This window comes from Moschus berezovskii, chromosome 23 (genome assembly GCF_049115385.1).
Source record: "Moschus berezovskii isolate FMDL1 chromosome 23, NW_MosBer_1.0, whole genome shotgun sequence".
Classification (NCBI taxonomy): Eukaryota; Metazoa; Chordata; class Mammalia; order Artiodactyla; family Moschidae; genus Moschus; species Moschus berezovskii.
The window spans coordinates 31,032,174-31,104,262 of NC_142482.1; positions in this window are offsets into that span (position 1 = coordinate 31,032,174).

The following is a 72,089-nucleotide window of genomic DNA, read 5'->3' on the forward strand; positions in this document are numbered from 1 at the left end:
GCTCGCGATGGAGCAAAAAGCCAAGACTCCGATTATAACATGTTTATAACTATGTCAAGAGGGGAGACTCTCAATGCAAAGAGAAATAACGGGCAAGAAACAACCAAATGGTACCTGAGATTGTCTTTGGGTGAGAGTCTTGTGATGTTTTTGCTTATGCAATTTTTTTACATTTTCTTTAATAATCAGTTACTGATTTTATGTATTTATTTAAAATATTTATTTATGGCTGCACTGGGTCTTCCTTGCGATGCCCGGGCTCCTCACTGTGCTGACTTCTCTCGCTGTGGAGCATGGGCTCTAGGCGTGCCCACTTTTGTGATTGTGGTGTACAGATCTAGTTGCCCCACGGCATGTGGGATCTTCTGTGACCAGGGATCAAAAGCATGTCCATTATATCGGCAGGGATCAAATACGTGTCCACTGTATCTGCAGGTGGATTCTTAACTGCCAGACCACCAGGGAGGTCCCAGTTATTGCTTTTATATTCTGTTAAATAGACACATGAATATTTATCTATGCACATCTTTATTTTAGAAACTAAAGAATTGCATAGATTTGGTGCTGAAATAGGACCTCAGTGTGGGTGGTTGAGATCAGAGCTGTCGCTTTCATTAGGAGCTGATAGCTGTGCTAGCCTGTGGCAAGCACCTACAGGTCGCAGACGAGCAACATTATCCTTGGCTGGGAAAGAGGTATGTGTGTGTCAGCATCCAGAACCGTGACTCTCTCTCCCTGCAGAGAGATGGACAGGTGCCATTTCTGAACACAATAGATGTTGATTTTGGTGTAGGATTCTTGAGGTCTAACTTGCTGAGGTTGTTGGAGCTTCAGGGAATACCTTGGACAAAGATGCAAAGGATGGATGGACTCCCTCCAGCCAGCTGAGCCACCGCTATCCTACTCAGAAAGCCAGCAAGTCCCCCCTCAGGACACAGACACCCTGGAAGACCCAGTATCTACTCAGAAGCTTCCCAGTGACATTAGAACGATCCTCGCCTCTTAGGATACAAACAGAGAAGAGCATTGATGCCTATTCTGGTTGCTTGAAGCCTTGTGTTGGAAAAGATCGTGAGCAAGTGTGGGGATTGAAAAAAACCCTAGGACCCTCATCAGCATACTATCATCATCCAGGCTGGTGCCACGTGTGTGCGTTGTGCCCACGTGGACTCTGAGCTGGTCCTGGGTGTCTCGGGTGGTTCTGCCTGCCCTGCTCTCGGCCCTGAGTGACCAGGATGGAAGGAATCCCTGAAAAAAGCAGCTCTTCTCTCCAGACTCTCCTGGATTTGGACGCACTCCTGACCAAGCTTCCCTGCTTCTCACCTTCAGCCACCTTTGCCCTCCACTGGTTATCCTGAAAACTGAATTGTCCTCCTTGAGCCAAATCATTGTCCAGCTCCCCTTCAGTGCCTGGGTTTACCAGAGGGCCTTTCAGTTGGCTTCATTATTCACTCAGGGCAGAAGTAAATTTTTTAATAAAAGACAACAACTGCTGAATTTTCAAAATATTCATACCCTGACTTTCAGATAAGTCCTTATTGACTCTTATTTAGCATCTTGTTCAAGACCTGTGTTGTCCAGGCCAGTAGCCACTAGCCGCACATGGTTATTTAAATTTAACTTAAACTAATTAGAATTAGATAAAATGAGTAAAATTCATTTCCTTCGCTGAACTAGCCGTATTTCAAATGACTCAGTACTGGCAAGTTGATAGCACCCGGAGAAATTTCCATCATTGCACAAAGTTCTAAAAGTTCTGTGAAGTTCTATCACGATGTCTTCTATCTATCTATCTATTTTAGTTTCCCAACTCAAAGTAGATTAGGAATAGCAAATTAAGGGCCAAGGGAATAATGTCAACACAAGACTTGATATAGAAGGAGGAGATGAAATCACTAGAAAGTAAAACACTCGTCTGTTTACTCAATCATTAAACACATGTTCATTGAGCAACTACTACGTGTCAGGACTAGTCTAGCTCCTTGAACTACCCTACTGAGCAAAAAGGACTAACTTCCCTGTCCTCAAGGGCTGTATGGAACCCGTGACACACACCACTCTGAGGACGTTGAGTGTAGAGACCAAAAGCCTTGCTTTCTTCAGCATTCTCCGAAGGCACCCTCTGTTCACTGTCCAGTTTAAAAACTGATGCTTATCTGGAGTCACAAGGAATGGTTAATATACTTTAAGAGGGTGGCCAGCATGTACATTTTAGAAAGGTGACTTGAGAAAGTAGCTAAAAGAGCTAGTTTCAATGATTTGAACCTGAATTGCCTATGCTTTTTCCCCCCTTTCTAAGTTGGGTTACTGTCATTTTATATGTAAAGGGTGAGAAAGAAAGAAACCCCTGTCATTTTAAAAGCTCCTTCTTGCAGATGAATTTGCACTGACCTTTCTTTTCTTATTCCTTTTCAGGCTGATATAATTTGCTTTTCAGTTCTGTCACTTGCTACATATGACGCTGGATAAGTCATTTGAACTTTCTCATGCCTCAATCAGAAGGTGAAAGAGAAACAGAACTCACACAGGCAAAACCGTGGGTGGCATACATTTTATCAACAGCGTCCTTGAGACCCAGTGCAGAGCCTTGGAGAGCTCACTGAAGGCAGCAAAGGCCAGGCTGGACTTGACGAACCAATACGGTTTCTCTTTCCCCCCCATTTTCTTTCCCCACTCAAAACACCAAATGAATTCTCTTCTCGCCCTTCCCAACTGGTAGAAAACACAGAAGCCAAGCGATATTAAGTTTAAATATTTCCTTAGAGAAATAATTTAATTCTGGTGGTTAAAAAAAAAAGTGTCAAGGCAGGTGAGAAAGAAATTAAGTTCTCCAGGGTTTGGCATCCATAACTCTTTCAGGTGATAGAAGGAGTTCTGTGAAAGAAAGGGGAGGCATGCATCTAAACTGCTTTTTAAAAGAGTCGGTCAGAAATCCTTAATTTAAAAATGATGTCAAAGACAGAGTCCAAGGTCACTGATGGATGGGAGACAGGACAAGGCAGAGAGGGAAAACACGACATTTGGAAACAGGCAAACCTAAGTTAAATTCCAGCTCTAGCACTGATTAGCTTGGACACCTTATCTAAATAGTGTAACCCCGCTGTGTGTTAGTATACTCAACTGGAAAATACAAAGAGCGCTGGTGAGTGTACCTACCATGCAAGGCTATTACATGCATTTAGTGAAATAATTAAGGTAACCCTAGCTGTTCGAACAGTTCAGGACCAAATTCCAGTGGTTTTGTATAATTAAAGTTTATTTCTGGTAATAGACTCAACAGGGAAAGCAGGAGACATTCCTCCATGCGGTGACTCGGGGATCCAGGCTTCCATCCTGTAACTCCCCCATCTTTAGGAACCTTTGAGTCTTCTGCTTTCAGGTGGTGAAGGAGAGAGTGGAAAAGCCCTATTTGTTTTTCAATATTCTTAGAGGTGAGAGGCACCCACTTTGATCACATGACATTGATGAGCTGCAACCTCAGTTGGGTATAAGGAGAGCTGAGAAATACAGTCCCAGGTTAGCAGGCTCTCTGAGCAATAACTCTGCACTCTGCAGTTCAGTTCAGTTCAGTTGCTCAGTCGTGTCCGACTCTTTGTGACCCCATGAATCATAGCACACCAGGCCTCCCTGTCCATCACCAACTCCCAGAGTTCACTCAAACTCACGTCCATAGAGTCGGTGATGCCATCCAGCCATCTCATTCTCTGTTGTCCCCTTCTCCTCCCACCCCCAATCCTTCCCAGCATCAGAGTCTTTTTCAATGAGTCAGCTCGTCGCATGAGGTGGCCAAAGTATTGGAGTTTCAGCTTCAGCATCAGTCCTTCCAATGAACACCCAGGATTGATCTCCTTTAGAATGGACTGGTTGGATCTCCTTGCAGTCCAAGGGACTCTCAAGAGTCTTCTCCAACACCACAGTTCAAAAGCATCAATTCTTCGGCGATCAGCTTTCTTCACAGTCCAACTCTCACATCCATACATGACCACTGGAAAAACCATAGCCTTGACTAGATGGACCTTTATTGGCAAAGTAATGTCTCTGCTTTTTAATATGCTATCTAGGTTGGTCATAACTTTCCTTCCAAGGAGTAAGCGTCTTTTAATTTCCTGGCTGCAATCAGCATCTGCAGTGATTTTGGAGCCCCAAAAAATAAAGTCTGACTGTTTCCACTGTTTCCCCATCTATTTCCCATGAAGTGATGGGACCAGATGCCATGATCTTTGTTTTCTGAATGTTGAGCTTCAAGCCAACCTTTTCACTCTCCTCTTTCACTTTCATCAAGAGGCTTTTGAGTTCCTCTTCACTTTCTGCCATAAGGGTGGTGTCATCTGCATATCTGAGGTTATTGATATTTCTCCCGGCAATCTTGATTCCAGCTTGTGCTTCCTCCAGCCCAGCGTTCCTCATGATGTACTCTGCATATAAGTTAAATAAGCAGGGTGACAATATACAGCCTTGACGTACTCCTTTTCCTATTTGGAACCAGTCTGTTGTTCCATGTCCAGTTCTAACTGTTGCTTCCTGACCTGCATACAGGTTTCTCAAGAGGCAGGTCAGGTGGTCTGGTATTCCCATCTCTTTCAGAATGTTCCACAGTTTATTGTGATCCACACAGTCAAAGGCTTTGGCAAGGGGGTGCCCAATGTTTCTGGCCAACGCCCATCAGTTTTGCTGCAAGGTTTGAGAAATGGTAGCCAAATGGTTTCGTATGACGCACAGATCCCGGTAAGCAGTGAGTGATCTTGGATAAGTACACTGTGTGCTGTGAAACGCTGAAGGACAAGAAAGAAAATGCAAAACTCAGATGATAAAACTAGATGAGTGAACTAGGTTCTAAAGTTCAATAGTGTCTCAGACCATGTTTTATTTGATCCTATTGGAAACCAAGGAGTGTCATGTTTTCATAATCCATCAAACAAATATTTATTAGAGTGGCTCGAGGCAAGACATTGGGCTAGGCTTTGGGTGTAGGCTGGGAAAGGGGTACAAAGATGAGTAAGGTCTGGGCTTGCCTTCAAAGAGTTGATTTTAGGGGAGGGATGAGGGGTGTGCACATTCGAAGAAACACAAAGACAGGCAGTGTGGGCAGTGCCCCAGGGAGTGCAGAGTGCCCCTTGAGAAAGGGCAGGATGGGTCTCCATGCAACCTGATTCAGAGAACATGCCACCGTCTCTGCGGGCTCCACAACCCTCCCCCCCACCACTTTGCTCTCAGATGTCCCATCTGCTCCATCTCTGCCCTCGTAGCTCAGAGTCCTGCTTTGCTCTGGGACCTTGGCGTGCCCCTCCTCCCAGGCAGGACCTGGGTGTCCAGACTCCCTGCGCTGGCTCCCTCCCCCTGGCAGCTCTCCAGAGCTCCGTCCAGGGAGCAGTACCTCCTACATATGGCCAGGTGCCCCGATGCTACCTGACTTCCTTGACTCTTTTCTATCTTAAGGTTGAGAGGTGGGCCACTTAGTGGGTAAAACCTTAGTGGGTAGGTCTTAAAGGATGCACTGAATTTTGTTAAGTAGAGATGAGGCTTTTGTGTCTGTCATGCTTGATTCAACCAAAAGGTCTTCTGTTATTACTTTCTCAGGGGATTAATAACTACAATCTTTTTGGTGTCATGTATGTTTTTGGAAAGGCTGTTATACATCAGGTATTGTATTGAGGGCCAAGGACATTGAGATTAATAAGATACAGCAACTCCTGTGACGTAGGCAGGGCAGCTTGTATTGATGGTCAAAGACACTGAGATTAATAAGGTACAGCAACTCCTGTGGTGTTGGCAGGAGTGATATCGCACCCATCTTATGTGTAAGCGAGACTGAGGCTGGGGTGGGAGAGGCCATGCGACTTTCCCACTGTTAAGCAGGAGAGACAGGATTCCTCTCCCGTTTTCCTGAGCCCCAGTCCAGTGCTCTTTAACTGTACTGCAAAATACCATGGAGGGTCAAATGAAGGAGCTGAATTCTATCAAATTCAAGTGCGTTCTGTCAGATATAATATGTTGTGAAAAGATCTGCAGTTTAGGACATGCTTAAAGTTAGATTGTAAAACCTTCGGCAATCAAACAACTAAACCTCCCCATCACTATTTGCTCTGTAACTGAAGGATGACGTCGATGAACTAACGGACGCATGATGCCCTGATCGTTCCTGTAATCGAAATGCGTAGACAAGTCCATACCCAGTCTGTTGCAAAGCAGGTGCTGACTCTGACAGTCTAGGCTGTAGTCTTGGGGACAAAAGGTCCTCAGCCTTTGCTCTTTTGATCCTCATCTGCCCGAGGAGGCGAGATCTGAAACACCTGGTGAAAGTGTGCCTGGCTCAGGTTAACTGAAACTGACATTTTATTTCAGTTCTGCTATTACTCCTGCCTCTCCAGATTCTCAGCGAGGGGTGGCGAGAGGGAGGGACCTTCCTTGTGAGACCACGGTAGAAGGTTGCACTCAAGAGGGAGGGATCTGAAACAGGGTGGTTTGATGGAGCAGGAGAAACAGGTTGTCAAGTACAGAGGACAACTTTGAAAATGACTGAGCTGCGAAGCTAGTGGCAGGAATGACGGTCGGAAGCAGGGCATAGCATGTTTGGGGTATTTATTGAACAATAACTCTGTGGCCTTAAACATGAGCAAAACATTTGGAGCAATTAATAGCAATGCTGAGCCATCATGGGCTGGGGAAAGAAATCAGAGATGTGGCATCCCAGATGAAAAATGATCAAGTTCACTGCTACCCCAGGACTCAGAACCTGTCCTATGTGTGGAAACACAGCCCTTGTCTGGTTAAAAAACATGTTGTGTTTTCCTCTTTGGGACCAAGCTGCAGCCCTTTCACCCTTGGAGGCTGGACCCGCGAGGTATGAAAGAAGTTCTCTCAGTTCTAGCCCCGAGCACTTTTTGAAAAGACTGCTTTTCTTAAAGGCTCTGTATTTTGAAAGGTAACACAAATCTATATTTGAGATTAGAAAAATAAATGAGCAGAAAAACAGAGCAACAGAAGGAAGCTCACAAGGCCGCTGGGATGCCTCCCAGCTTCTTAACCCTGGGTCCCCTCACTAAGGGTGGGGCCTCCACCATCAGAGCAACTGATGGGTTTTGGCTGAAACAACCAACAAACGCGCGAACCGATGGGGAAGGAAACGCTTCTTCTGGCTCCACTGAAGAAATGGGAAGTTGAAACAGGGCTCCTGTCTCAGATCACGCTTTGGCGGCTGTGGTGCACCCAAATGTCTGGAGGCCGGGTTTCCTGGTCTCTTCTTTTCCCCCAGAGGGTGCAGTGGCAAGTGGTAGCCTTGTCAGACCCAAATGGCCAGGAAGGTGTTGGGGTGACAGGTGTTTTGGGTGGAGCTGATATTTGGGGAGACCCTCCTGTTGCACCTCAATTCTCACTGTGTAGCAGCTTGACCAGTTGGATGCTGGTCCCAACCAGTCAGGAGCCCAGTCTGGTCCCCAATCCGGGCCCCTCTCCATGCTCAGACAGAGTGATTAAATGGCAATCTGAGGAGGTCACTGTCTCCAGGAAAGCCTTTTAGCACCACCTGTCACACTCAGCATAAAGACCCTATTTTCCTCCCGATGTGTCCTCAGGATGAGCATCAGGAGGAAGCAGAGGCTTCACTGGTGGAGTCGCTGTGTGCTGAGCTCCTGGTCTGTGCCAGGCAGGAGGGCACAGTCATGAGCTAAACAGGCAACCCCCCAACCGTTATGGGGCTTCGATTCCAAGGGGGTAAGAGAGGCAATAAAAAACCAGATATATGGCAGCTAACAGAACATCTGGGACTTACCAAGTGGCTCAGTGGTAAAGAATCTGCCTCCCAGTGCAGGAAACTTGGGTCCCATCCCTGGATCAGGAAGATCCCCTGGAGGGGGAAATGCCAGCCCACTCCAGTATGATTGCCTGGGAAATCCCATGGACAGAGGAGCCTGGTGGGCTACAGTCCATGGGGTGGCAAAAGAGTTGGACACAGTGACTAAATAATAACAACAGAACATCCAACAGTATGTTAGATGGTGGTCCCTGCTGGAGGAAAATGTAGCAACAAAGGCTGGAGGGAATACAGGATGGGAGTCAGGGAGGCTCAGAGAGCAGGTGACGTTTAAAGTAGATGCTAGAGCCGTGGCTGAGGGGAAGAGGGGTCCCTGCAGAGGGACGAGCAGGTGCACAGGCCCTGGGGGCTTCCATGCTGGAAGTGTTCTAGGAGCTGTAAGGAGATTGGTGTGGCTGGAGCGGAGTGAGAGGGGCAGATAGAGTCCCAGGGATGAGGTCAGAGAGAAGCCAAGCCTCTGTGCCTTGAGGGCCAGGCCTCCGATGGGGGCTTTTTCTGTAAGTGAGATGGAGCCTCAGGAGGCGAACACAGCCGGGGCAGGATCCGATGTAAGTGAAACGGGATCATGCTGTGTGGACTTAGGTTGAATGAAAATCTCTTAACACACTGGTGAGAACATAGCACTTAATAAATGTTCACTGCTGTTGCTGTTAGGCTTATTAAAACGTGGTGGGGAGAGAGGATCACCAGGTGGTGAACGGTTTCCAATGACACGGGTGCTACATGCTGGCTCCTCTGGCTCCTTGACTCAAGGAAATCAGACTGCAAGTGTGATTGGGGATTCCTGGGCCCTGGGCCTGAAACTAGATGAGCAAGTGTCTAGTTTTGTGATGATCTGCCTCCTGGGGGAAAAGGCATGTTTTGAGCATCTCCTATATGTCAAGTGTTGAAGTAGACACTGGGGATACAGTCACGAACAAGATGGATGGGTCCCTGACTCATAAGTGTCACTGAAGTCAGATCTCCCTCTGGGTGGGCGGGGGGATATAGGATGACATTCAACATACAGTCATGCACGTAATTGTGGCAGTCTTTCAGTGATAAGTTAAATAAAAGATCAGGGCACTGTGCCCTGGGATGCATTGCAGGGGGCCTAAACTGTTCATCAAGAAGTCAGAAAGAGAAATATAAATATCATATACTGACACATATATGTGAAAGATGGTACTGATGAATTTATTTCAGGGCAGCAGTGGAGAAACAGACATAGGAAACAGACCTAAGGACACAGTGGGAGGTGAGAAGGGAGAGGTTGAGATTTATGGAGAGAGCAACATGGAAATTTACAACAACATATGTAAAACAGATAGTCAATGGGAATTTGCTGTATGACTCAGGGAACTCAAACAGGGCTTCTGTGACAATCTAGAGGGGTGGGATGGGGCGGGAGATGGGACGGAAGGTCAAGATGGAGGGGACATGGGTGTACCTATGGCTGATTCTTGTTGATGTTTGACAGAAAACCGCAAAATTCTGTAAAGCAACTATCCCTCAATTAAAAAAATAAAATGGCAAAAAGAACTTATAAGGAAAACTTCAAAAACAAAAAAGGGATGAGTATTTGTTTAAAAAAAAAAACAAAAAAAGAGTGACTTCTCTGAGCAAGGGACATTTATGCTGAGAGAGGAAAAGTGGGAGGAAGGTGGCCTGGTAGAAAGCAAGGTGGAGTGGGGCCCTGAAGGAGGAGGATGCCCTTGCAAAGGCCCTGTGGCAGGAAGGAGGAAGTGAATGCCCGGGGTCTGGGGCAGAAGGAGGGGATGAGCTGGAAAAGGTAGGTGGGGCCGGTCAGGGGGGACCTTCCGGCAGGCGAGGATTGGAGTCTTCATTCTGAGAGCAACAGGTGGTGCTAAAGGGCTTTGTATGAGCCAGTGACCCCATCGGATTGCCATTTAATCACTCTGGCTGAGCGGGCAGGCAGGCCCGGATTGGGGACCAGGCTGGGCTCCTGGCTGGTGGGGAGGCCTCTGTACCATCTGACTGGTCAACTTGACACACAGGGAGAGCTGGGGTGCAACAAGAAGGTCTCCCCAAATACCAGCTCCACCCCCTGGCCTAAAGGCTCTCTCATTCGGCTCAAGCCTGTGTTAGGGTGCTCGCCTCCATCCTCCTCCGTTTGAATTAATGCTGTTAACCCTTTATGTAACTCTCAGGGGCGCTGGACTCAGCCCGACTTAGAATCCTAATTCTGCCTCTTCCCGTCTTGGTGGCTTGGATAAATCTCTCCACCCACAATTCCTCATCTCCTAAAATGAGCAAAACTACACTTCCGAGGATTAAATGAAATAACGCTCAAGGGTCTGTCCCAATGTCTGTTGAAGCGGGCCATTCACCAGATACTAGTTTCAGACCTTTTGAATGAATCATCTAATGAGAACTAGTCTCTCAGTTAATAGAGTAGTTTCTATTCCACAAAGGCCCCCGAGAGAGAGTGAAAACCGTGATGGTGTGAGAGATCGGAGACCGTGACCTTTACCTTGGCCTGAACGGCCTGCCAGAGCTCTGAGAATTGAAAATGTGGATAGTGTCAACGAGACCTGAGGGAAAGGCGGTGAACAAACAAGATATGAAGTAGTTTCTCTTTCTGTATACACTAGTTTCTGAGATTAATAAATCATTTTAAAAGGAACAAATGCCAGCAAAATCTTAGAGGAAAATGGTCCCAAAGTATGGTAAGACTGCATGTCAACTTGTGCTGTTGCTGTTCAGTCGCTAAGTCGTGCCCGACTCTTTGCATGAATCCCCATGAAATGCAGCACACCAGGCTTCCCTGTCCCTCACCATCTCCCAAAGTTTGCCCAAGTTCATGTCCATTGAATCGGTGATGCCATCCAACCATCTCATCCTCTGTCACCCTCTCCTCCTTCTGCCTTCATTCATTCCCAGCATCAGTGTCGTTTCCAATGAGTCAGCTGTTCTCATCAGGTGGCCAAAGTATTAGAGCTTCAGCTTGTACAGACTACATATGGCTGTTTGCATATATGTATTTATCATTCATTCATTCAACAAATAAGCGATATCTCTTCCATTGCTGACAAGACTCTAGGTGTCATCTAACAGTGACAAAACTTGTCTACTTCTTCCCGTGGTCTCCCATGTCTATTTTTTCCACAAGAGACCATAAACTTTCTGACTTGATTCCTTAGTTAAAAACCAAAAGGCGGAACTCTGGTTTTTCAATTTCACTTGGTATTTTAATTGTGCCTTTAAAGTGTCAAGATTTAATTGTGCCTATCATCACCTCTTAAATTAGATTATCTTGAAAATTTCTACTCAAACTCTTACCATTTAAACATTCAAATTTCAAGTCCATTCCAATTTTTAATCCTTTTAATGATGAGTCCCAAGTAATTCCTCTGGTAAAGTTACAGAGGATGAAATGTGGCTCACAGCTGATTAAAAAGCAGACACACATGGTAGATATGTTAAGACTTATATCCCTAGGTCCACTGAGTCCCATACCCCACATAAATCTCTGGCTCTGAATTTGAACTTAGGACGTGAGGGGAGTTTATGGGTGTCCCTCCATGATCACATACCTTTTCTGCCAAATACTCTCTTTTTTTATCCCTCGCCCCTGAAGAACATGTGATGGTCAGAATTGTGATAGTACAGTAAATTTGCCAAGCAAATTATGAAGCATGAGTCACACTGCTATTTGTTCTGCAATTTTGAAAATCGCAAAATTCTTTATCAAGATAGAAACTGAAAACTCTTGAGTGTCACCTTATGGGGAGCCCTGACACTCACGTCAGACTGTTCTTCTCACCCACTCCCCACAACTCTAGTCACGCTATGTTTCGGCTAGGAGGTACCCCCTATTTTGTACTCAGCAACCAGAAGACTGCCCACCCTAAGACCCTTTCTAAAGGCCCTCACAGGCACCTCACTCTTGGCCTGATCTCCGACTCACCTGCCAGGCAGGGAGCATGTGGTCTTGGAGACGCCATTTCTCCACCAGCAGCCCCTCCTACTACTCAGACTCTGGAGTCCAGGCACCCTCAACCCAGCTCTGTCCTCGCCAGATGCCTGTCCTGAGGCTGGGATCTCCCCGGACTTAGAACCAGGTTTTAAAAACTGATTCATTATAATGTACTCATAATACCTCACTTCTTCCAAGGAGGTGTTATCTTAAAGTGACCCTTGGTAGATAACACCTCAATCCAATGATTTTAAGAGTTGTGTTTCATGGAATCCTTCCATGAATGTACCTGAGGATCACCCCATGGAACCTGGAAACCCTGGAAATCCATAACATGGGCTCTGATAGTATTTACTTTCTACTTTGGGGCCACCCAGTGGGGGTCAGTAATGGGTGGGCTCTGGAGTCAGACCACCCCGATCTAAACCCCAGCTCCACTACCGACTAGCTGTGTAATGTTGGGCAGGTCATTTAACCTCAGTTTTGTCATTTGGGGAAAACTGAACAGTATCAGTACACTGTATCTGTCTTATGGAGTTGCCGTTGGACTAAATGAGTTAAAAATCTGGCACATAATAAATACTACTGAAGAATCTGCTATTATGATTTTACACGGGCACTCTGCAGGATTTCATGTGGAGGAAGGTTTCCATTGCTTAAAAAAAAAAAAGGAAAAACAAACAAACAAAGCCCCAAACTCTCGCTACCTTCACTCAAAATATGAATAACTTATTGGACTTCTGCCACCAAGGGTAGGTTTCTTGGCGCCTCTGAAATCCTACCTAAGTGTGGGGCCGAGCTGGCTTTGGGTCTGCACGTAAACTGGATCAACCAGCTCACACCCAGCGTTCACACTCGTAGCTGCTGACTTAGAGAGAGGGCTTAAGTGTATGGTCTGGGGCATTTCATTCATTCTAACACTCTATGAGGTTTTTTTTTTTTTAACTTATATTAAATGAATAATGAATAATATTAAGCTTTATTCACGATGCATGCTGAAGCTGTTTCTGTAGTGTAGCGGTTTACATATTTGCCTCACAATGCATGCTGAGTAATAGTCAATTGACTTACAATGTGACAAGGGGCCAAGTGAAAAAATGTTTCCTGATCTTTAGGGAGGGAGGTCAAAGATTATTATTATTATCATTATTATCAAAGATCTCTGAGACAAGCATGCTTCATTAGAGAGCTTTGAAACCTCACATGTGGCTGTCACTCAGTGTTTGAGGGTTAGGGTCGTAAATTTCCAAGGATACCTGCAAATCTCTCCTGGTTCCAGAATAAGCATACACGTTGTGTTCTTTCAAGGTCAGTGCTAATTGTGCCACGACTTTGTGTTTTTGGAATCTGGGTGCAACTATCATTCAGAGAAACTGTGGGAGGAATGTGGGCTAAAGAATTAGGCTCCTCCACCCCTATCTGGGCTTTCCCCGAAGGCTCAGCGGCAAAAGATCCATCTGCAATGCGGGAGACACAGGAGACTTGGTTCAATCACAGGTGGGGAAGATTCCCTCGAGGGAGGGCATGGCAATCCTCTCCAGTATTCTTACCTGGGAAATCCCATGGACAGAAGAACCTGGTGGGCTACAGTTCATGAGGTTGCAAAGAGTCAGACATGAGTGAAGTGACTGAGCACATGGGCACGCACCCTCATACAGGTTGCCATGACCATCATAGGCTCCTACCTCAGAGCGTTTGCATCTGATCCCTATGGACATTTTTGGCCTCAAAGCCTCCTCCTCCACATCCCCAGAAGGACTTCTGTGCATGCCAGCTCTCCCATCTCAGGACCTTGATCTCCTGGCTCAAGGCAGAGTTGCATACAATTAACAGTCTGTCCCTCCTGTGGGCTCCACAGTGCCCTGTGCTTACCCTACCAGGCACTTGTCACCAGGCATGGTCAGTTTCTCATACACCCTTGTGCGATCTTTGAAGACTGAGTTTGTTCCCAGTTCACTCTTGACTCTCCAGGGTCTGGCACTGGGCATGCCACTGTGCTTAATAAAATTTTTTGAGATAAACCAGTCCACTTTTCCACTGAGAGTGGCAATATGTTATTGATTGCTTGGCACATGTGTCATAGCTAATTTCTTTTTAGAAAATCTTGAGGTCTTCAAACCTGGAAACCGCGCCCTTTCTTCCCTCCCTTTTAACTATTTGTGCAAGCTCAAGGGTTTTATCCCATGATAATCTAATTCTCACGTGCAGGATTTAGACTCGGACTGGGGTTAGAACCCTCAGGAATTGCGCTTCCACTGAGTTGCTCCAACATCTACTTGACCTTGACTGAGAAACAAGAATGGGAACCACACACATGCTGTTTAACACAATCGGGGCAATGCTTTCCCACCCTGGGGGCTGTTGGCACATGCCCCACACATACCCCCCACACACCCCACACACTCTACTATGATGCTTTAAGTGGGGTCCAAAATATTCCATGCATGTATGCTCAGTCACTTCAGTCATGTAAGACTCTGCACACCAGGCTCCTCTGTTCGTGGGACTCTCTAGGCAAGGATTCTGGAGTGGGTTGCCATGCCTTCCTCCAGGGGATCCTCCCAACCCAGGGATCAAACCCACATCTCCCACAGCTCCTGCATTGCAGGCGGATTCTTTACTGCTGAGCTACCAGAGAAGCCCAAAATAGTCCATAGGATAAATTTATTATAGTCAGGGCTGGAATAATGATGGATCCAATCTCTCTGTTTCTGATTTTAATTTAGGGGTCAGGGCATGGTCTTTTCACAGGGTTTCACTGGATCTGAGAAATATATGGTTTTTTGGTGACTCTAACATTTATACTGACCATGTGACTTCAGTGACAGAACTTCAGACTCACGAATGCTATCGGAGAGAACAGGAAGTAAATTTTAGGGAAAGGGAAAGTGAAGTTGCTCAGATGTGTCCAACTCTTTGGGATTTCTCTAGGCGAGAATACTGGAGTGGATTGCCATTTCCTTCCCAAGAAGATCTTCCCGACCCAGGGATTGAACCCAGGGTCTCCCGCATTGTAGGCAGACACTTTACTATCTGAGCCACCAGGGAAAGCAGCAAATTTTAGGGAGCTGGTATCAAATGCTCCTGTGACTTTCTCTGGGGGTCAGTCTTAAATCGCACTATCGTTAACCCTAAAGACATTCATGTAGCTTTCAGAAAGAGACAGTTTTCTCATTTGTCTCTGCTTAACTTAGAAGGGCATTGTGGTGTTATTTTATTTGCCAAATAAGACCATAGCTAACATGTGAGTGCTCACTGCATGCCAGGCCCAGAGGTGAGTGCCTTCACACAGATTGTTTCATTGATTGCTGGCAATAATCTATAAAAGTTGAGAAAATGAAGACTCACAGGGTCTAAACAGCTTGTCTGAAGTTATCCAAGGACCTTCTCTGGTGGTCCAGTGGTTAAGGATCCACTTGCCAATGAGATCCCTGGTCAAGGAAGATCCCGCACACCTCGGGGCAACTAAGCCCACACACCACAACTACTGAAGTCCGCATGCTCTAGAGCCCGTCCATGCTCCACAGCAAGAGAAGCCACCTCAATGAGGAGCCCACTTGCCACAGCTAGAGAAACCCCGAGTACAGCAACAAAGACCCAGCATCACCAAAAATAAAACAAATAAATAAAAAATTTGAACAGTTATCCAAGCAGAAGCTCGTGAGGCCGGGATTTGAACCAACATCCAGCCTCAAAGCCTGAGTCTTTCTTCCTTTTACACACATAGGCTCTCTTAATGAACACGGGGCATTTATCTCTCTATACCATGACTGCCTTCTCCAGACAGATCAGAGCTTTAGAAAATATTTTAAGAGTTCTCACTCAGATAGATCATCAAACACTGATGCGAATTATTCTGCTTGAGAATTTTCCCCACTTCTTGCTCCTTTGTCTATTCAGCTTGGAAACCAATCTCAGGGAACAAAATCTTGCTACACCTATAGCACACGTTCTCATCCACTGCTTTAAGAGAGCAACTGAGCTGCATACACAGCTTCAACTTAACAGGACAGGTGCCTCCGCTTTCATTAGAAGGGGCCCCTGCCAGACTTTCACCATCCTCTGCATCCCTCCCCTCTTTCCTCCCAGCCCTGGAAAGTCTGGGGCCCAGTGATGCTAGTGAGCCTGAATCAGGGACCCTCTTGAACCTTAAGCCTTAAACGGGCCATTTACAGGAAAAGAGACCTTCTATAGAAGTCTCATGGTGAAGTTGCAAAAGCTGTGTGCCCTTCTGTCCCCCAAAACGCTCGCCGTGGGCACGCACAGCCAGGGGCCTTCTCGACAACTTTTGCTCTCATCTTTACCTCTGAAGACCTGAAGGGAGAAATCTGAGGAGCTGGAAATTCCAATGAACCCTTTGTCTTGTGGTGCTGAGGCTGGGTGAGTCAGAAAATGGTGAGAGATTGTGGATCAAGGCTGCCAATCAACCTTCATCTAGGGAGAAGGACTGAGTCCCATAGTCAACGTGGGAGGGAAAATGAGGCAATTGGGAAAAAGTGAATGGGGGGAGGGGGATGCTCTTTTATTTTCTTAAAAGTGCTCCCTATGGAGAGAGGCATACAGCCAGGGTCTTATACAACTTTGGTGGACTTTGCAAGTTTGCTCCGAGAAAATATCAGGAGGGCAGAGCTGGGGAAACCCCGCCTGGAACAGGAGTGAATTCTGAGGTGGCAGAAAGTCGTTGATCTTTCCAGGTTCCAACTTTTGACAGCAGCTAAGAAAAAGGCACCTGAGAAAATAGCTTCGATTTTATAATTTGGAAAAGGGAACATTCCTCAGGGCCAAAGGCACAGAAAGGGCACGAGGGGCTTCCCTGGGTCTTCTGGAGGTGACTCATTAAGTCTGGGTGTCTGGAGACATTTGGGGTCCTGCAAGGACGAAAAAGACATATTTCCTGCCCGGCGAGCTTGGGCACCCACTATGACACGCTTAAGGCAAAAACCTGTCAGAAAATCGCCTCTAGGCAACAGCGCCCTCTACTGGATTCTTGCATGGAAAACAGTAGCCCAAAGTCCCTCTAATCCCATAGCATCCTCAGACGTTTTTCTGTACGTTAATACCTATCCTGATGTTGGCCTGGACACACACCCAAGAAAGATGAGACCCAGTTCCAAGACTGATGAACGAATGGAGGTTGGGGCAGCATGAAATTTTCAGACTTCAGAAGACAGAGTCGTTGCCCTGGTTGGGGGTTGAGGGCTAGAGAAGAGGAGTTACTTGCTGAAGACACACACTACTGGAAAAAGGCAGCTCTGGGGTTGAAACCCCCTATTGGACACCCATTTTAGTGCTCCCTCACCTGTGACAAAGTGGCCTGTAAATATTCAGGGTGGTTGCCATCTCGAGAGTGGTTCTGGTCATAGAAACCCAGGACCAATCTAGGAAGGAGGTGGTCCCTTTTGCTGGTTCTCTCTCAAAGTCTCCAGGTCCTTGATGGCCCACAGATCTGATGTGTGAAGCAGTTCTAAGCCCTGCCCAGCCACAGGTTCTGGACTCTTCTCTGTCAGAGTCTCTCCTAGACCAGTGCTGCCCAGTAGAACTTCTTATAATGATATATTGGGTTGGCCAAAAAGTTTGTTTGAATTTCCCCATAAGATCTTATGGAAAATCCATAAGAACTTTTTGGCCAACTCAATAAATGGTTTATATCCACGTGGTCCAATATGGTAGCCACCAGCCACATGTGACTACTTAGCACTTGAAATGTGGCAAATATGAATGAAAAAACTGAAGTTTAATTGTAATTAATTAGAAATGAAATATCCACATGTATCTTACCTAATGGACAATACAGTTTTAGAAGGGTCTATTGACGTGTGTCTGTCACCTGGCCAACAAGATATAGTTTCCTTGTTTGGTGTCAACTGGTAATTATCAAGGCTGTCTGAAGGGCATGGGACCCAGGGGGCAGAGCAGCTTGTACAAACAGCGTTGGAAGCAAAACTCCTGGGGTTGTAATTTGTAATCTTACTTCTACCCCAGAGAAGTTGCTCGGGTTTGGGAGAGATCCAACTTCCGCGATTTTATATCCTCACCTGTGAAATGAGGCAGGTTGGTGGTTTTTGTCCTTTTGCCACTAAGGAGGCTTTTCATTATTTTTTACCCTCCATGGATTTCCTGTTTAGAAAAAATAAGAGTCAATGCTGCAAACAGCAGTCATTAAGTAGTCACTGTTACATTTAAAAATTATATACTATTGATTAAAACTTTTATCAGCATGAGCTAACCAGAGTGATCACATTGAATGGATACAATTCCATCCAGAAGAGACAGAGACATAATTAACCTGTCTAGTCTCACATCGGGCACTTGTATGTGTTATGAACAGCTTTGAAAAATAGTTACAGAATCTCCAACACCCCCTTATTGCCTGTCAGCACATTTAGGGGGCTCAGGGACACAGGTCAGAACCTAGAAGGGATGCTCTCTGCATCCCAATGGGTCCCAGAGTTCTGAGGCTAAGGAGGCTTGGACACGAGGACCTGGGGCCGGGGTGAGCTGGGCAGCACCTCTTGTGCAGATCCGGCCTTGTTGGGGAGGGTGGTGAAACGCACATGGGAAAGCCATGCAAGAGGATCCCACCTGCTTCCGCCTTCTGCTTGTATGCTTAGTCGCTCAGACATGTCTGACTCTGCGACCCCATGGACTGTAGCCCGCCAGGCTCTTCTGTCCCTAGGCTCTTCTGTCCCTAGGACTTTCCAGGTAAGAATACTGGAGTGGGTTGCCATTTCCTACTCCAGGGGATCTTCCTGACCCAGGGATTGAACCCAAGACTGGTGCATCTCCTGCATTGGCAGGTGGATTCTTTACCACTGCGCCACCTGGGAAGCTCCCTTCTGCTTAGGGCACTGCTTGGGGGCTTCTGGAAGATGCTGAAGTCATTGGTTAAGAGCTGCCACCAGCGACCCCATCAGGCTGCCTCCCTTCCCTCTGGGCACTGCCTCCACCAGCAGGAGACAGAGCGTAAGGTAAAGGGCCATTTGCTTCCCAGCATGCGACCCTCCAAGGCTCGTGGAAGTGCCACAGAGAGGGTGGTGGGAGGAAACCCAGAGCAATGAGGCAGAACTTGAGACAAATTTACACAAGCAATTCTAAGGAAGCTCCTCCTCCCATCTGAGGGTTTCTGAGAGTCAAATGGTTTCTTTGAAGGACAAGCTTGCAGGTTGGGCTCACATCTGGGCAGCGCTTCTGCATGCTGGCCTCTGTTCCTCCATGTTCCCTCTGCATCCCTACAGAACATCCTAGCTGTTTTCTACGAGGGAAAATATATTAGTCTGCTCTGTACAGAAGGAGGTGAAGAGCCCGTGAGGCCAAGGGAACAGATGAGATTATGAGGTTATTTAGTAGGTGGATGACAGATCTGGGATTCACACACAGGACAGCTGGGTGACCTGAACCTGGAAGATACAACAGAGCCCTCTAAGGAAGAATACAACCTGTGATGATCTAAGCATCCTTGCTCCTGTCACCTGATGCCATGTTGGCAAGGAGCTCCTTCTTCAGCTCTCTTGGGTACTCATATCATCAGCCCTTCGCTGGTGGTGGCCGATTTGTACATGTAAGTTTCCATTCTTGAAAATTCCTTTTTTACCCTGTGTAATTTTATTCTCCCAAGAATGCCAGCCAGGAGATGGAGCCAATCTCTTTGTTCCCATTTGATAGGTGTAGTAAACTGAGACCCCGGGAACGACAGGATTTGGGCATTGATTTCAGTGGTTAAGTGAAAAGAGAGCTTTTCTGACTGGTATGCTGGCCCCTTTGATCAAAGGGGCCAAGATGTCCATCCTACAATGTCAGTATCCTTCTGACACATTTTGGTGTTGGAGTTTAAGAGGCTTTTATCCAGTCTAGTTTTGATAAGGAATCAGTGCTCTGATCTCAGCAGTTTCTGTGGTGCTGACAGAGATCCCCAAATCTTGAGAGGCTTCCAAACTCTTGGGAGAACCAGGTTTCCCGAGTGTTGGTGTGTGTCAGTGTGTGGCATCTGCATTAATCCTGTCTTTCAGGGACCTGGAGGAGGACCCCCTTCTCTGGAGACCAGGTGCAAGTTTTGATGCGCTGCATTAATCCAAGCAGCTAGGAAGCATGAAGGTGCTTTGACAAATCGTGGCACCCTGGCCTGGGTGGGGACTGTAGTAACAGTCACCCATCTTGTCTGTTCAGGCTGGGGCATGACAGAGGGCAGTCCACGGGGCTGTTTGTATGGATGTTCCTATTTATTTTTAGATAAACATTAACTGAGTACCTACTATTTGCCAAACCTTGTCTTAGACACTTGCACGCTTATCATCCCTTTGAATAGGGCTCACGTTTAATTTGGGTTTTGTTTGGGGATCCTACTTGAGCATCTGGAAAAGGATTAAAATAATCATAGCCCTCTCTTTTTCCCCTTCTTAACTTTTCAGATTTTATTTCCCAGGAGATGGTGTTCGGTCGTTTGATTTTACGATTGAAGATGATGAAGGACTCTTTTCTTCTTTTTTTAAACATTAAATGCTTGCCAAGGAGGTGTGTTCTATGGAGGGTGCACATCAGATTGGAATGAGAGTCTGCAGTGAGGGCAGCTTAACCGGGGGAGGGGGCGGCCACATTAATAAACTGAGATCATAGAGGAATGGGGGTGGGGAGCTCAGGGCTTTTGTTGGAAAGATATTAATGGGAATCATTCTTACATTCTTAGCTGAAGAAACTATTTGATCTCCTGAGCATAGCTCTGATGTCTCTTATGATATGTATTAAATGTAAAACCCCTTTCCACTCAGAAAGTCATTTGTCAAATCAAGCAGTTGGAAGTTTCTACAAAGTCCCAGAACCTCAGAAAGAAAGATGGACATGGCTGGCCCATCAGCAGCTGTAGTGAGACTGGGACCTTATAATTGGGCTGGAGAAGGTCCTGGAGGAGGGGGGACCTTTGCAGCCAGTTCAGAGCCTCAGCACACGGTCTTTTGGGGTCTGGACTTCGTGGGGTTGGTGGGCAAACAGAAACAGTGGGGTAAAAATAGTTAACCTGACAGTGATAAAAGGCCCATTAGGTGCCAGGAACAGAGCAGGGGGTTTTAAAATCCACTTTCTCATCTTATGAGGACGGTGGTCTCATTGGTCTCATTGAATTTGGGTTTTGTTTGAGGAGGGCACTTGAGCATCTGGAATAGGATTAAAAAATCATATCTCTCTATTTTTCCCTTCTTAACTTTTCAGATTTTATTTCCCAGGAGATGGTGTTCACTTGACCATGGGTGGTGACTCCTCTTTAAGGGCGTGGTGGGGTCGGGAAGGAGGAGAAAGAGGGCAGGAGGGTAGAGAAGGATGGCCTTATGTGGCCCTTGTTTTAGTCACTGAGTCGTGTCTGACTCTTCTGCAACCCCATGAACTGTAGCCCACCAGATTTTTCTGTCCGTGGGATTTCCCAGGCAAGAATACTGGAGTGGGCTGCCATTTCCTTCTTCGGGGATCTTCCCGACCTAGGGATTGCACCCACGCCTCCTGCATTGGCGGGCAGATTCTTTACCACTGAGCTACCTGGGAAGCCCCATTTTGCCCTTAGGGGCACTCACTCTATCTCATGGATAAACAGAGAAAATGGGCCATCATTCACTGTTTTTTTGGGGTGCTCATGAAAGATATTCTGGCCAAAACTGTCTCGTCCATTGGGCTAAGATTCCAAACAGCTGGGTCACAAGGCTATCAGATCGGAACCAGGAGCCACACATGAACTTCTGAAGCCCCTGTTAAAATGCTGCTAAAATTCGCTTTGAGAGAAGAAATGTCTGCCTGGCATTGGCATGTAATTATTTCTCAGGTTCATGGAAACCTTGGGGGTTGATTTAAATGAAAGGGATGGGACCCAAAGTTTTACTGAGATCTCACCTCTCTCCCTGGGCATCCAGGGATCAGCAAAGACCAAGCTTCTCACCTGGAGCCTGTAAACTCTTCGTTCTTCTCTGCAAGTGTGGTACAGGTCTGGTTTACCTCTGTATTATGTCACTCATGAAGGCAGCAGGCTAGACTGATGACTTATAGGATGTTGGCATACCAGGACTGTTACCTGTCTCTGGGATAGCCTGGCAGTCAGAGGAGAGAGGCGAGGGGTGGGAGGTGTAGGAGAAGACCATGGCTCACCCACCTGATCCTCACAACCTACTGGACAGCCAGCGACTCAAGGGGAATTGTAGGAAAACCGGACAAAAATCAAAACCAAGCAATGCAATCTCTTGGAGCCTAAAAGGAGTAAGTTCTTTCAGGGGGAAAAATAAGGTGAACAGTGGTCTGGTAAACATGATCCTGCACATGGATCAAGGTTAATACACTTTCTCAAGAGTTTCTTAGGCATTGGGTGAAGTGCTTTAAACGAAATGTCTGATTTCCTCCTCAAAACGACCCTAAGAAGATACAATGAGCACTCATATTTTACAACTGAGCAAACTAGGTCCAGAAGATTTTCTTTCATTTTTTTTAAGTTTATTCTTATTTAGATTTAATAACATATTATCAACTTTTTGTTTATTGTTACTTAATGCATTCTTCTGCTTTCTATTTCTTCTTTCATACTTTCTTTCCTGTGAAGATTTTGGAAACATGTTTATTGGCGTACAGTTGCTTTACAGTGTTGTGTTCGTTTCTGCTTTATGTTGCAGACAAAGGAGCAAGATAAAAACCTACAACTCCGAGAATGGAGATGCTCGTTGGAGGAGAAGATGTGGAAAGAAACAAGGGCTCGGGAGGAATGAGATTGGGTAATCCTTCCACCCACGGAAGTTAAGCTGATGCATCGACTCTGGCCCGCAGCTTTCAGGATCTTATATTTCAATGGGAAAATCAGGACACACAAATATCACAACTGATTACTTCTGATACATATGAAATGAAGAGAAAATAGGCAGATTTTCTAGTCTGTGGAATGAAGGAAGAAATATGACCAGCAACGTCTTCACCAGGACCATACAATCTGAACAGTCTAGTAGCTTAAGAGAAACATGAATATGCCTGGCATTGAAACCAGAGGAAAACGTCGCGTGAAATAACAGATGATCCACTATCATCTAGCAGCATAGTATTAGACCATATTACACCCAAATCTACACATCCAGATGAGGACTGGGCTATTAGACCTCCGCTCTATGGTAATGGTATCATAACTGGAGCTCCTAAAGGGAGATGACGCTCACCTCCTCTGGAGGGGGTATTTGTGTGTAGAAGGAAATTCTTCCTTCCTGGAGATGGCGGCTGACTTTTCCAGTGACACAGTCGCAACCGGGGAGGTGACTATCCTCCCTGGAGGCCAGTTGTCACCTTAGGAAAATGATTTTAATTCTTTGGAGGTCGAATCAGGTCTGGTGAATAAAGGAAACGTTCAAACTGAGCTTCTGAGGGAGAAAAGTGAGGCTGATTTCTCTGTACAGCTCAGAAGTCAATCCAGCTCCTAGACAGGAATTCCAAGGACGTTTTGGCAGCAGCCTTGGAATAAATGTGCATGGCTTCCCGAGATGACAGCTTTGGGGCTAGTGTTCACTTGTTGGAGTAAGTTCTGATGTATCAGAAGTAATCAGTTGTGATATCGTGTGTGTCTTGATTTTCCTGTTGAAATATAAGATCCTGAAAGCTGCGGGCCAGAGTCGATGCATCAGCTTAACTTCCGTGGGTGGAAGGATTACCCAATCTCATCCCTCCCGAGCCCTTGTTTCTTTCCACATCTTCTCCTCCAACGAGCAAGTCCTTTCTTGGAAGAGAATGGATTTCTCCAAAACTTTTGGAATCACACCACTTCTCTCTACCTGCTCCTCTCCACATCCAGTCAGTCAGACAATCCTATTGGCTCTAAATGTAAAATATACTCAGGAAAAAAATGGCCACCTCCGTGGCTCTGATCCATGTCTCCCTTCCTGTCCCCCTACTTGGGTACTTGGCCCCAGCTTCCTCACTAGTCCTCCTCCCTTACCTCTGCCTTCTTTGGTCTGTTCACGGTCAAGCAGCCATTCAAAAATCAAGTCACTCTTCTACCAGAATCCTCCAGTGATTTTGGTGGTTGGCAGACTGATGGCCCCCAAACATCCATGGCCTTATGCCTGGAGCCTGTGGGCTACCTCACTCGGTGAAAGGGACCCTGCAATGTGATCAAGAGGATGGGTCTTCATGGAGAAGGCACCCTGAGCCACCCAAGTGGGTTCAACTCTAATCCCACGAGTCCCCCTGCTGGGCTGCGGTCAGAGAGGTGGCGGTGTGGGCCTGGAAGGATGCTCAGAGGAATTTCAGGTGAGAAGGCCCTGACCCCCAGCAGCTGGCTTTGAAGGTGACGAAGTGTTCATGAGCCAGGGAATGACGCAGACTCTGGAAGCCAGAAAAGGGGGAGGCAAGGGCTTCTCCCCTGAGCCCCAAGGAAAGAGCCCAGCCTCGCTGACACTTTGATTTCTGCCCAGTGAGACCCAGGCCTGGCTGTTGTCCTCCAGGACTGCAAGATGAAACATTTGAAATTGTTGAAGCCAGGAAGTTTGTGTTGTTATAGCAGCAGTGGGAAACTGAATAGACTTAAATGGAAGTGATCTGGTCCTGCCATCTTTCGGGCTTCATTTCCTTCTGAACTGAACAGACCCTCCGTAGGCCTCATTTCAAACAGCACCCCCTTCTGGCTAGTTATTTTCTGTCTCTCTCACCTGGCTTTGTGCTTCATAGTGGTCGCTACCACCTGACACACGCGCAGACACATACACTCTGATACCTCTATGTGTTGGTTGGTTTTTTGTGTTTTTTGATTTGTTATTGTCTGTTATCATCCTCTAGAAAGTAAGCTCAAAGAAGGCAGGGATTTTCCACCTGTTTTTTTCCATCTGATATGGTGCCTATAATATGGCACATAGTAGCTGTTCAATAAATACTTTTTGAATGAATGAAGGTATGAACAAGGTATTTCTTGTTCTACACTATGAAGAAAACTCTTGCTATGATGTACTGATAATTGTCATCTCTGGTTGGACATAAAATTAGCCCTCAACCACACATTCTCCAAATAGGTGGCTTATTTCAGACAACTTAAATTTTTTCTTTAATGAGATTCACTGTTTGTATCTAAAGCTCAGAGGTAGAGTAATGTCACCCTTGTCCCTACAAACTGCCAGGATGACAACCTCAGGTCTTAGGGTTCCAGCCCAGCAACCCCTCACTGACTTGAGGAGCTTGAGCAAAGCACATTCTTCATTTCCTCCTATGTTAAAGGGGAAGGAGATGACCATTGCTCGCACTCCTTCTGCCTTGAAAATTTTCAGTGCCCAATGATTCCGTCACTGCTTGGATCCTTCACGGTGGTTAACAGAAGGGAGGTTGCGGCACCATCTCTCCGTGTGCCTTTGAGAGACAAATGCTCTTTTGTGCTCTGCCCCTGGAAGCACAACAGACTCCTGGAGTGCAGGTAGGGTGTGGGTGTGTCAGCCAGCCAGTCTGTGTCATCAGAGGGAAGGTGGGGAGAAGGGATGGTAGGGAGGAGATGAACAAGGCAGGGTAACCAGACAAGGGGGCAGGGAAGAGAAACAGGTCATGCCACAAAAGATTCTTACACTCTTGGAGAGAGAACACTTTAAATTTCATTGAAGAATGTTAATGGGAAGCATGAGGAGGGCATGGCAACCCACTTCAGCATTCTTGGCTGGAGAATCTCATGGACAGAGGAACCTGGGGGACTATGGTCCATGGGGTTGCAAAGAGTCGGACACAACTGAAAAGACTTAGCACGCACGCCATGAGAGGCATATTAAAGGAGGCAGGTGGCCGAGTTAGGAAGCTGGCCAGGAGCATGGAGGTTGAACTGACTTCTTCAGAAAATGGTTTGGCAATATCTAGTAAAGCTGAAGGTAGGTGTAAGCTGTGACCCATCAATTTCACTCTGCTCTGCACTGAACTGTGCTCCCCTCCCCAGTTCAAGTATTGAATCCCTAATCCTCAATAGGATGTATTTGAAAATGGAGCTTTGAGACATAGTTAGAGCTAGAGGAGACTATGATGGTGGGGTCTTCATAATCGGGTTAGTGCCCTCATAAGAGAGCTTGCTGTCTCTGCCATGTGAAGACACAGTGAGAAAGTGGCTGTCTGCAAGTCAGGAAGAGAGTTCTAACCAGATAGTGACCACGCTGGCACCTTACTTTAGACTTTTAGCCTCTAGAACTTGGAGAAATAATTTTTTTTTCTGTTTAAGCCACCTGGTCTATGGTATTTTTTTTAAATGCAGCCCAAGCTAAGGCTTACCCCTAATATTTATACTCTAGAGAAACTTTTGCACAGGTACACCAAGAAATAGGTATATTTATAGCACCATTGTTTAGCAAAAGGTAGAAACAAACTATACATTCATCAGCAGTAGAAGAAAGAAAGCAATTATACACACACACACACACACACACATAAAATGGAAGGGCTTCCTTGGTGGCTTAACTGGTAAAAAATCCACCTGCAATGCGGGAAACCTGGGTTCTATCCCTGGATTGGAACGATCCTCTGGAGAAGGGGAATGGCTACCCACTCCAGTGTTCTGGCCTGGAGAATTCCATGAATAGTACAGGTCATAGGGTCCGTAAAGAGTCAGATACAACTGAGTGACTCCCTTTTCATACAATGGAGTGTGATACAGCAGGGAAAATGAATATGTCCCATTAGTCATATTAATAAAGATGGGTCTCTTAAGTTGTAGTAGAATATGTGTAGTATGAACCCATTTAAATGAAGTTCAGAATTATGGACAACTCAATAAAATGTCATTCAGTTCAGTTCAGTCGCTCAGTCGTGTCTGACTCTTTGCGACCCCATGAATCACAGCACGCCAGGCCTCCCTGTCCATCACCAACTCCCGGAGTTCACTCAGACTCATGTCCATCGAGTCGGTGATGCCATCCAGCCATCTCATTCTCTGTCGTCCCCTTCTCCTCCAGCCCCCAATCTCTCCCAGCATCAGACTCTATATATCAATATCTATATCTATCTATATAGATATGCATATATATGTATATATACATAGTAACACTATCAAGGAAAAAGCAAGGTGAAGAAAGAGAGGAGAGTGGGTGCCCCAGAGGAAAGGGTGGAGGGGGTGAGAATGGGGTGGACACACAGGTGAGTTCGAAAGCACCCAGAATGTGCTGCGTTTATGGCTGCGTGGTGGGGATTATTCTCCATACTTTCTATATAGTGCTATGTATATGATTATATATACATATGAAATATTTCATCATTAGAAAAACAATTTAAGCAATGAAACAAAACATAATAAAAGACTAGGTTTTGGAAGTGGGCCAACCTGGGCTCTGCTCCAGGCTCCGCTGCTTTATTAACTTGGGATCTGAGCATGGCTCTTCCCTCTGAGACTAATGACGCATCCTCACAGGCATTGGAGGGGAAAACCAGGAATGAAATGAACAGAGCCCACATACAGTTGGTGTTCAGCCACGGAAGGCACACTGAGAAAGGTGGGAAGAAGCCCCATAAGAACTAAAAGGCTTTTATTTGGACTTCCCTGGTGGTCCAGTGGTTAAGAACCTGCCTGCCAATGCAGGGTACATGAATTCAATCTCTGGTCTAGAAAGACCCCACATGCTGCGGAGTAACTGGGCCCCTGCACCACAGCTGCTGAAGCTTGCATGCTCTGGAGCCTGTGCTCCATAGCACATTGAGAAGCCAATGCAATGAGAAGCCCTAGCACTGACACTCAGATGGTAAAGAGCCTGCCTGCAATGTGGGAGACCTGGGTTCTATCCCTGGGTGGGGAAGATCTCCTGGAGGAGGGCATGGCAACCCACTCCAGCATTCTGGCCTGGGAAAATCCCCATGGACAAAGGAGCCTGGTAGGCTACAGTCCACAGGGTCGAAGAGAGTTGGACACGACTGAGCAACTAAGCACAGCCAGCACTGAAACTAGAGAGTAGCCCCTGCTCACCGCAACTTGAGAAAGCCTGAGTGCAGCCACGAAGACCCAGCACAACCAAAAAACACATAAATAAAATTTAAAATGTAAAAAAAGGCTTTTATTCGTCTCAAGATGATGAGAGCTATCGGAAAATGCTCGACAGGAATAATTAACCTGCGTGGGAAGCTTTGTAGTTCGCAAACCCTTTCTTCCCTGGATCTGACAGCTGTGTGAGGCAAGTGAGAGCAGATGCGTTCTAGAGAGGAAGAGGAGAAGGAACAGAGGCTGTGACCCTCACCGTCGCAGCGACAGATGTTGGACACAATGGCCTCAGGACCACGCTGACCGTGAGTTAGCACAGCTGTCGAGGGTTTGGGCAGCTCACTGAACAAGCTTGACTCGGTGGACAGCCAAGGAGCCCTGCACCCCACAGTTGGGGCTTACACAGTCTTTCCTGTGTAAATGTTTATAGCCATTGGCCATGTATCAGGCAATAAAGGTTACTACATTTCAAAACTCAGGAACACACAGGCCATGTTTTCTGACTACAGTGCTGTTAAATTAGAAACCAAGGACAGAAAAATAACCCACATGGATTTGGAAATGTAAACATGGGAATCCAGATGAAATGACATCAACGCTGGCAGAGAAGTTCTAGACACGGTTAAGTCGCTAGCACTCTTTGCTAAGCTTGGGCTGACCTGGAGACCAGGTCTTCATTTTGGAAAGACTTATTTTGTTGTTGTGATGAAGGTCCTGGGTTCTTACCTTTCATGGTTCTTTTACTTTATCCAGTCTTCAAGTGACAGCTTCATGTCTTCAAACCAAAATGCACATGTGCATTCTAAGCCACTTCAGTCATGTCCACCTCTCTGCGACCCTATGGGCTCTAGCCTGCCAGATTCCTCTGTCCATGGGATTCTCCAGGCAAGAATACTGGAGTGGGTTGCCATGCCTTCCTTCAGGGGATCTTCCCAGGGATTGAACCTGCATCTCCTGTGTCTCTTGTGTATGTGGGTTTTTAACACTAGTGCCACCTGGGCCTCTGTCTCATGACTTCTTTTCCCCATGTCAAAATCTCCTAGCTGACTGTCAGGGGTGGAAGAGAACACATATTGGTTGAAGGCTGGCTGTCTGTTGGGGCTGGGATTTGGGGCACATGGATGAATAAAACAAAGTTCAGATCCACAAAGAGTTGACAGTAGAAGAAATGTTATTATATCTATTGTATTCATATATATATATATATATATATGAAAGAGTATAATCTGTTTTCTACATTATATTCAATAGATTCATACATAATCATGGGAAACTCAGTCCAACCAGGATACAATTTCAGGTGCATCTCAATTCAGGAGGAAGGGAGGAGAAAGGACCTATGGAACACCACACAGGAAAGAGATTCAAAAGAGCCTGATTCCTTTGGTAAACAAATGCTCACGGTGTGGGTGATAGAGACCTTCCGTCTCCATACAGGGGCCATACAGGGACTGAACTCTAAGAAGTTTGAATTAGATTCTGTAGGAGAAGGGGAGTTCACAGAGGTTTTTTAAGGCAGTAAAGTGACAAGACTGACTTTTTTCTTAAAGTAATCACTGGCGGAAGAGGAGAAGATGAGTGGGATGGAGGAGAGAACAGAGCAGGGCAGCCAGTAAAGGGGGCCTCTGTGAAGGTCGGGGTGAGGGTGATGAAAGCATGATGAATGGATTCTAAGATGCTGGAGACCAATACTCAGTGTGTTATCCTCCCAGGAATTTTAAACTTTGACGGGGGACACTATCTTAACCCAAAGGAATGAAACCATAAAGATGGCAACTCCTTGGATGGTGACAAGCCAGTTAGAGAAAGGTTTTGGGGATGAGGGGCCTTAAGGGGTCCTTTAAGTAGATACTATGTAGGGGAGGGATCACAGCATTGTCTTCTATGAGATTCTTATTTGTCAACACGAATTTTGTCCATGTTGCATTGTAAGTGTGATAAAAATAGTTGTAGCAGAAACGGTATGGAAACATAATTCAACCAGATTTGAGACGGAAAGCTCTCTCTCCACGTACATCATCCAACCTTAGCCAGCTGATTCTGAGAGCATCCACTTCCTCCAGGTGGTCAGTGCAATGACATGTCGAGCGGAAACCTGGGTTCAGCCCAGACCGGAGGCAGGAGGCTCTGCTGCCAAATCAGTCCTGTCAACAGGAACTGCTCTAGGGCTGCCATGCCTGCAGCGCATGACCAGAGTAGAAAGAGGCTTTGGGGAGGAGGGCCTTGTGCTCATGGACGTCCCCATGTTGCTTTCAGGTCTGGGATCAAGACTCCTACTAACACGGTTTCTCCAGCCCTGAACAATCATGAACCATCCCTGCCACCACTTGAGTGGGTGGAGAAGGTGTTTGGTACCCATGGTGATGGAGATGCTGAGAAGAGTGGTCTTTTCTACATTTAAAGATGATGCTAGCCTGTCTCTGCCCTCAGTGCTGGTTGGGTCCTTCTGTGGCCGTGGGGACTGCTTTCCAAGAGCCATCCACACTCTCACCTGGCTTTTTTGTTGTCTACACACAGGTATTATAAAGACAGCTGGCTCGGGTTGCAGGTAAGGGGAGAATGCATTCATGGCTCAAGGGCATGGCCTACCTGGCTATCCACACTTGGCCTTGTAAACACGGCATCTTGTATACATTTACAGATTTTCCAGGCTCCTCCCCAGACTGGCCTGGGGCATCTCCTCTCCATTCCCGTATGCTTCTCTCAAGGTATCTTTGTGAATAAGACAGGTGCACCCAGCATCAACACAGCTCCAAAAAGATGGAAGCTCAGATTTCCCTGGACCCTATTTTCATCAGAGGCCAGCTGATCATCATGGATGCCCAATCAGGGTCTAGTCATTTCTAGGACCAGAGTGAGCTGGTAGCCCAGTTGGAGATCTGCAAGCAATTTGCTTCTTTCTATAGCTTTCTTGGCTCTGGCCTTATCCTACCTTTGCAAAAATGGGTCTGCAGTCCAGCAGGTTAAGCAGATGTGACAGAAGATGGATACTCTGGGCATGGAAAGGGAGGGCTGGGGTCCAGCTACATTCTTGTCTCTATAATTGTCCTATCCTAACAGAGACTAGGATGCCCCTATACAGTCCAGCCAGTGCATGTGGTGGTGACTGGCTTCTGGCTCTCCAGAAAGCTAAAACTTGATGTGAAGGATACAGAAGCTACCCAGAATCCACTGTGTGCTTGGCTCAAGTGGCAGGGGAGATGGAAGGTAGGCTTGGAAGATGAGTGAGGTGACTGGCTGCATGCACCCTGGAAGCAAAAGATGCTTTTGTTTTTTTCTTCTTCTAAGTGTTGAGAGACTACTTGGCTAATAACTTGAGAACTTGCAGGAAGATTCTGGAGAGTGCTGGACTACAGAGTCTTTTGGACTCTGGTATTTGTCCTTTGTTATAAAAGGGCTCACAGAAAGCGCTCTGCTTCTAAACATGCTACAGCTCCCCCAGTCCTATACCCCATTCCAAGGAGGACAAGAAAGACAAGTCCTGCGACAGTCACTCCTCATTCCCTGGTCTCATCAGGCTTGGAGGACAACATTCTCTCTTCTGCTTCTCCCAGCCTGCCCCAAATCAGACTTAGAATCCTGTAGCCAGAGGGACCCTGAGGAGACCGCTGAGTCCAAGATTTTCAACCTTAAAGACCCTTGCCCCCTAATGAGAGCATGATAATTTTGTGCCGACCAAACCCTGGTCTCTGCTATGGACAGGTCTGGGTCTTTTTCCAGTTTGCATCTTTACTGGCTAAGGTTTTGTTGAACTTTGTGTCTTGTGGTGTGTAGTATGACAACAATTTTTAAAAAATCAATTTCTGAATATACAATTAAATTACGGCAGTGGGTATGTTTGTATGAAGGCCCATACGCATGGGGTGAGGGGTTGACCCTGAGGCTGGTGGGGAATGCAACTCAGCACACAGCCGAGCTCAGGCTTCAGTGATTCACAAGCATCTTGACACGAATTGTCTCATCAACCCAGTTGAAATGGGTACACACAGTCCCATTTTCCAGATTAGCAAACTGAGGCTTGGGAAGTTGAGAGGCTTTCTCCAGGTGCCGTAAGTCAGAAGAGCAGAGGCAGGATCAGAACTCATGACTCTTTGACTTCAAAACCCATGTGTTTCCCAAGATTCCAGGTGGCCTGGGGATCTGTCACAGCCCCGGGTGGAACCTTGGGGCCTGTCTCACCACTACAGGGTTGGCACAATGCTCCTCAGTCCCTTTTCAGACGTAGCAGCTGGTTCAGATTTTCTCAGCAGGCCATCTCCTCCAGGTGAGACAGGCAGAGTAACAACATGCCAGGTAATGGGGCAGGGGACATGGTGGTGAACGAGATCCAAGTGGTCTCCTTTTCTCAAGATGCTCTCTAGCTACCTGTGTGACATTAGCATCTTAGTGTGTCTGAACCATGGTTGTTCATCTATCTGTTAAATAAAGTCACTTTCCCAAAGCCACACATGCATGAATGAAAAGGTGGGACTTGAATTCGGTGTGTGTGCACTCAAAGACTAGGTCAACCGGCTCCATCTGGGAGCAGGGCTGAGTAAGGAAACAGCTTGACCATACACAGTCCCTTCAACGATCTTGGAGGGCCAAGGTTTTATTCTGAGAATCTACACCAAAAGGTCAAAACTACGACCTAGGTTCAGGATATTTACCCAGAGAAACCTCACATAAACTCCACTGCACTTCAAATGGCTTTCACTTATTTATTTCCATCAACAAGCTAGACGGCAACCATGTGTAGACAAGAGGGCCTGGGGGCGCGTGCCGGCTTGTCTGGGATGGACCAGTTTCCTCTCACGGCCCCGGCTACTCCTCATCCCAGCTCAGCCAGCTTGTCTGCTGCTGGCCGTGTTCCTCTCTTGGAGTTCTCGGTCCTGATCAGTACAAGGGGCTGGAGCCACTGACTGGTCACTGTGCAGTGGTGGTTACTAGTTCACTGTGCTCCAGAGAGTTCCAGGAGGCTGATGCTTCCAGGGACCTGGGGGTCTGGGCTTGGCACAATGAAAGGAAATGCTGATGTGATGGTTAAGTTTATTGGGCAAAGGCAAGGCATGCTTATGGAGGAGTTGGGTGTCATCTTTGTTACAAAGGACTAACCGGAAGGTCAGAGGGGCTTATGCTTGCTTGAGGTCACAGATGAAGAAAATAGCACCAAGACTTGAATCTGAGTGTCCCTAACACCTTGTCTCCAAACTGGACTTGGATTCTGAAATTCTTGACTCCAGACTGGGCTGAAAGCATGCATGCTTTGAAATGCATGGCTTTTCCTGTGAAGAATGCAACTTTGGTTTAACACAGAAGATACAATGATTTCTCTATTGGGTCTGGGGGCTGTCTGTATCATCCTCCAGCATACAGGTCCGGGGGAGTGGCGGCTTCGTTCCTATATGCAGGATGGGTTTTTTTTGCACAGGTCAGGTGCTCAGTCACCGCGGGTCCACAGAAATAAGCCAGGCAACTTGTCATATCCAATCAATGCATAGTCCACTTAACCCAGGGTTTCCAAAAGAACACTGCAATAGCCTGGGGCTCGGGAAAGCTGTTCTGTTTCACAGAACATTAGAAGAAACAGAGATTCAGATCTAGAGAATGGACTGGTGGACACAGTAGAGGAGGGAGTTCAGTTCAGTTCAGTCACTCAGTCGTGTCCGACTCTTTGCGACCCCATGAATCACAGCACACCAGGCCTCCCTGTCCATCACCAACTCCTGGAGTTAACCCAAACTCATGTCCATTGAGTCGGTGATGCCATCCAACCATCTCCTCTGTCATCCCCTTCTCCTCCCACCTGCAATCTTTCCCAGCATCAGGGTCTTTTCCAGTGAGTCAGTTCTTTGCATCAGGTGGCCAAAGTATTGGAGTTTCAGCTTCAGCATCAGTCCTTCCAATGAACATTCAGGACTGATCTTCTTTAGGATGGACTGGTTGGACCTCCTTGCAGTCCAAGGGACTCTCAAGAGTCTTCTCCAACACCATGGTTCTAAGGCATCAATTCTTCGGCGCTCAGTTTTCTTTATAGTCCAACTCTCACATCCATACATGACTACTGGAAAAACCACAGCCTTGACTAGACAGACCTTTGTTGGAAAAGTTGTGTCTCTGGAGGAAGGAGAGGGTAGGACAAATTGAGGAAGTGGCATTGACAAATAGACACTATCATATGTAAGACAGATAACCAGTGGGAAGGTGGTGTGCAAAACAGGGAGCCCATAGATAACGCAGGCAGCTCCTGCGTACACGGGGAGCCGGTGTGTAACATAGAGGGTGGGATGGCGAGGACGGAGCCTCAGGATGGGGGGGATATGTGTGTGTATATATATATCGTGATGACTGATCAAGTTGATGTGGAGCAGAGACCACCACAGCATTGTGAAGCCATCATCCTCCAATTAAAAAAATATATAGTTTCTTTATAAGAGGTGCGTGAACAGAAAACTTGGATAAAGAAGCTGTTAGGAGGCGGTGGAAAAGTCAGGATAGAAGGACACAAAATGCAGATAGGAAGGGGAAACAGCCAAGAATTCAGCTTTCAAAAGATCTGCGTGTACGTTCATTTATTCACATTACACACACCTTCTCTGGAAAACATTTTAGAGGACTAAACTGCCCAGAGATGCAGCAGAGGTATGTACCATGTGGTCGGGAGGTATCCACGGACCCAGACTCTCTGCCTTTTATTAGGACGGTGACCTCAGGCCAGCTAGTTACCAGCCCGAGTCTCCATTTCCCAACTAGAACATATGGGTCATCAAAGATTGAACACAGTGTATATACAAAGTGTCCATGAGGTTGACTTCCTGACTCACAATAGACCTCAAGTGATTGGAATCTATTACGATTGTTATTTTACCGAAAAGGAGAGAGAAGCCTCCTTGTTGTCATCACCATCATCACCACCACCATCGTCACCTCCATCCCTATTATCATGACCATCCTTAGCATCATTGTCACTAATACCTGTTGAGTGCTCATTATGGGTTAAGCACTAAGGTCTTTATGTGCACTGACATTTAATTTTAACAGCTTCACAAGCAGAGATGTGAGGACAGAGATGCAGAGAGAGGTCAAGTAATCTGTGGTCCCAAGACCACACCGCTGGGATGTGTCATCAGTTAAGTTAGGCGATGGCTCTTGCTAGTATCAGGCTGTACATATAACCTGAGATGCCCTGAGGTGTAACCAGACCAGTAGCCTTCCTGCTGCCCAGTGACATACAGAATGCACGTGAAAGAATTCTAACTTCAAAGCTATATCCAAACGTTGCATGGATGGCTTGGATAACATATAGCATCAGCAAGCACCCTGGCCTTCGAAATACAAGTAGCCCCTTCCTCTCCCTGGTTGCTAGGCGATGGGAGCACAGAGGAACCCCTCTGATTTCCAATTCACTCCTTGTGGCCCATCATTCAACGTCCTCAGGCAGGCCAGTCATCTTGTCCCAACAACCACAGATGAGAGGCAGCAAACTTAGCACCCTTTGGCACTTCTCCTATTGGAAATAAACACACAGCGGAAATCTCTGGTTAAAATGCATGCAATGTTCCTTTAAAATACACAGGCGCTTTCTAAGACAGCCATTTCACTTGGCAGTTGGACGCTCAAGGCTCCAAATTAAACAAGAGTGTTAGTGAATTGAGCCAATTCATCTGCTTGGTCCCAGTGTAAATGTATACACCAGTGTGGCTGTGGGTGTCTGTGTGCAGCCAGGGAGTGTTTACATGGTAAGAGTTGAGCCTGGATGGTTAGGATTTGATCCCTCCTTCCTGCTTCTCTTCTGGTGATCAGCAAAGTCTACCCTTCCCTGTTCAGAGGTGGAAATGCTCTGCATGGGGTGAAGTTCACAGCCTAGAGTTCTGGCCCCTAGCTGAGGAATCAGTGTACCTCTTATGGTGTCCTTTTCCTTTAAGGTTTTGGGCCATTGCAACAGGTGTGGACACCAGAACCCCATGAACTGAAGGAATAAGAGACTTGAAAGCACCTCCAAACCAAACACAGGATTGGTCCTGTGCTTTAGAAAGACAATGGAGAGACTGGAAAGTGAAACTTCCAATTTTTGAGCAAAATATTGTCGAGAATCTTTAAACCTTCCTCACCTTCTAACCTTATTCCATCTCCATTTTACAGATGATGAAGCTGAGGCACAGAAAGGGTAAATCACTTTCCTAGAGTTGCGCAGGATGTGGTGGCAGATCTTGGATTCACACTTCAGGAGCCTGGCTCCAGTTAAAATCACTGTCTGCTGTTTTACCATCTGGAGATGGCACGGTCAGGATTTCGACTTCAAGGTGTCTTCCCTAAGGGCCAACTTTTTTTGGAACAACTTTGAACTTGGTCAGATTAATTCATGTTTCTGGGTCTCAGTTTCCTCCTCTGTAAAATGGGGTGACATTTCTCATGTGACTCGTCCTGCTGGATTGTAATAAGAAACAAAGGATATCGAAAAAGTGTGAGAAAGGATTATGGAGATTATCAAGAGCAGTTAAGAATTATACCGGCTTCCCTGGTGGCTCAGATGGTAAAGAATCTGCCTGCAATGCGGGAGACCTGAGTTCAGTCCCTGAGTTGGGAAGATCCCCTGGAGGAGGGCATGGCAACCCACCCCAGTATTCTTGCCTGGGTAATCCCGTGGATAGAGGAGCCTGGCGGGCTACAGTCCACAGGGTCGCAAAGAGTCAGACACGACTGAGTGAATAAGCACAGCACATGGTTTGAGGGCTTTTTGATCTATGGTGTGTTACCCTACTTAATCTGAATGCCAATGCTTCGATCCAAGTCTAATCAATCCCAACTCAAATATGAGGTAATCGACACTCAAAGAAGAAAAGTGACTTTCTTAAGGTCTAGGACATAAGCCAAGATCTTGTGAACTCAAGCCGAAGACTTTTATATGATTCTTTTATGCTGAGAGTTCATAGGCTTAGGGGATGAACACTGTTCTTATTTTATTTTATTAAGACTCTCTGATCAAGGAACATAGTGACTTGAATGCGGAAAGGGTTTAGTTAGGCTGCTCTTGACTGAATGAATCTTGACTAGATGGAGAAGGGGATCGACTCACCAGGAACTCGGGGAAACACAAGTTCTGACTGAGTTTCTGATGAATCTAAAATCATCTGGAACAAAGGGGCTGAAAGTTCCCACTTGCCCGCTTTCTCTCAGGGAGAGCTGTGATACACATCGCTGAATCTTCATTGGCTGCCTAAGGATCTTACAATGTCTCCCAGTCATGCAATTATGGAAATTTTAACATCTCCAATGCATCTTGGAAATCATCTGATCCAGCTTTCTGCTCAGTGGATAAATCCCCCACCACTATGAACCTCAGCTGGCAGCTAAAAACCTGGGCCAACCATTTCCCTCTCTCTCACTTTCCAGAGTTGAAGTCACATAATTTGAATTCAAGTATCAAACTACAAGCCTATTCTGGCTCAGTGGTAGAGGACCTGCCTGCCAATGCAGGAGACACAGAGATGCAGGTTCAATCCCTAGGTCTGGAAGATCCCCTGGAGGAGCAAATGGCAACTCACTCCATCTTTCTTGGAAAATTCCATGGACAGAGGAGCCTGGCGGGCCACAGTCCATGCGGTTGCAAAGAGTTGGACATGACTGAGCAACTGAGCATATCAAACTATAAGAAATGCAACACTGAACAAGTTCCCAAAGTACTCTATGCCAGTTTCTTAACTGGTAAAAGAATACTTTAATAGTTTGCTTTTTTCCACTTAACAACACACCTAGAGATTGTCCATTTCAATATATGGAGTTTCATAACACACACACGCACACACGTCCACTCAATCCGTCCCCTATCCTATACTGTACTTCCTTTTTTCTCATTGCATTCTATGGTAAACATCTTTAAATAGGAAAAAAAAAAAAGCAGGACTTGCTTCATAGGTTGTTGTGACAAACAAATCAATTCCTATAAAACATTTAGAACGGTGCATGGCACATAGCAAGTACTCCATAAATATCACGTATGATTATTTTAATTTTTGTTAACTCAGTGATTGGAACTGGAAGAGGTCTAGGTTTGGAATAAAGGAAGAGGAAACCGAGCAAGCAAACATGCAGCCTATTAAGGGAACGCATCACTTATGGATAGTTTAAGAGTGAGCAACCTTGCAAGCCAAGTAGAAATTTATTCATGCTTTACGTTCAGTAAGTTTGGAGGCAAGCGGTTCAGAGCACTCCTGGACTCTGTGGCCACATGGATTCAGGCATCTTTAATCTGTATCTTCCATCCTGCGTGGTTTCTCTAGAATGTCATCATCCCAGTTTGCTGCTGGGGCTCTAGCTATGATAGCCACGTTCCAGCCAGTGGGAAGGAAAAAGACTGGGGAGAGAGGTGGGGACAGAGGGCATAATTTGCTTTTAAAGCCATCCCCTGCAAGTTGCACACACCGCTTTAACCTCCTTGCCCAGGACTGAATTATGAAATCACATAACAGCAAAGAAGGCTGGGAAATGTAGTCTTTAGTTGGGTGCCCCCCAAAAAATCGTGGCTCAAAGGACTACAGATGGACAGAATATGTATTGGGAGACAGTCAGTAATCATTGCTACAAGGAGTTTTTGGGTTTTGGGGAAAGACTGTTCAGCCATCTTTGCCTTGGTAACAGGTTGCCTTTGGGTTCAAGCTAAGAGTTTTGGATTCATACCTCAAGGATTTTCATTAAAAGTACCTCCATCCCCTCAAACCATTGCCTCTCTGAGTCACAGTCCAGCAAACCACTGCACAGGGCAGAGGCATCCCCCTGCCCATAGTAGGTGTCTATGCTTTGGCCATTGGCCTATGGGTTGACGCTGCAGGAGTCTGACTTGTGCCCATGAAATCCTGAGTATTCTAAGTCACAGGAATCAGGTCCTGTGATTTCTATCTTCAAAGATAAACTTGATACAATACTAAAGCCCAGGTCAGACCTGGAACCATTGAGCTGCTTTTCTTCTAGAGAGAAACCCATCCCCTTATTGGATCTCCTTAAGGTTTTTCCTCTAACCATGTAATACAGACCTTCTGGTCACTTGAAACATCTAGCAAATCACATTCTTGCTGTCTGTGGCCTGTCTGTATTCATTAGAGTTCCTCCTCTTACTCCGGACCCGATCTCTCCTTCTCATTCCAATAAGTGATCCCTATCTAAAGTGGTTCCATGTGCTGCAGGAATTTTGTCAGGATGCACACTAATTAATTTCTGGAAATCAGAGTAACCTTGGATGCAGTGCCTCCCTCTACATGGAGGAAAATCTCTCTCTTTTTTGCTCTCTTTCTCCCCAGCTCGCTCCTTTCTTCTATTTGGAAATACCACAGAACATGGGGCAGGAGTGTTGGCTACCCTGTGACCCATTTCCTCAGCAGAGGCCTCAGAGGGGACAGGATGTCATTTGGAAAGAAAGAGGGTCTCAGTCAGACCCCGGGTGTCCTTGTGAGAGCCTCCTGTACTCACAGCCTCCAGTGATGGGCCATTGGGTTTTGGGGGGAGCTAAGCACATTGGAAGGAAAGTTATGACCAACCTTGATAGTATATTAAAAAGCAGAGACATTACTTTGCCGACCAAGGTCCGTCTAGTCAAGGCAATGGTTTTTCCCGTGGTCATGTATGGATGTGAGAGTTGGACTGTGAAGAAAGCTGATCGCCGAAGAATCGATGCTTTTGAACTGTGGTATTGGAGAAGACTCTTGAGAGTCCCTTATACTGCAAGGAGATCCAACCAGTCCATTCTAAAGGAGATCAATCCTGGATGTTCATTGGAGGGACTGATGCTAAAGCTGAAACTCCAATACTTTGGCCACCTCATGAGACGAGTTGACTCACTGGAAAAGACTCTGATGCTGGGAAAGGTTGGGGGCGGGAGGAGAAGGGGACGACGGAGAATGAGATGGCTGGATGGCATCACCGACTCTGTGGACATGAGTTTGAGTGAACTCCGGGAGTTGGTGATGGACAGGGAGGCCTGGCGTGCTGTGATTCATGGGGTCGCGGAGAGTCGGACACGACTGAGCGACTGAACTGAACTGAACTGAAGCACATTGGTATGAGAGTAACTCCTCTCATTAGAAAAGACCCTGATGCTGGGAAAGATTGAAGGCAAGAGGAGAAGGGGGTGACAGAGGAAGAGATGGTTGGATGGCATCATTGACTCAATGGACATGAGTTTGAGTAAACAGGGAGATCGTGAAGGACAAGGAAGCCTGCAATACTGCAGTTCATGGAGTTGCAAAGAGTTGGACACAACTTAATGACTGAACAACAGCAACTCCTCTCTATGACAAAATTGTGGAGCAAGTGGAGTTGGCTTCGATGCCCACCAGCTCCACTTCATAAACCTCCTTCTCCCTCCTGGGCTTCCCGTGTTCAGAGTTCTGGTTGCTTCTTATGCGGTCCGTCTTTGTCCCTCTCAAGTGTCTAAGAAGTTTCCCATTCTCCTAAACATTTCTTAACCGCTTCATTACTAACTTCTCCCCAAACCACTTAGCACTTTTAGGGGAATGGGCCAGTCACAGATGTACTAAATACATCAACAAACTGAACCACACTTGGAGTGACAACGTGATTTTTGAGGTAGTCAGGCAAAAGTTAGGAACTTTTAAAAATCATTAACATTTGCATCAAGAGTTTGGTAATTAACAGCACCCCAAGATCATACAGATAATAGATTGTGGAGGTGGGGTTCCAACCCAGATTCTCCACTGATCACCATCCCAGGCCCCAAGTGGGATTTCAGAAAGGTCAACAGAGTGACATTTGGGGACAGTAGGGTCTTTCAGGCTAGGACTTGCCCCTCCCTCAGTGACTGGCTCTCTCCCCCAGAGTGGGCTTGGGCTTGGGGACTGGGGCTCCAGGAGAAGCTAAATAAATGGGAATTTGGGTTGCCAATTCATTTGAATCAGCTAGAAGGAAAGCTGACCAGGAATCACAGGACTCTGGAGGTGAGCCAGGGGCAAGTTTTTGTAGGAGAAATTGGAACGAGGCTGGGGCGATCTTTCCACCTCTCTCGCCTCCTCGACTCAACCTGAAAGTACGTCAAATAATGTGGTTTAGGCTCCGTTTAACTTCTTTCAACCTGAAAGTCAAAATTTCTCTCCAAAGGAGGGAAACCTGCATGAACTGAAACTGAAAGAAGTGAACTCAGAGCCCTGTGAACTGAAACTGTCAAATTTCACACAGCTCGAGCTCATGTTTCTCCCCTCCCACCCACCCCCACCCCCGATCATATTCATTCAGGGAACAAGCCCGAGGTAGATGTTTTTCCAATTGCCAGGCTCAAAAAACCATCGACACACCAAGCTTATATTCTATAGTTATAACAGCTAAACATGGTTAGGCATTACGCTTGCTTTATCTACCACAGGGGTTGACATGCTGGACTTGTCAAAAAGATGACTCTTTTCAAGGTAGAAAGCCCATTGCATAGATAACTGAGCAAATTTCCAGTCTACCTGGGCTATTGGAAGGAATAATGCTTTCAGAAATTGCAAGAAAATGTGTGTCTTCCTTTCTGTCCTCTTTGAATCAACTGTCTCTTCCCTCTCATGGAAAGACTGAAACATCAGATTTACCCAAAGATTCTACTCAGAGGGCCTGACCCTCATGCAATGAAAGGCAGTTGCTGAGACCAGTCAGGCTCATCTAACACTGAAATAACCAGTTGGTGACCATGGAATGTGATTCGGAGCTTTCCATCCAGGGCTTGCCTCCAAAATGTCTCTCCCGTAGCCCCAAATGCCCACCATTTGTGTCCCCAAGGGGGTCATCTACTCCAGGAAGCACACTGAACGTTGAAGGACCGCTGCCAGCATGAGCGATGCCCTGTCTCTTTTAGGCTACCTGGAGAGAAAAGAGTAATTTATTAGACCAAAAAAAAAAAAAAAATAGTGCCAAGTAGAAATTCCTTCATCATTCAGGTGGGTTTCTGAACCCCTTTTTGTATTTTACTTGAGTCTTCTGTCAACTCAGGAAGGGGCCTGAGGGGAGGAAGGGAACCAGATGGAATGGAAATGAATATTTGTGTCTTTTGCAAAAGTGCTTCATGCCTGCCATCTCAATTCATTTTCCCAGGACATGTTTAGCAATGGCTGTTCTGAAACAGAGACAACATCTAGGAAGAGATTGAACTCGGTTCAAACTCCCATCTTTCTGACTCCTTCCATAATTTCCATGCCTTCTTTCTGAAGGAAGAGGTTTTCAAGATCTCCTAGGACAGTCTGCCCATTTTATTGAGGAGCAAGCGGAGGCCAGAAAGGCCTCATCTGAAATCACACAGCTAGCTGATGTCAAGGGAGGGGACGACCATGTTTCTAGGTTCCCAAAGCACAAATCCCTCAACTATACCCACAACTGCAACAAGAGGAATCCAAAGGCCTCTGCAAAGGCCAGTGAAAAATATCAGAGTATGACTACGGGGTAGAGAGGGGAATGTTTTATATTTTAAACATTATTGGGGGAAAATTACATATGAGCCTTCTTGCCAGAAGCTTTCATTGTTATCGGCAGAACATTTCATTCTGTTGCAAAAGATGAACCCAGCATAGTGAACACTGAAATTGGCTGTAAACAGATTCTCTACAGGTATGGATTAAAAATACCAGGGTCCAGGTGATTCTAATGTGTACCCAGAGATGAAAACCACCACTAAAACTCAGTAAGTGTGGTCCAGTGGCTAATGGACCAGTATTCTTGCCTGGGAAACCCCATGGACAGAGGAGCCTGGTGGGCTACAGTCCATGGGGTTGCAGAGAGTCGGACGTGACTTAGCAACCAAACAACAACAGTGTGAAGACCCCATGTTCCCAATGCAGGGGACCAGGATTCCATCCCTGGTTGGGGAACTAGACCTCACTTGCTGCAACTAAGAGTTCATGGGCCACAACTAAAGATCTTGTATGCCACAACAAAGACCCAGTGCAACCAAATAAATTTAAAAAAAAATATTAAAAAAACCCCCAATGAATCCCTGTATTAACTTCTTTGCCTTTAAACTCAGCTTACATTAAATGAAAGTGTTTTGAAATTGTCATAATTCAGGGTATAAATTAAGATCCTACCTTTGGTCGGTGCCATCTACAGAATTGCAGCAGACTGGCTAGACTGCAGAGGGGTAGCTGTGTTTCCTTGGCTGTATTATACTCAAGCAGGCACCATTCAGAACACACAACAGTGAGAGAAGGGCTTCTGCTAGACGTACCCTCCTGACCCTCAGATTACATGATTTAACGCGTGTATGTGTGTATTATGTCAGACATGCACATATATTTCAACATACAATATAGATCTCTGCCTAGACCTAACTGAAATGATTATAATTTTTTTTTTTTTCCCAGAGTCCATGATTTTGAAGAAATGTGACATTATTTCTAGGGGGGTGAGGAAGGGAGGTTTCTTGCCTCTTTCGCTGTCCCGGTGAAAATCTCGCTCAGAACAATACATCTTCTGTGAAACACTCGGCACAGAAAGTCGTGGAAATAAATCTTTCCTCTCACCACTCGAGCTGAAGTCAAACCTAGTAGAGTACAGAGGCTTTGGGAGGATTGACACTCCACGGAAGAGGGAAAAAGGTCCTGAAAACTGTATGGGTGGGGTGAGGGGCCGACGTAGAATTCCCTTCTAGCAACTGTGCTGTGGGACCGTGAGCCTGTGAGTTAAGGCAGAAAAGAATATAAAGACTCCCCTTAATAAATCTCCAACTCTCCTACCTTTCATGCCCCTTTAGTGGAGAACCCTAAAGGGGACCCTGGGCTCTATCTGTCTTAACCTCTATTTTACAAAAGGGAGAAACACACAGGCGAACTCCACCAACTCCTGGTTGAGTCCGGGGTGATGAGCCCAGCAGACTGGGGGGCTGGGTTTTAAATGGGGGGTTCTCTGAGCCCCCAGGTTTCCCTGGTGGCTTAGCGGTTAAGAATCCGCCCCCCAGTACAGCAGACTCAGGTTCAGTCCCTGGGTGGGGAAGATCCCCTGGAGGAGGAAATGGCAACCCACTCTAGTATTCTTGCCTGGGAAATCCCATGGACAGAGGAGCCTGGCGGGCTACAGTCCATGGGGTCTCATAAAACTCAGACACAACGTAACGACAAAACAACAACAAAAACAACTGAGGCACTCCCACATTCTCCACATGCTCACACTCATGCAGAGGAAGTCCTTTGTTCTCAAGGGTTAGGATTAGGAATTCTGTGGGATTGATAGATGTCCTTTGTGAATTAAGGGGTTGATGGATGTCCTTTACGAATTTCGATAAGATTGTAAATCACATTTTTTATTGAATGAATTTTATTCTATTTTTTAAGATTTTTTTTTTTCTATGTGGGCCATTCTTAAAGTCTTCATTGAATTTGTTACAATATTGCTTCTGTTTTATGTTTTGGGTTTTTAGCCTCAAGGTATGTGGGATCTTAGTTTCCTGACTAGGGGTTAAACCCACACCTTCTGTATGGGAAGGCAAAATCTTAACCACCGGACCACTAGGGAAGCCCCTACTGAATGAACTTTAAAATCACCTTCTCCATGGGGTCCGCCCTTAACATCCAGTCGCCTTTTCCAGGCTTTCTGTTCCCTTTGTCATAACACATCTGCCTACGTTGCAGACATAAATTTGTTTACTTATGATGTTGGCTCTGCTGACCCCCCCAGAAGTAAGGTCCTCACAGTGGCCAGAATCTTTGTTTGACTCACAGATGTCCACAGGCCTCTAGCACCAATGGCCTGCCAGCGTTTTTGGACTCAAGAATGAATCAGAACCCTCATATGTCACGGGCACTGGGCTAAGTGCTTTCACAGTGATTCCATCGAATTCTGAAAATACGCTTCAAGGCGGGTTCTATTAATAACCCCACTTCATACAGGAAGAAGCCAAGGCTTAACCAATTGAACTGATCGCCAGCAGCTCCCCGAGCAGCCTGATGGGTTAGTCCCCCCAAAGGTCACTGGCAGAGACTCATCAGGCAGGCGGCTGCCCCCTGGCTGCCCATCCCTGCCCCTCTGTGGTGAAGGATCTGAGCTTCCAGAAATTTCTCTGAAGGAGAAGCCCTGTTCTCTGTGGTTCTTGAGGCACTGCTGGCCTTGCTGTGGGTTCCTGCCACCTGACGTTCCAAACAGAGGCATTTGCTAATTTCCTGGGGAAAGCTCCAGGCAGGCTTGTCCTCGGGTAAAAGCTGTTCCCAGTAGGTGAAAAAAAAAAGGAAGTTTCCAGACCACCACACACTTGGAGGTTTCGCTTTTAGGGCTGTGTGGAGCTGACCAATAAACTTCTGAGTTGGCGCTCTTTCCTCTGCAGCCCCTCCCGCTGCTTCTCTGCTTTTCCAGATTCGTGTGAATGTTTCGGTTAATTTTGGCCCCTCCTGTGCGACTGTTGTTCCACCACAGGTTAACACGGGGCTTCTGGAGCCAAGAGGATGAAGCTGAGTCACAGGATGGAGCTTCAAGCCCAAATGAGGCGCTGAAGCTTTTGGCTGGTCCCACCTCAGATATACACCCGCACATCTGGACGGGAGATCATGTGACAGCTTGAAAAGCCAGCAACATATCCTGGATACCGTAAAAACTAGGTTCTGTTAAATTAAAAAGGCTTTAAATACTGGCTCAGTTGGTTTGGGGAGGGGAGGGGTCTTTATTTCCCTTTCTCTCTTTTTTCGTTTCGTTGTTCTGGAATGCGTTGTAAGATTTGTGATTGCTGAAGATTTCATTGAATATTGTGAACCCATCAGACTGTGAACTCTTGTAAGGTTTTTGGGAAAGTTCAGCCAACCCTTCTCCACTTTTGTAACTTTGGGCATGGCTTGTCAATTTGGGGATTGGGACTTGGTATCTTGGTAAAAAAAGCACAAACATACACTAGAATAAAAAAAGAAACTCTCCCCTTTCTCACTTGCCAGCCCCTCACTCAGATCCCCCCAAGAAAAGTATCAAAACCATTGACCAGACCTGTCTCGTTTTGGAATCTTTAAGAAAGCTCCTGTAGAGTATTATGCTGTAAGACATTACTGGTAAAGAGTAGTGTCATAGTTCTCTTTGGATAGAATCCAGAACAGACTGGAAATAAAGACTTCCTCGAGATGAACGGATGTGAAACACCAAAGTATGGTCAAGAATCGATTCATGTAACTCAGGAAAAAAAAATCTCTATTTTTTTTTCTTAAGCAAATAAAACATTCTTGTGTTGCCCACTGGACATATATTTCTCCCTGATTTACCAAGATTGCAGAAACTGGGATTAAACAAGTCACCCATTCCAAAACCAAAAATCCGTTTTCTGAAATTATCAAAGAGAGAATGACTTCGGTAGCAAGCTGGTGATTAAAAGACAAGGTAGGAAAATCGTGCTTCATTTCTTTTTCGAGAACGGATGAAGATTCTCTCTTGGCATTTGTATTGTCTTCTGGTGATGGCTCATCTTCTAATTTAAGTAAAAGTAGATGAAACAATATTGGTAAAATACCTCCAGCTTTGGGTTTTCTAAAGTATGTGGAATCATCTTATTTTCACCTCTTTATTAGCTTTGTACTTCTTTTCCCATCATTGGACTGTCAGCTTCCTGTGAGTCAGGACCTTGTCTGCCTCATCCTCTGTTGAGTCCTCCGAGTCCAAAGCAAGGTCTCACCAACTTGCTCCCTGGTTTCAATCTGGGTGTCTTTGTTTGCCCCTCCAGACACTGTCCCTTTCCTTTGTACCCTTCCTCACCTTGCTCTGTGCCCCGGGGCTGTCTCCTACCAACCGCGTCCATAGGCTCTGCGATGGTTAAGTTTATGGACAAACTTCACTGGGTCAAGGGGCCCCCAGATAGCTGGTAAAGTATTATTTCTGGGGGAGTGGTTCTGAGGGTGTTTCAGAAGAGACTAGCATTTTTTTTTTGATAGACCAAGTAATGTGGGTTGGCATCATTCAACTCATTGGGGGCCCAAATGTAACAAAAAGGTCAAGGAAGAGTCAGTTCCCTTTCTCTCTTCTTGAGCTGGTATGCCCATCTCTTCCTGTCTTCAGATATCAGAGACCCTGATTCTTGGGCCATTGGATTCTAGGATTTACACCAGTGGCCACAGTTCTGTTACCCCACTGGTTTTCCCACTTCTACAGCTGGCAGACTGCAGACAATGGGACTTCTCAACCTCCAAAACCACACGAGCCAATGCCCATTGTCAAGCTCATACATGTCTGTATATGCCCTATTGGTTCTGTTTCTCTGGACAACCCTGGCTGACATTGGATCCAGCCAATGAAGGCAACAGAGAGCATTAGCAAGGAGCTGGGTGAGTTCCTGGGCTGCAGCCACGGCCCCTGTCGGCCCAGGGATGGTAACACCTCCCTCCTTCTAGTCCCAGGGTCCCATGCTGTCCCTTGTAATAGTCTCTTCATTAAACTCAGAAAATGACCCCACTTGAGTTTATCTGTTTTCACCGTTAGCTGTGTCCTGCTGGGGTCATGACTGATGAGACTCAGATTTATTGAATGAACAAATGAGTCAGGCTTCACTGTAGTGAGCCACACTTCTGAATAATTGCAACAAGCTGACTCCAGAGCCATCCTCTCCCATGTGCAGCTTTTGTTTTTGTTTTTAAATTCTGTTTGCTTGTTTGGCTGAGTCAGGTCTCAGTTGCAGCTCACGCGGTCTTTCATTGTGGGGTGTGGCTTCTCCCTAGTTGTGGTCCAGAGGCTCCAGAGCACACAGACTCAGTAGCTGTGGCACTCAGGCTTAGGTGCCCCATAACATGTAGAATCTGTTTCCTGACCAGGGATTGAACCTGCGTTCCCTGCATTGGAAGGCAAATTCTTAACCCCTGGACTGCCAGGGAAGTACCCCCTGCTCACTTCTTCAGAGACTTAGTCATTACCATTAATTCAAGGCTCCAGGGATATGCTGGAGTTGTTTACCTCCAGTAAAATTCCCTAATCTGCTCTAACCGCCCCCTTACTGGTTTCTCTTATAATCAATGACATGAACAAACAAAGCAGTTTACAGCACTTAGGAAGATCCATTATTGAATCACCCACCTATTCACCCATTCATTTACTTACTCATCAGTCAAGAGAACTTTAATAACCATCTACCACGTGCCATGCATCTAGGGATGGCAGTTTTATTTCATCTTGCACACACTGAAGAGAATTCTGAAGCAGTCTGAGCTTGGGAAACTGTACCAAGATCAATTAGTAATGTCTGCCATGGATAGAGGAATAGGAGCACCCAGGATCAGTATTTGCCATCCCTGTGTTAGATTCCACTGAGTAAGCAATAAATAAATAAAGCAATATAAACCTCAGTAACAAGATTATTTTCGTCTCCAGCTTTGATACTTCATGCTAAAACTGCATGGCTGGGATTTCCCTGGTTATCCAGTGGTTAAGACTCTGCATTTCCATTGCAGGGGGCACAGATTCAATAACTGGTCAGGGAACTAAGATCCTGCATGTTTCATGGTGCAACCAAAAAAAAAAAAGTAACTGTATGCTTGCTCAAGAGTTTCTGATATACAATAACTGCCTCCTCTCAAATGCACCCAAATAGTTATTTGATTGTACAAAGGCATCATTGACCCAACAGGGTCTGTTTTCACTATTTACTGTGTTATTGTGTTTGATGGGTTATAGCACACGATTAAACGAAAAGTTTTTCAATCTACTTGCTTGACATGGAAATCATAGACTGCAGTGACCAGCCAGTCCCCAACCTTAGTTAAGATGAAGATTTTCTAGCTGATCTCATCACTTTAGGGTAACGTGTCACAACCATCACTTGGGAATAAAAGGCAACCTTCATGAAAACTTTTCTATTCAGCCCTCTCTTCCTGGATTATCTTAATGAGGGAACACACATGAGGAGAGTTACTCCTCTAAGCTTTCTTTCTTGATTATAGTCAATTTTTGTTTTAGATCCAGCCCAACTCATAAGACACTGGATTTGACAAGCAGACTTCTTGAACTGAACTTCCTGTGTCCTGGTATGCATTCCCCTGGGGCGGGGTTGGATCGGGGAGGTTTCCTGATTGCCCTGAATGGCACTTGATCCTCCTTCTTGATCGTGTTTCTTTAATATAATCTACTCAGCAACCCTGGGATAAATCACCCTCTCTGGGCCTTCATCTGACAGGAGGGGATTCCATAAAAAGAGTTAATAATTATGAAGCACTTACTTTGTGCCAGACTGTGTATTAAACATATTTAAATGTGTACACAGTCAGAACTAAATTATTACACTAAACATGTAGTAGATGCTTTACATCAAGGATCAGGGGTTTCCCTGGTAGTACAGTGGATAAGAATCCTCCTGCCAATGCCGGGAACGTGGGTTCTATCCTGGGAAGATCTGGGAAGATCCCATGTGCCACAGAGTAACTAAAGCCTGTGCACCTCAGTTTCTGAGCCTGCACTCCGGAGCCAGAGAGCCACAACTGCTGAGTCCACATGCCACGACTCGTGAAGCTCCTGGGCCTAGAGCCTGTGCTCTGCAACGGGAGAAGCCACCATAATAAGAAGCCCATGCACCGCAACTAGAGAGTAGTCCCCACTCTCCGCAACCAGAGCAAGCCAGCGTGCAGCAACAAAGACCCAGTGCAACCAACAAATAAGTAATTTTTTAGAAAGAACCAGTGATGCTTTCTATAAAGGACCCTACAGCAAGTATTTTTAGCTTTGTAGGCCATATGATCTCTGCTGTGTTTACTTAACTCTGCCACTGCAGTATGAAAACAGCCATAGACAATATGTAAACAAATGAGTATAACTGTGTTTCGATAAAACTTTATTTACAAAAACAGAGGATGGGTTGGTGGGAATGTAAATTGATACAATCATTATGGAGAATAGTATGGAGATTCCTTAAAAAACTAACGATAGAACTACCATATGACACAATAATCCCACTCAGGATGTGTGCCCTGAGAAAAACATAATTGAAAGGGACACATGGACCCCAATGTTCATTGCAGCACTTTTCACAATAGCTAGGACATAATAGCAACCTAGACGTCCATTGACAGATGAGTGGATACAGAAATCATGGTACATGTATGCAATGGAATATTACTTAGCTATAAAAAGTGCATCTGAGTCAGACCTGATGAGGTGGATGAATCTAGAGGCTATTGTACAGAGTGAAGTAAGTCAGAAAGAGAAAAACAATATAGTAATGCATGTGTATGGACTCTACAAAGATGGTACTGTTGAATATATTAGCAGGGCAGCAGTGGAGATGCAGACATAGAGAACAGACTTGTGGACACAGTGTGGGAGGGCGGGAGTGGGACAAATTGAGAGAGTGGCATGGAAACCATATGTAAAATAGACAGTGGGAATTTGCTGTGTGACACAGGGAGCTCAACCCAGTGCTCTGTGACAACCTGGAGGGGTGGAGCGGGAGTTCAGGAAGGAGGGAACATGTGTATACCTGTGGCTGATTCATGTTGATGTGTGGCAGAAACCAGTATAATATTGTAAAGCAATTATCCTTCAATAAAAAATTTAAAAAAAAGAGTGGGCTCAGTTTGGCCCACAGACTATACTTTGCACTCTGACTTTATAAATCAAAAATTTCCCTTTTAATTTGTGTTATAATCTCATTAGATAGGTACTAGTTAACTAAATGAAGTCACTTTTCTGCAGTTGCTAAGAAAGGAAGAGACAGGATGCAGAGTCAGCCTAGTGGCTCCATGATTAAACCACCCCTCTGTGTTTCCAAAAATACTGGACATTGACCCATTCCTGCTCAGGTACCTCCTAGGGTCCCCAGCATCCCAACCTGAGTCCTTATCAACTCTCTCCTATCTCCCTTAACCTCTCTGAAAAAGGCCACACTTCTCAGGCATTCATTTCCTCTTAACTCACTGTCTGTCCTCAGTCCAGTATTTGGCATCAACCCCAGAAAATTCTAAATCCTCTCACATTCTGAATATTAAGTCCTCTGCCAGACTGGGGTTTCGCTCAGTCTACATACAATTGGAATGAAATCACCAGATGAAACCAAAGAGCTCACATGTGAATCATGCCTGTTCAATGAATATGTCGACTATCTAGTGGTTTTGGGTTTAAACCTTAGTTCCACTGTCAGCTTGCCATGTGACCCCAGGCGTATCAAAATCTCTTGATTTCTTATCTATTGAGGGATGGTTTTTAAAAAAACAACCCATAAGTTTGCGGTGAGCACTTGCCAATAAAAGCATGATGTAGTCATGGAGATACGGTGTGCAGGGAGAGCAAACCAGGCCGGATCCCTTTTACCTTTCTTCTTTCCGTCTTTCAAGGGATGGCAGTAGAGGTATTTTTACTTGCTGCTGGATAGAGGTGTGTGTTTGTGTCTGGTGGCAAGTCTGTCCTGAGTGGGTGAGCACTGACCTGTAGGAGTATCACTTCCAAGCTTTGGCTCCTGTCATCTGTGTTGGGTTACCCTCCAGCTGAGAGCGGACCCATGGATCCACCCACTTACCGAGTCAATATTTATTGCATGTCAGCTCTGTGCCAGACATGACACAGCCTGGGGATGTGGTGGTGGACAACACAGATTAGGTTCCTGGAGTCTAGCTAGACCCACAGACACTCAACAACTCACCCAGGGCTGTAATAACAGCGATGATCAGTGCTATAAGCCACAGGTGCCATGAGCACACAGGACAAAGAAGGATTCCAAACTGAGGTGAAGAGAGTCCGGGGAAACCCTGCCTAGAGCTTCCCTTCATTCTCCTCCATCTGCCAACCCTAGCTGTGTAAAGGACCAGAGTGTTCTGAAGAAATGAGTCCAGGATGCTGGGGGTCTTGGGAATGTGAATTGAGGGCAGAGAGCTAGGCAGAAGCAAGATGGAGCAGTGCCTTATAGATCTTGGGAGAAAGTGTTAACTTTATCCCAGAGATAACAGGAAATTATTAAAAGGTGTTGAATAGGGAGTGACATGATTGTGGATAGGCAAAGGACGTACGAGCTCAAAAGGATACTGATCGATCTTGAAGCTTCTCAGGTTAAAATTTGCCTTCAACCAACTTTCTCATCCTTCTCTTTCTGTGTTTCTTTATATTCTCTTTCTCTTCTCTCTAACAGATGGGTCTTCTCTATGTCCCTTGAACCCCCACTCCATTACCACACCCTGCTCTTTACAGGAAGGTTCTCTTTGCTTTTCTAGGTGGAAAGTGAAAGTAGCTCAATCAAGTCCAACTCTTTGGGACCCCATGGACTATACAGTTCATGGACTTCTCCAGGCCAGAATACTGGAGTGGGTAGCCTTTCCCTTTCCCAGGGGATCTTCCCAACCCAGGAATCAAACCCAGGTCTCCCACGTTGCAGGCAGATTCTTTACCAGCTGAGCCACAGGGGAAACCCAAGAATACTGGAGTGGGTAGCCTATCCCTGCTCCAGTGGATCTTTCCAACCCAGGAATAGAACTGGGGTCTCCTGCCTTGCAGGCAGATTTTTTTACCAACTGAGCTGTCAGGGAAACCCAGGTATAAAATGTGGCTTATTTAATGGGAAACAATCATTCATCTAAAATGGAGGTTGGCAACCTTTTGCTCTTATACTCCCTAAATAAATTTTGAAAAGTTATTTACCTTTCCTGTCAGATGTTTTTCAGTTGATACTTATATTTATATTACATACTTATATTAATCAGCTTTATTTTAAATTTTTATTTAAATTTTTTAATCTTATAATTGGAGTATACAATTAAGTATATAATATGATTTACGATGTTGTGTTAGTCTCAGTTTACAGCAAAGTGATTAAGTTTTACATATACATTTATCTAGAGCTTTTCAAGTGGCTCAGATGGTAAGAAATCCACCTGCAAAGCAGGAGACCAAGACCCCCGGAGAAGGGAATGGTTAGGCACTCCAGAATTCTTCCCTGGGAAATCCCATGGACAGAGGAGCCTGACAGGCTATATAGAGTCCATGGGGTCAAAAAGAGTTGGACATGACTGAGCGACTAACACACACATACATCTATTCTTTTTCAGATTATTTTCACATACAGGTTATTACAGAATATTGACTAGAATTTCCTGCGCTATACGTAGGTCTTTGTTGATTGTCTATTTTATATATTGCTGCTACTTTTCAGTTGCTAAGTTGTGTCCAACTCTGCCACCCTATGGACTGTAACCTTCTAGGCTCCTCTGTCCATGGGATTTCCCAGTCAAGAATGCTGGAGTGGGTTGCCATTTCCTTCTCCAGGGGATCTTCCTGACCCAGGGACTGAACCTGGGTCTCCTACATTGGCAGGCAGATTCTTTACCACTGAGCCACTGGGGAAGCCTCCATTTCATATAGTGTGCATACATTAATCTCAACCTCCTCATCTATCTCTCCTCCTGACCTTTACCCTTTGGTAATCTCAAGTCTATTCTTTGAGTCTGTGAGTCCATTTCTATTTTGTAAATAAGTCCATATGTATTTTTTTTTAAGATTCCACATATGAGTGGTATCATGTGACATTCGTCTCTAACTTCACTTAGTATGATAATCTCTAGGTCCACCCATGTTGCTGTAAATGGCATTATTTCATTCTTCATTTCTGGCTGAGTATTATTCCATTGTATTCAGGTACCACATCTTTATCCATTCAGCTATTTATGGACATTTAGATTTCTTCCATATGTTGGTCATTGTGAGTATTGTTGCAATGAATGCAAGTGTGTATGTATCTCTTTGAATTATGGTTTTCTCCAGATATTTACCCAGGAGTGGAATTGCTGGATCATATGTTACTCTCTACTTAGATTTCATTAGGTTATGCTGCTTTGACAAACATACCCAAATCTTAGGGGCTGATTATAACAAGGTCTTATTTCTGGCTTACCTGATACATTGGCTGCAGGTTGTTTATGGCTCTGTTCCATGTCTTCTCCTTTCCAGGATCCGGGCTGAAGCAAGCAGCACCTGTTGTTTGGAACATGACATTCTTGTGGCAGAGGGAAAAAAGAGCTCTGGCAGAACCACCTGATGACTTTTAAAGCTGCTGTGCAGCTATGGTATACAATGCTTCTGCTCACATTCCATGAGCCAAAGCAAGTCATATGGCCAAGCCTGACCCAAGTATCAGTATATTCCTTTTCTAAGAATGGGACAGCAAAAATTGGAGATAAAAATGCAATCGATCACAACGTCTAAATTCTTTTAAGCATAAGCTTAATAGTTGCAAATATTATCATTTCTGGCATAGTGCGTATGTACTTTAAATATATTTTGTCATGACCTTAGAACTCCTTCAGTTTGTGAAAATTTCCATTCACATAAAAACCCCTTGGCAAAGGTGGTTCTTATGTTCAAATAAATCAGTCAGATCGGTCTCATTTTTTGTCAGGAAAAAAAAAATCTAACTTAAAATTTCAATTCAAATACACTTTTTGATATGTTCCTATGGCAACTATTGATTTCTAATTGGTAGATGGGTAGATATTTCCACAGTTAAAGTCACAGAGTCATGTCATTAATTAGTTTCCGGGAAGAAAAAAGGTTCTGCCTTTTTAATAATTCTTAGTCAAGTCCTCAAGGCTTTGCTGTCAAGGAGCTCCTTTTGGAACAATGCATTATTGAACTGTCCCTTTTCTGGTGTCCCAAAGGATTTTACTCACCAAGTCATACCCCAGAGAAAGGTCTGGATGGGCAAGAGATACACTATGTTTTGTCAAGCAGGAAAACGGTGGCCATGAAAGGAAAAGTGAGAGCAGATGCTGCAGACTGGAGGTGCTGAGTTAAAGAGCATTTGTGGACGTTCAGGGTCTGAAACATTATTTCCTTACTGTTCTTGCAAGTGTACACTATCCTCCCTTCCCGCCGAAAGTCATAATACCTCATAGGAGTACACACACCCAGTTTGAAGATTATGTCCATCAGACACAAGATGCTCAAGGTATAGGTGAAGGTGAAGTGAATGGAAAGACCTCAGTGAAAAAGGGGACCAGGGACTTCCCTGCTGGTCTAGTGCTTAAGAATCCACCTTCCAATGCAAGGGGACGTGGGTTCGATCCTTGGTTGGGGAACTAAGATCCCACATACCGCAGGGCAGCTGAGCCCTGGCGCGGAAACCACTGAGCCTGCATGCGGCGGTGACGAGCCCATGTGCCGCAACTAAGAGCTGATGAAGCCAAGAATAAATACATAAGCAAATACTTAAAAAAAGAGGAAAAAGCAGAAAGAAAAAACTGGAGTAAAAGTCTCAAAGCATACAGAAAATGCGTGAAAGTCCCTGGCTGAAGCTGGCTAGGGAGATATTACAAATTTTCCCCTTCCAGGAGAGAAGGAGAAACCGGTGGTGGGGCTGGAGAAGGAGACAGAGAGCTTGGGGCTGCATCTGAGTGAGGTGTAAGCCCACGAGGAAAGGGTCCTGGGCCCCAGCCCATGAAGGATGACTCGACTGGTGCCAGTTTGAGGAAACATCACGTACGTGGTCTCTCGAGTTGATTTCAGAGGAAGTTTCAGGAATCATTGATTTCATCTGCTCGTCACCAGCATGATTAATACACGTTTCAGGACACACACACAGACACACACACACACACACACACACACATAATGAAGCCCGTATGCCTTATACCAGAAACAGATCACAAAACTCTGGAAATACTTTCCGGGACATTTCCTGCCCCTGCCCCCAGCCTCCATCGCCCTCCACCCACCCATCCCTACTCTCCCCTCCTTCCCTCGCCTCCTCTTACTCTTTCTTCCCCTTTCCCTGTTCTCTGCCCCTTCCCTCTTGCTCCTTTTCATCCCCATGCTCATCCCCAAAGGCTTAATCCTGTCTCAGTGTTTTAGTCAGGAACTGACCCTGACTTAGAGGAAAAAGTGAGCAATCCGTGCACCTCTCTTCTCAGCAAGGCTCAGGAATTTTTTAGTTTCGGATGAGCCTCTTGATTGGGAAAATGAGTCAAGGAGGTGATAAGGTATTGTTGAAAATCTCTAGCTAGGTATGGTTAGCACCGAAGGGCTTACTTAGGACCTGATCTGTGTTTATTATTTAAAAAAAATACATGTTTGTAAAGAATTGTAAGATATCAGGAGGGGAAAGAAACTTAGAGACCATCTAATGCTTTTGAACTGTGGTGCTGGAGAAGACTCTTGAGAGTTCCTTGGACTGCAAGGAGATCCAACCAGTCCATTCTAAAGGAGATCAATCCTGGGTGTTCATTGGAAGGACTGAGGCTAAAGCTGAAACTCCAACACTTTGGCCACCTCATGCGACGGGTTGACTCACTGGAAAAGACTCTGATGCTGGGAAGGACTGGGGGCAGGAGGAGAAGGGGACGACAGAGAATGAGATGGCTGGATGGCATCACCGACTCGATGGACATGAGTTTGAATGAACTCCGGGAGTTGGTGATGGACAGGGAGGCCTGGCGTGCTGTGATTCATGAGATCGCAAAGAGTCGGACACGACTGAGCGACTGAACTGAACTGAACTGAATTCCAGTGTTCATTTTACAAAAGAGGAAACTGAGGCCAGAGAGGGGACAGGATTTATCCAAGTCACATAAGACTGGCAGCTTTCCAATTTAGAATCTGTTATCTAGGGGGAAAACTGAGACCCAACAGTCAAAAGTCCAGAAGACATATCCATTTATTAGCATGCAGAGGTGAGCAAGTCGCAAACATGTATGCAGTCGCTATAGCAAATATAGTAGACATAATGTGCCCTCTCTGCTCTTAACCTCTTTTTGTCGGGTTTCTGATTGAATATATTCAGCTCTTATTCATTGAAGAGTGAGATGTTGTTGTTGTTCAGGCACTAAGTTGCATCTGACTCTTTGCAACCCTATGAACTGTAGTCCACCAGGCTCCTCTGTCCATAGGATTTCCCAGGCAAGAATATTGGAGTGGGTTGCCAATTTCCTTGACCCATGAATCAAACTGGTGTATTCTCCATCTCTTGCATTGGCAGGCAGATTTTTTTATCACTGACCCACCAGGGAATAAGAGTGGCATACCTATGGTGATTCAGGGACTCATTTGCCTGTTTGTAACCATGTATCTATGTTTTAGGTCCAGGTGGAAGGGAATTGAGGCTGCACATACACACGGGTATATGTCTGGTGTGTGCATCTCTGATTGAAGTCCTTTTTAAAAAATACATTTATTTATTTATTTGGCTCTTTGGATCTTACTTGAGGTATGTGGAATCTTCTATCTTTGTAGCATTATGCAGGATCTAGTTCCCTGACTAGGGCTCAAACGCTGGCCCCCTGCATTGGGAGTGTGGATACTTAGCTACTGGACCACCTGGGAAGGGAACTCTCACTGACTGAAGACCTCAGTTCAGTTCAGTTGCTCAGTTGCGTCTGACTCTTTGTTAGCCCATGGACAGCAGCACGCCAGGAGTTTGCTCAAACTCATGTCCATTGAGTCAGTGATGCCATCCAACCATTGCATCCTCTGTCATCTCCTTCTACTCCTGCCTTCAATCTTTCCCAGGTTCAAGGTCTTTTCCAATGAGTCAGTTCTTCGCATCAGGTGGCCAAAGTATTGGAGCTTCAGCATCAGTCCTTCTAATGAATATCAGAACTGATTTCCTTTAAATTTGACTGGTGTGATCACCTTGCAGTCCGTGGGACTCTCAAGAGTCTTTTCCAACACCACAGTTCAAAAGCATCAATTCTTTGGAGCTCAGCTTTCTTTATAGTCCAGCTCTCACATCCATACATGACTACTGGAAAAACCATAGTTTTGACTAGAAGGATCTTTGTTGGCAAAGTAATGCTTCTGCTTTTTAATATGCTGTCTAGGTTGGTCATAACTTTCCTTCCAAGGAGCAAGAGTCTTTTGATTTCATGCCTGCAATCACCGTCTGCAGTGATTTTGGAGCTCCCCAAAATAAAGTCTCTCACTGTTTCCATTGTTTTCCCATCTATTTGCCATGAAGTGATGGGACCAGATGCCATGATCTTTGATTTTTGAATGTTGAGTTTTAAGCCAACTTTTTCACTTCCCTCTTTCACTTTCATCAAGAGGCTCTTTAGTTCTTCACTTTCTGCCATAAAGGTGGTGTCATCTGCATGTCTGAGGTTATTGATATTTCTTCTGGCAATCTTGATTCCAGCTTGTGCTTCATTCAGCCCAGCATTTTGCATGATGTATTCTCCATATAAGTTAAATAAGCAGGCTGACAATATACAGCCTTGACGTACTCCTTTCCCAATTTGGAACCATCTGTTGTTCCATGTCCAGTTCTAACTGTTGCTTCTTGACCTACATACAGATTTCTCAGGAGGCAGGTAAGGTGGTCTGGTATTCCCATCGCTTGAAAAATTTTCTATAGTTTGTTGTGATCCACACAGTCAAAGGATTTGGCATAGTCAGTAAAGCAGAAGTAGATGTTTTTCTGGAACCCTCTTGCTTTTTCGATGATCCAACAGATATTGGAAATTTGATCTCTGGTTCCTCTGCCTTTCTAAATCCAGCATGAACATCTGGAATTTCATGGTTCACATACTGTTGAAGCCTTGGTTGGACAATTTTGAGCATTACTTTGCTAGCGAGTGAGATGAGTACAATTGTGCAGTAGTTTGAACATTCTTTGGCATTGCCCTTCTTCGGATTTGGAATGAAAACTGACCTTTCCAGTTCTGTGGCCACTGCTGTGTTTTGCAAGTTTGCTGGCATATTGAGTGCAGCACTTTCACAGCATCATCTTTCAGGATTTGAAATAGCTCAACTGGAATTCCATCACCTCCACTAGTTTTGTTCATAGTGATGCTTCCTAAGGACTTGACTTTGAATTCCAGGATTTCTGGCTCTGGAATCATGGTTATCTGGATCATGAAGATCTTTTTTGCATAGCTCTTCTGTGTATTCCTGCCACCTCTTCTTAATAGCTTCTGCTTCTGTTGGGTCCATACCATTTCTGTCCTTTATTGAGCCCATCTTTGCTTGAAATGTTCCCTTGGTATCTTTGACTGAAAACTTAAGTATACTATGCCTAACAGTAGGATCATCCACCGTGTTCTATTCTCCCAAAGAGCATTTGAGTGGGAATTAGGAGAACTGGGTTCGAATCCTGCCAGGTCACTGGATTTTTCTGAGTGGCCTTGGGAAAGTCCCTTTCCCTTTCTGAGACTCTGTTTCAGCTTTTTTACAGTGCAAACAACACTTCAGAGAGTTGTGAGAAGCAAATGAAGTGGTGAGTGTAAAGAATATGCGTGATAAGTGATTAAGTGCTGCCGAAACAGAAGGGACTCTAATTTTGATCACCGCCTTCCATGGCCATGGGGGATTCAGGGTTTTTTAACAGGTGGAAGATGTCCCCCTGCACACTCTCTGCTTGCACTTCAATTCCTGCCACGTGTCTCCCCTTCAGAGAGGCTCCCCTGAACAGCACCTCGCCATCTGCTATGCTACCCAATCCCTCGAACCAGTTCACTCTCAATCCTCTTAAGCAGGTCTGTTTTCAACTCGAGACCTTACCACTCCCTGCCATGTTATAAAATATTTATCTTCTTTCTTTTTTTTCCCCCCTTGGGGTATAGTCGCTTTACAATGTCATGTTAGTTTCTGCTGTACAATGAAGTGAATCAGCTGTATGTGTACATATATGTACGGCTATATATATCCCCTCCCGCTTGGACCTCCCTTCCACCCAAGCCCATCCAGCCTTCTAAGTCTTCACAGAGCACCAAGCTGAGATCCCTGTGCTTTACAGCAGATTTCCACTAGCTATCTGTTTTACACGTGGCATTTGTACTCACACATGGCATATTTATTTCCTTTTCCACTCTCTGACTGTAAGACCCATGAGGGCAGGGACTTTGGCGATTTCTCCCACCACCTTATCCCAGGGCCTAGAACCGGTGGTGCTGGCATGTAACACGTGTTCAATAAGCATTTGCTGATGCACGAATGAGTGCAGGACCCCTCGAGGGATTTGACGCAGGCATCTTTAGCCAGAGATGAAGTAGCTTCAGGAAGAGGAGGAGGTGACTCTGGACGGTGGTGACAGCTTGGGAGACGCACAAATTCAGATTTCACGGCCTCAGCAGATGTTTTGAGTGCCCAGAGATACTGGAGCACTTGTCTCAGAATTTTATCTCTACATGTCTGGTGATATAAAAGACCTACAGGATGAGGCATCAGCCACTTAACAGAGTGAGGGGTGTGCCTGCCGCTATCTATCTAGAGACATGGGTGGAGCTGGGACAGTGTGTTGGTGGGGCATTGGCTCCTTCTCCAAACACTGTGGGCCAGCAGGAGAGGTGAGGTGAGGCGGGAGTCAGGAAAAGAGGCAGACAGGCCCGCGGTGCTTAGAGGAGACCCTTCCCCATCTTCCAGCATAACCAACTGTTGGCCCAACCTTGGACGCTTGTCAACGTGCCTGTCGTGGGAGCTTCTGATTTCACGAGCTGAGTAGAAGAGTCTGCTCTGGGAGAAGCCTTGCAACACTTGCAGGGAAATGCTCCTGGTTTCTCCACTGAAAACAGTGGTAGACCAGAGATCTCGAGTAGACTCTGCTCTGAGCTGATTTTCAGAGTGCTGGGCTGATGAAACTGGCCCCTTCCAGAAAGTCCGTTTCAAGGATTTTGACCTCTGTTCTGATCCCAAGGATCTATTGCATTGTATTACATTATGTCATATTTCATATATGTTATGGTATTTACCTGGGTCTCCTGCATTGCAGGCAGATTCTTTGCCATCTGAACCACTAGGGACCTACTATATATGTACACACACACATATACATATATATGAACATGTACACAAACATACATATATATGTATGATCAAACCAGTCAATCTTAAGGGAGATCAACCCTGAATATTCACTGGAAGGACTGATGCTGAAGCTGAAGCTCCAGTGTTTTGGTCATCTGATGCGAACAGACGACTCATTGGAAAAGTCCCTGATGCTGGGAAAGATTGAGGGCAGAAGGAGAAGAGGGCGTCAGAGGAGATGACTGGATGGCATCACCAATGCAATGAACAATGAACTTGGGCAAACTCCAGGAGACGGGGAGGGACAGGGAGGTCTGGCGTGCTGCAGTCCATGGGGCTGCAAACGGTCAGACGTGACTGGATGGTTGAACAGCAACAACAACACACACACATCTTCTGTGTGTGAAAAAGACAGCAGACAGAAAGCAACAGGAGACAGGAAGTCAAGGACGTACAGTTCATCACAAAGAGTGGTGCTGACCACAGGCAAGGGGTTTCTCCGCATCCTCTTATCCTGAATTTACAGCACAGTGAATGCCCCGGCAGTGCTCTGCAGTCCCCTGCAAGGCCCTGATCTCGAGATGGTCCGAGCAGCATTTGCAACAATGACAGAAAAAAGCTAAACGCAGCTAATCCTCCCTGCCATCCTGGTGGCCATACTGGTGGGATGACAGCCAGCTAGAAGCCAGCTCTGGGGGCCACATGGCTTGTGTCTGCACATTCCCTCCAAATATTTGCAGTAGGCAGATGAGGGGCTACCTGTCAACAATCCTGAGTCATTTTCTTTTCCATTCTGGTTTCATGCCCGGGGCCTCCAGGGGCCCTCAGGCACATCCATTAGGGGTCTGCCCTGGGGGCTTGGGAAAGCTCAGGAGGGGACGCTGTGAGGTCAGCTGGGCTTTGCCTGGACTGCTCTCCCCCTCCCTGAGGGAGACTCTTCTGGGTGTGTCAAGAGTGGCGGATAGGGGAGGGGAGCAGGGGACGTGTTCTCTAGTGCTCCCTAGGGACCCCGGAGGGTGTGCAGGAGAGCCAGCCAGCCGTGCTGTCCCTCCACATCTCCTCCCTCCTGTGGTCAAGTAGGAGGGAAAAGTATCCTTCGGTGTGGCTGTGGGGTCCCTGACCTCTATTTGGCCCTCCTACCTTAAAGCCGTGGGGCCCATCTTGGGATCTTTTCAGTTTTCTGTGAAGGCCCGGGCAAGCTGCTTTTCCTCCTCAGGAGGCTTTGCCCCTCCAGCCAAGTCATGTTCCATTGAGGTCATGGGAGATGGATTATTTTACACAGGCATTTGCAAATGATGGCTCAAACTCAAATCTACAAGTAGGTGTTGATGGCTGAAACTCCCAGGCATCTGTTCCCATCCCCTTGGCAACCCTCATCCCCAGCATCTGCTTCACACCTTTCCTGCCTCTCAGAAGATTTCTGCTCTCCTTCGAGCTTCTGTCTTCCCTGGTGATCAGTAGGAGCTGTGACATGGGGAACCCAGAGTTGGGGGTCTCTCGGAACCTCAGGATACTGTGGCGCTTCTGCCCTGAGCAGTTGACTAGAGACTCGGGGCTGGGAGGCACTCAAAGTAGCCTGAGACACAGAAACTCACCCATCAATTGCCAGCGTTTGGGAGGAGGACCACACATGGCTGTTTTCTTTTGCAATCCTCTCCCACTCCTTGCCCTCCATCTCACGTTAGGCTCAAAGCTGTGCTACATCCAGGGGAGTTTTTCTTGGCACTATCCTGGATTTTCTTCTCTTTTTGATGTAGGTCATAGAACAATTGTTCTCAAAGACAATGAAAAGGAAAATGGAAGATTTTTGACTGGGTCCCTTCTTCCACCTGCTCCTTTATTTCCTGCCTCTGAGGAGGCTGAGTTAGTACCATGGCTGTCTCTCCCCCTCCTCATTCTGCCCCTTATTCTCTAAACTCCTTCAGACATTCTGGGATTAGATAAGGAGAATTTTAGAAGAGCCCACAATCAAGTTTGGATAGTTGGAGTATGTTTTATTCTGATTTTCCCCCCACAGTCAGTTCTGAAAAATTTTTCACTTGGAACACGATTTTTTAAACTCCAAAGATGCTGAGACTGTGAATTGCAAAGACCCAGGATTTTGAAGCACCATGACTTCTCTTCTTCTCCACACCCAAACCGGTAATTGATGGTCAGTTATTTCATGGAATTGGTGATGCCCAGTTCTAAAACTCTTCAAGTTGAGTGCAGTGTCCTCAGCAACATATCTAGAAATCAGAGCCTGATATTTTATTCCAAAATCTTCAGTGCCTCACGGCTATCTGCAGGATGAAGTCCAAAGATTTAGCCAGACTGCTAAGTACAGCTGTTCAGGTTGTACACTGTACAATGCTAAGGTGACTCATACTCGGCACAATCACAGGTTTCCGTAATAAGCAAAGCATTCAAAGTTCTTCAAAGTACATGCTCAAGCGATTCTTCTAATCTTATGTTCCCTTAGTCTACAGGTGTACCTTTAACTTTAGACAGACTGATTTCACTGCCTTCAAACAGCACGAAATTCAAACATCAAGGGCTTCATACAGACTCTTCCTTTAATATAAGGAACGCGTCTTCCCTCATCTCCACCTAGCTGAGTCTTCCTGGTCTTTCAAAACCTACTTTATTTTTTACTTTTCTATAATTTTAAAGGTTGCTTTCTATTTACAGTTACTGCAAAATATTGGTTATATTCCCAGTGTTGCACAATACATCCTTCTAGTCTGTCTTACACCCAGTAACTTGCACCTGCCACTTCCCCATCTCTTATCTTGCCCCATCCCCCTTCCTTTTCCTACCGGTAACCACTAGTTTGTTCTCTATGAGTCTGTTTCTTTTTTGCTATATTCACTAGTTTGTTGTATTTTTAAATTCCACATATAAGTGATGTCATCAAGTCTGTGTGACTTATTTCACTTAGCATAATGCCTTCCAATCTATCCATGTTGCTGCAAATGGCAAAATTTCAAAGCTGACTTTAAGTTTCACCTTCTATGTGACATTTCCCCTGCCTGTTCCACCTGGAAGGCATCACCGCTTCTCCTGAACTTCTGTAGTATTTGTGAACAACAGACTCCTCGAGACAGACTGCCCACAGCTGGAATTTTAGTTTTATGCCCATGAATTCTAGGTCTCCATGTAGATTTTGAGTGTTTGAAGACAGACCCCAAGTTTAACCTGGCCTAAATTTCCTACAGCACCAGACACAGTGCCTGACACACAGAGGGGGGCTCATTTGATCAGTGACCTCCTGGCTGGTTGGTTTCAGTTGCTTTATGAACAATCCACTCACCCTCTCTCCCACCCCCTTGTTATTTTATTCCAGTTCCTGGAATTTCATAATAACAGAGATGGTTCCAAAAAGCCGATACAGACCATTTCCTCCAAATAAACCCATGTTTCATATGACAAACGCTGGCGCTTTCTATAAAAGAAACCCTCTGTTTGGGTTCCATCAAACATGCCAAATAATAATGATAATAAAACAGTATCCATTTATTTAGTGCATCTTACCAATAGATACATGGACTAAATACCTACATTGCCTTCTTTAATCCTCAGCAAACTGTATTTTCTCAACTTTGCACGTGAATAGCTGTGGCTGTTTATGTGGTCAGTCGTGTCCAACTCTTTGTGACCCCATGAACTGTAGGCTACCGGGCTCCTCTGTCCATGGAATTCTCCAGGCCAGAGTACTGGAGCGCGTGAGTAACTGAAGTCTAAAATAGACAAAGCAATTTGTTTCAGGTTCCAGAGCTAGTGAGTGATGGCCTCAGTATCTGAACTCAGTCTTTCTGAATCAAAGGTCTTAACCGCTGTGCGGCTATACAAGTTCTCCTGGGTCTCGTCTGAAGCACTTTTGAAGGGTATCCTGGCTGTAAGGATGAGATGGCTGGATGGCATCTCTGATGCAATGGACACGAACTTGAGCAAACTTTGGGAGATGGTGAGGGACAGAGTGGCCTGGCGTGCTGCAGTCCATGGGTGGCAAAGAGTCGGACAAGACTGAGCATCTGAGCAGCAACAACTGACCATCAGGCAAACTGTGGGCTCAGGACTGACCTGGATGTGGCCAGAGCCCTCAGTCCTCAGCGGTGTATGCCAGAAACTAGTTAATAGGCCTTATCTTTAAATCTAAGTGATTGGACCTGGTCCCTTCCTGTTCTAAGAATTTACGAAGCTACAAAAAAGTAAAGATACGGCCCTTGCTCTCAGGAATGTACAGTCTTCTGTCTTTGGGGAGAAGGGATTGGGGGAGGGGATGGCAAATAGAAATCTCAGTAGAGAAAAAGCCAGCTAAGGTAAGCTATGTCCCAGCCAGGTGACTGGTTGGGGTCCATGGGTTCAAGTACATCAGAGAATCCGAGAAGCCGGTGCTGTTGCTTTGCAGCCAGAGAGAGCTTGGATCCTCCATCAGCAGGCTGCTTTTTTCCCAAGGACAGTGAACTTGACCTAAGGCCGGGGGGTGGGGTGATGGGGGTGCTGTCAGAGAAGAGGTGCGTATCACTAACCCCAGGAAGTTTATCAGCCAGGCCAGTTTGACCCTTTGACAAGATGTTTCTTGAGCAAACTTTTTGGAATTTTGGTGGGCTCTGACCTGCAGTTTTCACTTCCAAAATAACTTGACTTTTCTAAAGTGGTAATTTCATTTTCATGATAATACTAAACTGAAGCCACATGATCCTTAATTGGAAGCAGGTCTTGGGCCACAGAGTTGCCAAGAAGCAGTAAGAAACATGCTTATTCTACTACTTTGCTTGAGGCACTCAGCATTTTTGAATGCCTGGGCAGAAATATAGTTTTTTAAATAAAGCCAATCCCTGAGAGAGGAGGGGGCGAGGGGAGGGGAGAGGGTGGGGGTGGTTAGAAATGGGAGAAGGGATTTTTTTTCCTTAATCCAAAGGGAGGAAAATGACACTCTTTATTTTTGTATTTAAATTGTCCCATCTGTCTCTATCATCTTTTGATACGAGAGAAATCGGGGTGTGTCCTGTGGGTCTTGGGGTGGTGGTAGGAGTGTGGCTGCTGTTCTTTCAACATTCAGATTTGCTGTTCTGACTTCCATCAACCCAGCAGAGAGTACAGGGCCAGCCTCACGAGGGACACTGGGAGCGTTGCCTTTTTCTATTTTCTTTCCCACATCACTTCATTTGTTCTATTAATTGTATCCTGATGAGAGACGCAGAAACTCCTCCTCCAGTGGCAGTTGCAAGATCGTTTGAATAAGTCCCCCTGGAGGAGGAGAAGAAAGCAATCCCAGCTTTTCTTTGCAGAGTGGCAAAAAGTCTTCCAGGCAAGGAGACTCCAGAAAAGATGGACCCAAGGGAATCTTTTAATGATTTCTTTCTTTTTTTTTAAATGAAACAAAACAGATCCCCTTTCTGAAAACAAAAATTAGATCATGGATTAAATACATCTCGGAACTTTCTGATCTGACGGAAGCCAAAGCTGTTTTCTAAATACAGTTGGGAGCCCCGTAATCACATGGTGGTTGGTGAGACTCTTTGCTTTCTGCTGCCCTCAGTTTCCTGCGAGGCACCATTTTAGACAAGTTTGCTGGAGGGGACTCCAGCTTCCGTGGCTCTGTCCCACCCTGTCAGTTAATAGCTGCCTGCGTGCTGCTGGAGCCTCCGCTGGCTGGCTGGCTGGCAGCCATGTGGGTCTTTTTCTTTCTGGAGGCAGCAACCCTCAGCATCCTTCTACCTCCATCTGTCTGCTCGCCCTGCCAGCTCTGGTATGGAGCCTTTTTCCCAGGGCTACCCATGGCTGGGCTGTACCAGAAGAATCCCTGGCTTGATTCTGATGCTTCCAATTCCTGCTTTGCACACTCCTGTAAAGAAAGAAAAGATAGAACAGGAACCATGAAGAAGAGATCAAGGGAGGGACAAAATGATGGGGGAAAAGAGAGTGCTGTAGATTTTAACTGTTGCCTGTAAAAAAACCCGCTGCCCCCTGGGTTGGGCAAGGGTAACCCAGAGCTTGGGTTGAAAGAGAAAGTCTGTAGGGGGAGAATATTTAGACATGCAGCCACAATGCCTCAAGATAGTTGTGACTCAGTGACTTCCCTAAACATGGATTTCAGATAAATATCACATTACGTCCTTTTTTGTACTTTTCGCTGGATTTTGCTAAGGCAGTTGTTGACCATTTTAATGGAAACCCTGCCATTACACACCCACTTCAGTTTCCAAGGAAGGCACACAGGTGGTGAAGGTCCAGAGGGGACACTGGCTGGTGTCTGCTGGTGTCCCCAAGGACCCCTAGGCCCTGAAGCCAGAGCATCTGGCCCATTTCAGCAGTTTATTCGCAAGTTCAGCCAGTCATCTGGATGTTTTGTCTGTACAGTGCCAAACATCTGGATTGACTTTTTTTTTTTTTAACCAGACTTACTAGATGTTTTGGCATTGTGTAGACAAGAATTCAATTTTTTAATAATTATTTCTCTTCTACATCTGAGATTCTTAGGACCTGGTGCTCTGGGACAATGGAGGAGAGAGACACAAAAGAAGGTTTTTGTTTTTTTTTGCTGATTGCTTTACTTTTTTGAAGGTATCTACATATTGTCACCTTGCTTATTTAACTTATATGCAGAGTACATCATGAGGAACGCTGGGCTGGAAGAAGCACAAGCTGGAATCAAGATTGCCAGGAGAAATATCAATAACCTCAGATATGCAGATGACACCACCCTTATGGCAGAAAGTGAAGAGGAACTCAAAAGCCTCTTGATGAAAGTGAAAGAGGAGAGTGAAAAGGTTGGCTTGAAGCTCAACATTCAGAAAACAAAGATCATGGCATCTGGTCCCATCACTTCATGGGAAATAGATGGAAAAACAGTGGAAACAGTGTCAGACTTTGTTTTTTTGGGCTCCAAAATCACTGCAGATGCTGATTGCAGCCATGAAATTAAAAGACGCTTGCTCCTTGGAAGGAAAGTTATGACCAACCTGGATAGTATATTAAAAAGCAGAGACATTACTTTGCCAACCAAGGTCCGTCTAGTCAAGGCAATGGTTTTTCCCGTGGTCATGTATGGATGTGAGAGTTGGACTGTGAAGAAGGCTGACCGCCGAAGAATCGATGCTTTTGAACTGTGGTGTTGGAGAAGACTCTTGAGAGTCCCTTATACTGCAAGGAGATCCAACCAATCCATTCTAGAGGAGATCAATCCTGGATGTTCATTGGAGGGACTGATGCTAAAGCTGAAACTGCAATACTTTGGCCACCTCATGCGACGAGTTGACTCACTGGAAAAGACTCTGATGCTGGGAAAGGTTGGGGGCGGGAGGAGAAGGGGACGACGGAGAATGAGATGGCTGGATGGCATCACCAACTCTGTGGACATGAGTTTGAGTGAACTCCGGGAGTTGGTGATGGACAGGGAGGCCTGGCGTGCTGTGATTCATGGGGTCGTGGAGAGTCGGACACGACTGAGCGACTGAACTAAACTGAACTGAACACCATTCAAAGTCAGTGGTTTGACTGCTTTGTTTTTTCACTAGTAGTTGAAATTGACCAAAATAATATGGTGTGTTGATTTAACAAAATACAACCTTAAATGCCCCCAATGCATTTGAAAAGAATTACAATTTTAAGGTTTTTCTACAAGAGTTTAAAAACATAGAGAACTGAGTGACTTTAGACCATGATTTATGCGATTAGGTTACCTTTGGATTGTCATACTTATCCTTTTGAGTAAGAGATCCTCTGTGTCAGGGTGGAGAGCTTCTTCCTATAGTTATTTATGGTCTGTTCTTAGGACTTTCATTTTTCCCTGGGGAAATCTTACCTTCACTGTTAAGGGTTATTACTATCAACCAGGCCAATGCCATGAAAAGTGCTGGATTTTTCCCCCATGTTCAAGTTTCCTGTTCCTCTTGATGGGTAATGTACTCTCATATTTTATTATATCATATTGAAAACAATTTTTGTGTCTTATATAAAACTCAAGATGAGGAAATCCATTATATTTTCAAGGTCTCAATTTGAGGGCTCTGTGTAATTCAATTATATTTCAGCACTGGGGAAAGACTTTGTCTCATTAGAATCTATATTTCCCTTTTTGCCAAGGCTGCAAGGGAGCTTCAAGCTAAATTTAGTTTTCAAATGTTTTTACTCTTACATTGCAGGCATTTAACAAAACAATATCCCCCAATTAAAATTTTTAGAGCCTCTCTCTTTTTTAAAGTAGTTTTTTAATGGGGATCATTTTTAAAGTCTTTATTGAATCTGTTACAGTACTGCTTCTGTTTCCTGTTTTTGGTTTTTTGGCAACGAGGTATGTGGGATCTTAGCTCCCAGACCAGGGATTGAACCCACACCCCCTGCACTGGAAGGCATGGTCTTAATCACTGGACCACCGGGAAAGTCCCTAGAACCTCTCTTTTTGATTTTCTATTCTGAGTCACTTTATTGCATTATAACGTTGCAAGCTCAGTGCCTAAAGTTCTAAACTATGCAATTATATATGCAAAACCAAATATGTAAAGGATATCTACCACTAAGAAAAAAGAAGCATATAGGATATTATCCAAATTGAAAATTTATTGTAATATGCATAAAAGTATAAATTAAATATTATAGAACTAAATACTAAAAAAATCCTATCAGTAAAATAAATGTTACGAGATATTAGTGGGCAGTATTCCCAGTTTATATTCTTTTGTTTTTATTTTTTTAAAAATCCATAGAAGCAGTTAAGCTTCACATAGAAGCTACTCTGCACAAAACTGGATTGCATCAGGAGACTGTAGAAATAAAGTTCTACCTGGATGACAAACAATTATTCTCTAGGGTCACGTGACAAATGGAGATTTCCAAAACATACCAGGTTCTCACAGGATGACATTTTCCCAAGTTGAGTTGCATGAATTGAGTTCTGATGATACAGCTTTCAGCATCTCTTTTCATATGTCTTAAGACATAGACGGGCTTCCCAGGTGGCTCAGTGATAAAGAACCGCCTACCAATGCCAGAGATGTAAGAGACGCAGGTGAGATCCCTGGGTTGGGAAGATCCCCTGGAGAGGGCATGTCAACCCACTCCAGTATTATTGCCTGGAGAATCCCACGGACAAAGGAGCCTGGAGGGCTACAGTCCATACAGTCTCAAAGAGTCAGACATGTGTGAAGTGTCTTAGCATGCACTAAGGATGCAAAGGATGAGTTTAGAGATTTTTTTTTATTTGTTTCTTTCCTCATGTCCATTTCTTAAAATCCTTCAAGGGATGTCCCCTAAAAGTTAGAGTCTTGGACCAACCTAGCTATGGGACATCAGCCCTAAATTAGCTCTCTCTGCTCCTTTCCCAAGTTCTTATTCGATACTTTATGATAGTGTGATATGAACATTGTTATGAGTGTGAAATCAGGTTAAAACAAGTCAAGAAAGGTCAACTACAAACTCAACAACAGTAACCTCTTTATTCCCCCTTCACTGCCCAGCCAGTTGGTCCCTGGGGTCCCCAAGGTTGAGAAGGTAGCTAGGGAAAATTCCAACAATCTGCCTTTCCCTTGGCTCTGGGATTTGTCTTCCAGTGGGCTTCCCTTCCCTATAATGTAAGCATGACTGTTTCAGTTACTCAGGTCTCTCCCATCTTTGAAGACGCTTCTCTCCCAATTTTTATGATACAGGTGATATTACAGAGTCTCCATCTAATTTTTCTGAGCGAAAATTGCTCTTTTGCTATGGAAACGGTGGGCTATAAGTTAACAGTGAGCTTTAGGCTAATCCTTTGTGGTTTGACCTTCACTCCCTTGTCCAGAGTCCTGCAGGATGTTCAGTCAGCTGAGCTTTTCCATCTGCCTACATGCACACACCACAAAGGCACCGGGGTGTACAAGGTGATCAGGAAGCAAGAGAGAGGAGAACAAGAGCATTGGCTAACTCAGGCAAGGGAGATAAGTTCAGCTAGTTATCTGAATGAAGTAAGATGGAAACTCATTAATTTCTATTGTCTCCGGCAATGTCTTCAGTCTAGGGTGCCTTGGGCTGGTGGATTCCATTCAATGTGTTGAATTAAACCCTTGCTATTAAGCTCCATTGAATTACTTAAAATGATAGCAAGGCTATGACGTTCACAGAGCCCCCATGCTAAGAACGTTCTCTTTATGAGCTTCCAAGCCCAAGGATAAGTAGAGTTAACTTCTTGCCCTACAGCAGTTAAAAGAAGGCAAAAGGGAATGACTGTGGTTTTTCTTTTCCCCCTCAAAGAATTATGTCCAACAATAATGAGAATTTCCAAATTACAAAGTGATTAAGTCTTTTAGGAAAGAACTTCAAATTCCCCCAGAGATAACTGGGTCACATAATCTAAGAATTTAGGGAGATACATGAGAACATGTAGCCCGAACTTTTCATCAGACTCAGAGCCATGCAGTGACTTGTGCTGATACCCCACAGACCCCTTGGTTTTGTCTCATAGACCACAGGCCTTTGCCTGTCATTCTCCCTCCGAAATAACTCTAACTCCTGGAAGTTTAATTTGTCTGGAATAATTAAAGTTGCTGCTGGAGCCCTCTAAGCCTTTAAAATCCATTCCATTCAAAGGCTGAGGCGCAACTGGGGAAAAATAAACTCAGAGAGAAATATGGGCTGCCCCCGGTACCCTCAATGCCCTGAAAAGCACACCTACCTGAGTTCAGTAGTCAGAGCTTCATGAGCTCTAGCTGTAAAATAGTTAAAAATAAAATTAATTTTAGGGAACACTTTAGTAAGGAATTTCTCAAGCCTATGATTTGAGAAAGAGGGATCCAATTATCCTCATTAGGGATAACTAGTATCTGAGCTTTCAGATCTGGCTCTTAGAAGAGCAGTCTTCTGCCAAAGCCAGCAGAATGGATTAGCACCAGGCAGCTCTGTCCTTACTGGTCGGGACAGAGGCTGTGACACCTGCTCTCTTTCATCCAGTTCTGAAGCCCGTTCCTTGCCCAAGTACATTATAGACACCATGAATATATTAAATGCCCCACTATTTTGAATCATTTCATTTTAAGTCTTTTCCTTTTTCAGTTTCACAAGAAGATACACAAGTTCTGTCTTCTAATCAAAAGCCAGTTTATGATTTCAATCAAATTGCTGTAAACCTGGGGCGTTCCTGTGGCCTCAGAAGTGAAGAGTCTGCCTGCCAATGGAGGGGACATGGGTTCTATCCCTGGTCCAGGAGAATCCCACATACTGCAGAGCAACTGAGCTTGTGCACAGCTACTGAGTCTGCGCTTTAGAGCCCGTGCCACAACTACTGAACTCACATGCCCCAACTACTGAAGCCTGCACACCTTAGAAGCCCGTGCTCCTCAACAAGAAAAGCCACTGCAGTGAGAACCCATGCACCACACCTAGAGAGTAGCCCCCACTCTCGCCTCAGCTAGAGAAAAGCCTGTACAGCAACCAAGACCCAACACAGCCAAAAATTTAAAAAAATGCTATACACCTGAAATTAACACAACTTTGTTAATCAGCTATCTCTCTCTCTCTCTTTAGTCGCTAAGTCATGTCTGACTCTTTTGTGACTCCATGGACTGTAGCCTGCCAAGCTCCTCTGTCCATGGGATTCTCCAGGCAATAATACTGGAGTGGGCTGCCATTTCCTTCTCCAGGGGATCTTCCTGACCCAGGAATCGAACCTGGGTCTCCTGCATTGCAGGCAGATTCTTTACTGACTGAACTATGAGGGAAGCCCAACTATACTATACTATATACTATAGCAATCAACTATATGCCAACATAAAATAAAAATAAAGAGATTTTAAAGAATTGTATTATTTAATGAGCAAGTATTTAAGTTTAATTTTCCTAAGATGTTTTTACTGGAAATGTCACTTACTGTTTTTTTA